This window comes from Dipteris shenzhenensis, chromosome 21, assembly GCF_047967505.1.
Source record: "Dipteris shenzhenensis isolate YYH24624 ecotype China chromosome 21, Dip_SZ_1.0, whole genome shotgun sequence".
NCBI classification, from domain to species: Eukaryota; Viridiplantae; Streptophyta; class Polypodiopsida; order Gleicheniales; family Dipteridaceae; genus Dipteris; species Dipteris shenzhenensis.
Window position 1 is genome coordinate 37,328,117 of NC_141616.1, and position 72,089 is coordinate 37,400,205.

The 72,089-nt window shown below is 40.1% G+C and overlaps 1 protein-coding gene across 1 annotated transcript; it reads left to right on the forward strand.

Annotated features, from left to right (window-relative positions):
* Positions 1–3,180: 3,180 nt before the first annotated feature.
* LOC147888816 (short-chain dehydrogenase TIC 32 B, chloroplastic-like) lies at positions 3,181–56,658 on the forward strand. The gene is made up of 8 exons (XM_087392372.1): positions 3,181–3,310; positions 3,618–3,849; positions 4,044–4,123; positions 4,359–4,512; positions 4,640–4,721; positions 4,922–5,006; positions 5,101–5,147; positions 56,473–56,658. Exons 1-8 carry the CDS (start codon positions 3,181–3,183, stop codon positions 56,656–56,658), a joined length of 996 nt encoding a protein of 331 aa, XP_087248498.1.
* The last annotated feature ends 15,431 nt before the right edge of the window (positions 56,659–72,089 follow it).

Here is a 72,089-nt window from a genome sequence, read left to right on the forward strand (position 1 = left end):
AAAGAACAAGATGGAGAAAGAGGGAGCTTGCTTACCGCCAAACTCCTATTCTCTTGTATTTTAGAGCTCCTCTCCTCTCCTCTTTTCATAAAGTAATGAAAGAATGAGATTGCAATCATTAAGACAAGAATGGAAGAGAGAAGGAGATTGTTTAGTCTTTCATGTTTAATAAACAATTAGATAAATATTCTTGCGAATGTCCTTTTGTATCATTTGTTATCTTGATTCACACATGCCAATTTTATTTTCTCTCCCATTGGTTATTTGCTCTAGGAAACTTATGACAACCTACTATGGCCTACTAATGTGCAAGTTTCACCTTCCTTTTCTAATGTCATGTTCCTAGCTCAATTTAGCACTTTCTATCCTCCACTAAATTTTTGCAATATGATGAATATTTACTTGATTCTCCATCAACATGCAAGTATATACCTCTAAACAATGCATAATTGGAATCATATGCCTTGTCATTGTCCTGTGTTTTGCTTGATGTTTGTAAACTTACACATTTCTCTCTACTAGTTCTAAATCCCTTATCCAAATAGCTTCCATCTTAATTATTTGAAATTTTGTATGGAATTCATTGCATAGAACTTTTGCACCCACACTTATTCACATGCATGCATAGATGCATGTCTAAAAATCCTTCATTTCATTCACACTTTCGTCAAAATTTCCATTGAGATATTTTCCCTTACATTCAACTTATAACTATCATTTACTTTAGAATTGTAATTATGAGCTATAAAAACTTTATGACTTTAATAATGCATAGATCAAATAATTTATACAAAAGCATCCATCGATGTACTTATAAGCTCTTTGATTTCATTTATAGTAGCCATTTAAATTTTTATCACTTTAGTGTAATGAATGTAAGACGTTAGAATGGCTTGATTGCAGAACCAATGGTTGTAATGAGTTTTCCTTGGGAGTGGGATAAATTATCCAAAAACATTGTGAGTGACTATACTCAATCCAAAAAATTTATTAGTTCTAGGCATGTTGACAGTACAAATCCTATTAAATCAAATACTGATGGCATCATTGAATGGGATCAATGATGAACTTCATAGATAAGAATCTCAATGATTAGGAAGGAAAGAAATATTTCTTGACCTCAATGAAAAAGAGATAATCATGTAATGTTTATTGTGTGTACTCACACATGAATGCATGCTTATGTGTGCATGTGTGTGTGTGCGTACATGCCTACCTAACGTGTATGTACATGTCCAAATGTGCCCAAGCACACCGATATGAGTGTTTGAGAGAGTGCACATGTGCGCACGCACACACACACACACACACATACACGAGCACATAGATTGGCACACATGTGCATGCATACATATGCATGAGAGAGAGAGAGAGAGAGAGAGAGACAGAAAGAGAGAGACCAAATAGGAAGTTTTAAAATAGGGCCAGAGGGAGGGAGGGAGAGAGGGAGGGAGGAAGAGAGAGGGAGAGAGGGAGGGAGAGAGAGAGAGAGGGAGGGAGAGGGAGAGAGAGAGAGAGAGAGAGAGAGAGAGAGAGAGAGGCACCAAAGAGGAAGTCTTAAAATAGGGCCAGAGGTAGCCAGTTGATGAGTCTCGTCATGCTTTTCTAAAGCTCCAATAACAGTGGGAAAAGGATTTTCATTGAAAAAACTATTTCCCTATGTTAAACATCTTGTGAAAATGTGTCTTTATGTCATCTTCAACTCTTAAATGATTCATAAATTCTTTTAATTCTCACAAGCCATTGACATCAAGAGTTCACTAATTTTGTGGGAATAAAAAGGGGGGAAAAGATGAGGGCACATGCCACCTTGACATTATCAACTATTAAATGCTTCATAAAGTCTTTTAATTCCCACAAGCCATTGACTTCAAGAGCTCATGGACTCTGTTGAAACAAAATAAGAAAAAAATATGGGTGCACATGCCACCTTGACATTAAATTTCCAATGTCACATAATCTACCATAATGTCATAAGGCCTTAAGATTATTGTAAAACTAATGAGAAGCTTGTGGCAAGCCACGGAGTAAAGCTATCCCATCACTAACTTGAAAAGGCAATTCTTTGGAAGCCATCGTAGTTGTTCGGATATTCTTGAATGCTTTCCTAAAGCCCTAATGACATGGTGAGAAAAGGGTTTTCATGGGAAAAACTAATGCCCATGCTAAGTACTAGTTTAATATCAAAATGGTTGGTAAAAATGTGAATTTTATGTCATTTTCAACCCTCAAATGCCTCACACTAGCTCAAGAAAGGTGATGCCCACATGCCCTCCTTGGCATTAAATTTCGAATTAGAAGAATGTGATAAGCGCTTAAGATCTTTTTTCCTTAAAGTAAAATAAAAGAGTCCTCTTCGGGATTGGGTTTAGTAACCCTAAATAAACAAACGATCTACTTTACGAAATACTGCCTAAAAAACCATTGAGTTGTAGAGGCTCTTCTATTTAATATCTCGAATGAACGCCTTTTCTGCCACCGGCCGCAACTTTGTTTATCCGCCACAACGACCTGCATATGACCATCACTCTCTATTTAGCTTTTGCAAGCGTCGAATTATGGGCTCTCGCGTGTAGCGGCAAATTTTATCCTTGATACATACGTTGAATGAGTGTTGTGCGGCTTTGAAATTTCTGCCACAGCACGTGAATCATGCAGAGCAACCGCCGGTTTGTGTATAAACTTGTATAATTTTGCTGTTGCTTGCTGGAGTCACTGGAGTGCTGCGTATCTTGTTGCTTGCGAAGAGTGCGTCCATGTTCAAGGGTCGGAAACGGTGCATCTCAGCTGAGAATCATTGATAGTTGCAGCAGGTAAGAGCCGTAAACAAATGAGAAGAATGTTGATCAATAGAAAAGGTTGATGAAGCAAAGATGGACAGCGACGCAGTTTGAATATAAGCTGTGGCTTTTGGGGTGGAATGAGGAACACGTTATCTGGTACAGATTCTTAGCGAGAGCCGGGCATGAAAGGGCGCCGGACTTGTACACGATAAAGTCACGTTGTGAAATGAAAGTTTGTAAGATGCTGCCGGCGCCCAGTCTCGTCATGGACCTGCTCCCTCCTCGCTTGCCATCCTCCTTCCTGCACCCACTCGGTACTCATTAATCCACACCTCTCCACTGCACCTACTCACAGAGCTCTGTTGTGCCTGCTCCTTCGACATCATACCCTTCCTGCATGGCCAGTCCATTGCTAACTCGCAATCTACACGCTTCCGCTCCAAAAAAGGGTCCCTTCCGACGCAATGCCACGGCGGAGGACGTAACTGCAGGAATTGATGCAAGTGGTATTACGGCGATCGTCACAGGTCTCGTCCATTCAAGCATGCTACTGCTACCGTTTGGTACCATTTGCACGAAAACTCTGTTAAAAGCAGTTCAACTAGTGTCTTGCAGCCTCAAAGGCCCTATAGCAGGCCGTCCAGCTTGATTTTGGAATACCCGGTCATTTGTATAAGTTTGACTAATTAGGGAGCCGTGCAAGCAATATATAACTGTACACGGTAGATAAATGATCTTCTCAACTGTGGAGGGAGATGAAGTTTGTCTATTCAGTTAAACTGTGACAGTCGATATGAGGGGTGATACTGAGGCGAACGAGTACTATGGACCCAGGAGGGACCAGTGGACTCGGAGCAGAAACTGCGCGCGTGCTTTCTTTACGGGGTGCCCATGTCGTGATCGCAGCGAGGGATGTGCATGCAGGCCAAGCCACAAAGGAGTCAATCCTGCAAGGCTTCCCGAATGCCCGTTTGGATGTTTTGCATCTCGACTTAAGCTCCGTGGCGTCCGTGACCACGTTCGTTGCGGATTTCAGAGCGTTAAACCTACCACTGAATGTATTGATGTAAGTCTACAACCTTAGCCTCTTTAGAGTTATTAGCTTGTGTGAAACTAAGCCTGTCGTAATGCACAACTGTTCCGAGCCGCAAGAAACAAATGCACAATTGCTTTGGGGGAGGGAAGCAAGGGGAATGCAAGGACAATTTGAGCATTTGGCAAACTCGCCCAGATATAGCTCCTTTTGGTTCTGTGATGCAGCAACAATGCAGGCATTCTTCGGGGGTCCTGGCACTTATCTGAGGACGGTATAGAGCTGCATTTCGCAACGAATCATCTAGGTAAGTCATTGTGAACGTTCAAATAGGCAAGCATCTTCCAACAATATTGCTTCACTTTCGCCTCTGGCGGTGGCTTGAGTTTTGAATGGTAATGCCATGCAAAGGTTTATCGAGAAGCGTGCAGAAACTGGGCTCTGAAGAATTTAGAATGGGTAGAGTCTTGCTTAGATGCTCTATCAACGCCTTCCAAGGCTTTACTCTCCTGGAAATGATCTTCTGTATGTTTACTGTTCAGGCCATTTTCTTCTTACCAATCTCCTTTTAGACATATTAAAGTCAACAGCTGCTGAGTGCGGCAGAGAAGGAAGGATTGTAAACGTCGCATCGGTGGCTCACAAGTGTTCATACAAGGGTGGCATCCTGTTTGACGACATAAACCACAAGCCAAGGTAATCGAAATTATAGTGTATGAACGACGCTAAATACCAAGCGGCCGTTGGAGTTTGTACGTCAACAACATGAGAACTACAGCGATCCTTTCTCAGTAGAGTGCTTCTTGCGTTTTGTTCAAACTAGGTGGTGGTCTCGTTACAAGCCCTATGGCCAATCCAAACTAGCGAACATATTACATGCGATTGAGCTCGGACGGCGGCTTCAGGTATACTTAACCCCAAACTCAGCAAACTAATTGCATGCAACCAAAGCCTAGGGTACCTGCGGGCATTTTTCTAAGCGATTAAATATATTACTCGATCAGCTGGCTTACCGCCCTCATTTTTCTTAGCCATTAAATATATTACTTATCAGCTGGCTTACCCGGCCATAAACCTGCGATTGCCTCTGATTATTGAGTTACAGGAAGAAGGCTCGATGGTAACGGCAAATGCTGTTCATCCAGGCTTTGTGAAGACCAAGCTTTTCCGACACAGCGATATCTGTTTTGGTGAGCGACTTCTGTCAATCAATAAGCTTTTCTTGACCAACCCATGGTTGACGAGTATCAATCAAGCTGATTGCCACTTTATATCCTTATACAGCCGTGTTCCAACATTCAGCGGCCTTCCTATGGAAAAGCGTCCAACAGGTTGGTAACTCTTTTAGGCCCCCTTCCATTTCTGAAATCAAAATTCTAGGTTGACAGCAACATGCATGATTTTTCATGTGAGTCTCATTAAAAGTGGAACTTTTATATTGGTGAATAATTAATGTTTGTAACATTCGCCACGATTTAAATTTTATGAAAAAAAAAGTTTGATTTACCAAAATTCAAAATAATTATATATTATGTTCTCTATCTATATGCACACACACACACTCACCGATGCATACATATACATATTCATTCACGCACGCATATATAAGTAACAAATGTAGAACAAGTTCCATGTGTAGTATTACAAGGAAAAGAAACTTCTTTATAGTGCAATATAATGCAAAATTTCTCTAAGTGTGATCATGACACAAGAATGCTATGTTTTAAGTATACAACCTAATGAAAGTCTTCAATTTAGAGTCCTTTCTTGGACCTCAACCATTCCACACCTTAGTCAGTGAGACTTAGAAAACACTCTAGGTGGTGGAAAAGAAAAGTATATAAAAACATAACCTCCTTAGTTAAGGTCCTCATAAGAAGAATCTTCCCTTTAGGGCCCTTCCTTGAACCTCAACCTTTGCACCCCTTAATCAAAACATCCTAGGCCCTAGCTCCTGATATTGAATAGTACCAATATCTAGTTCTCCTTTCCTTTATTTTCCATGCCTTTAGCCCTAATGTCACTAACGGAAAATAGTTTTTATGGGAAAAACCAATTCGCCATTTTAAGTATCATAAAATTTCCTGAAAATGTGGTTTTTATGTCATTTTCAACCCTTAAATGCTTCACAAAGTCTTTTTTCCTACAAATCCTAAATGGTTCTCTCGTTTTGAGGGGGGGAAAATGGAGAAACAAGATGGGGCACCACATGCCACCTTGCCATTAAGTTTCCAATTTCTCACAAAAGTACAACAATGTCATAACACCATGGTGATCTCCCTGGCACCATGGTTGAATTAATTGCCCTTTTTCCTTATACATGTTCACATCCTTCAAATTAAATTTCTTTTGAAGATCATTTACCGTTCCCCATGTTGAACTTTTTTTCGATTGTAAAATCACATGTCTTGACGTAAGAAGGCATTGGGCGCAGAGAAGTTGCGCAAGTTCAAAGACCTACTTGCTATGTAGGAATTGAGAGTGCTCTCAACGGAAGCAAGAACGGAAGAAGGAGAGAGAGAGACAGAGAGCCACACAAGTTTTGGTGGGTGCAGAACCACCCTAATCTTCTTTTTCATTAATTTATATATCTGTTTGAGTATTGTACATAACTGGGGTTAAGGCACAGTGACCTTTAACCCCCACAACCTCCCACTTAAAGGACAATGTGCCTTTAAGAGAGAACAACTAGTGAGCATACTATCCAATGCCCATCAATACATGACAATACTCAAACCGCTGACTAGGTAGACTCTTCATCAGCATATCTGCAGGGTTATCATCTGTATGAACCTTGACAAGCTCTATGCGCTTGTCCTCAAGTACCTCCCTGATGAAATGGTACCTGACCTCAATGTGTTTGGTCTTTGCATGAAAGACCGGATTCCGTGCTAGCTGAATAGCACTCATGGAATCACTATGCAATATCGGTACACCTGTATGAATCCCCAAATCTCCCACTAGCCGATCAAGCCATATAGCCTCCTTGCAACCCTCTGTGGCTGCAACATACTTAGCCTCTGTGGTAGACAAAGCAACGCACTTTTGTGCACGAGACATCCACGACACTGCACCACCTGCAAAGGTGAACACATAACCAGAAGTGGATCTCCTACTATCCACATGCCCTGCATAGTCTGAATTTGTGTACCCAAGTACACGCATGTCTCCTTTACCAAAGCAGATGCACATCTCCTTGGTACCCTTCATGTGCCTCATGATGCACTTAACTGCCTCCCAATGCCTCTTTCCTGGATTAGCCATATACCGGCTAACAACTTATAAAAAATTATATCGGGTCCATGTAGAAAAGATCATGGTTCAACAAGCTTAACTAGGATTTCTTTACTACTACGTTATCATCATCGCCCAAGTTTCTTTGAAGTCTACTTACATGATAAACTCAATGTATTGTACACTTGCGGCATTCACTATGTAAAATCTCCATATAGCATGTGTATACTCAAAGGATATTTATATAACCCTTATCTATCTTTGTAACTCCACAAGAAAATAAAAGCCCTTCTATGGAATGCACGTACTATTTTAGTAAATTCCTCTAAATTGTGCATTCTTATGGTAGATCTAATTTAAAAGAAAATTCTTTAATTCTCTAAAGTAGTAGGATTAGTCCTTTTGTTGTAGTACTTTTGCAAACTATGGCACAGTTTATGATAGACCTTTCCACTTTCTATAATTTCAACCTTCTTATTATATGGATATGCACATCTTCTTCGTTTGCTTTAATGTTTTAAAAATGGGTATTCCTCACCCGTTAAATTTTGTGGTGTGCATGCATGGATAATTTCACTCGTTCTCTTTTCCCATGGAGAAACCAAATTATTCTAGTCTAGAGATTGGTTTGGGTATGAATCCGATTTTAACCATCATATAGCCCTTTCGGTTTCACTATGCTAACATTATATATTTGGACATTCACTACCAGGCATAAGCCCTTTTTCGATGAAAATACCGACTTTTTTTACACTAAAAGTTTTTTTTTGACGGGTGCAAAGCTCGGTATTTATGTTGCTATTAGCGTAAAAAAAGAACGGCCGCTATATAAACATCGATATATAGCGACACTAATAAACATCGCTATATAGCAACACTAGTAAATGTCGCTATGTAGTGACACTGGTAAATGTAGCTATATAGCGATGATTAACAGAAGCTTTAAAAAAACATTAGCGGGGTTAAACAGGGCCACAACAAGCCTTGTTTTGCCCCACTAATGTTTTTTAAAAGTAATTACAAAAGAATGTTGTTTATTATAAAATTTCCTTTGTGAAAAGGATGATACAAAATCACTCAAACGAGCCGAGTAACAGAAGCATATACATGTTGAAGATATACAACATTGTTTGTTACAAAATTACCCTTTTGAAAAGGGTGATACAAATTTGCTCAAACGAGCTGACATATAGAAGCATATACATGCGGATGTATATACAAACTACTACTAATACTACTACTATTGCTGCTCATCTGAATCATCATCCTCGTCCTTGTCCTCACCATGGTCATGCTGGCCTATTCCTTGGCCCTCATGAGCTATGCCTGATCCGTGGCCCTCATCGAAGCTGTGTAAGCCAAATCCCTCATCATCACCACTCACCTTTGCTGATGGCACATTCAAGCTTGCACTCTAAGAGTGAAACCATATTAATTGGAAATTAGATTGGAACTTAAAGAATAAAATAATGTTAAAAGTGAGATTACAAGTAGGAGTAGACTTATACGATGCAAGCAGCCACCTCAGCCCAATCAACCGTCGCTCCCATGGCCTCCATCTCAATAAACCAGGGCTTTGTTCCTATGCAGAATGCGCATCTCGCCTTTTTGTTTGTGGGAAGGCGACCCATTGCAACTGAGCATAAGCATAGGCAAATGCATATGCTTATGAAAAAGAGGAAATAAGAGAGGGGAGAAGAAGAGAAGGAAGAGGAAGGAAGAGGGGAAAAGAGAAGGAAAAAAGAGGGGAAAAGTATATGAGCATATGAGCATATGCTCATGCATAAGCATAAGCATAGGCAAATGCATATGCTTATGAAAAGAGAATGAAAGAGAGGAAATAAGGGAGGGGAAAAGAAGAGAAGGAAGAGAAAATAAGAAAAGAGAGGAGAACAGAAGAAAAGAGGGGAAAGAAGAGAAAAAGAGAGAAAGCATATGCTTATGCTTATGCTCTCTTCTTTTCCCCTCTTATTTCCTCTCTTTCATCCTCTTTTCTCTTCTTTTCATAAGCATAACCATATGAGCATAAGCATAGGCAAATGCATATGCTTATGAAAAGAAGAGAAAAGAGGATGAAAGAGAGGAAATAAGAGAGGGAAAAAGAAGAGAAAGAAGAGAAAGGAAGAGGGGAAAAGAGAAGGAAAAAAGAGAGGGGAAAAGCATATGAGCATATGAGCATATGCTCATGCATAAGGATAAGCATAAGCATATGAGCATAAGCATAGGCAAATGCATATGCTTATGAAAAGAACAGAAGAGAGGATGAAAGAGAGGAAATAAGAGAGGGAAAAAGAAGAGAAAGAAGAGAAAGGAAGAGAGGAAAAGAGAAGGAAAAAAGAGAGGGGAAAAGCATATGAGCATATGAACATATGCTCATGTATAAGCATAAGCATATGAGCATAAGCATAGGCAAATGCATATGCTTATGAAAAGAAGAGAAAAGAGGATGAAAGAGAGGAAATAAGAGAGGGGAAAAGAAGAGAAGGAAGAGGAAGGAAGAGGGGGGAAAAGAATGAAAAAAGAGGGGAAAAGAGCATAAGCATAAGAGAAGGAAAAAGAAGAGGGGAAAATAAGAAAAGGGAGGAGAAAAGAAGAAAAGAGGGGAAAAAAGAGAAAAAGAGAGAAAGCATATGCTTATGCTTATGCATGAGCATATGAGCATATGCTCATGCATAAGCATAAGCTTATGAGAGAGATACATAGACGAATGAATGCTTATGAAAAGAAAAGAAAAGAGGACGAAAGAGAGGAAATAAGAGAGGGGAAAAGAAGAGAAATAAGAGAAAAAAAGAAGGGAAAAGAGAAGAAAGAAAGAGAGGGGAAAAGAAGAAAAGAGAGGAAAAAAGAGAAAAAGAGAGAAAGCATATGCTTATGCTTATGCATGAGCATATGAACATATGCTCATGCATAAGCATAGGCAAATGCATATGCTTTATGAAAAGAGGAGAAAATATAATAAAAGATAGGAAATAAGAGAGGGGAAAAGAGAAGGAAAAAAGAGAGGGGAAAAGCATATGAGCATATCAGCATATGCTCATACATAAGCATAAGCATATGAGCATAAGCATAGGCAAATGCATATGCTTATGAAAAGAAAAGAAAAGATCAAGGATGAAAGAGAGGAAATAAGAGAGGGGAAAAGAAGAGAAGGAAGAGGAAGGCTAGGAAGAGGGGAAAAGAGAATGAAAAAAGAGAGGGGAAAGAAAGAAAAGAGAGGAAGAAGAGGAAATAAGAGAGGAAGGGAAAGAGGGAGGAAAAGAGGAAACGAGGGGAAGAAGAGAGAATAAGAGAAGAGAGGAAAAGAAAGGGTTCCTATGGCCATCACTGTAGCTAGTGCTTAAAGTGCTAGCTGTGGGCCAATGCAAATAACAAAAACAAAAGAATGAAAAAAGAGAAAGCACTTTCTTACGTGGAAAAGTCCCGCAGCTCGGTGTTTAATGGACTGGCCCTACAAAAGAGAGGAAACATACCATTTTTTAGATAACTAGTTAGAGGAAGGAGGATTTTGGAGAAGCAACTTTCCAAAGGGATTGGATTGAGGGGACAAGCATAAGCCTACAAACAAGGAGAAAGCACGAAAGAAAGGGAAAGAGGAGGAAGAGAAATGCCAAAAAGAGAAGAGGTGAGTCTTCTTTCTTTTACCAAATCTCATTTTTTGTTCTTAATCTCTGAAAATCAAGCATGAAAATTAGCACATCGGCTTAGCAATGCAACGAAAAACATGCTTCAACACTAACAAAATGAAATCTCACAAAAAATGAACCTATATTGCTTAAAGAGACACACCTTCTTGAAAAACTTCCTTTCACACAAGCATAGAGGGAGAAGGGTGGAGAGAGAGCACAAGTGTTGAGAGAGGGGCTTGGTAGGGGTGAGGAGTGTGGGGAATAGAGGAGGAAAGCGAGGTCACCGAATATAGTATGGGAGGAGAGATTTTTTCTTTTCTCACAATAGAGTTGTGAAAGACGGCATCGCACGGGGTTTTGGGTTTTAGTCCCCTAGCATCGCTATATAGCGACACTGGTCAGTCGCTATATAGCGACACTTATACCCTAAAAGTATCACTATATAGTGACACTTATACCCTAAAAGTGTCACTATATAGCGACACTTATACCCTAAGTGTCGCTATATAGTGACACTTATATCCTAAGTGTCGCTATATAGTGACACTTATATCCTAACAGTGTCGCTATATACTTATACCCTAAAAGCGTTGCTATATAGCAACAAAACAGAGCAAAGCGTCGATATATAGCGACGGTTCAGAGCAGTTCATCTAAGAAGAGAGGGAAGGAGCTCATGGGTGGCTATTTTTTGGATCTTAATGGATTTCTTTGCATTTTGTGTTGTGATTTTGAAGGTGTGCAGATGGAAGGGACGAGCGGAAGCCTGTCAGATGATGCACCAATGCTTGGGTGCACAGAGTGGCTTACGAAGAGGTTATATTATCATTGCACTCATTGCAAGTGAGAAGTATGACATTAATGCCGTATTGTCATGCACCACTTGGAGATGTATGGGGAGGAGCCCAAACCATTACCCACCATTAGTGGTGCACGTGGTGATGGATCATCAAAAAGTTAATGCTATTTGAGTTCATGATTAATATTGCATGCATACACGACACAAAATCTTGAGACAAGATCTTATATTTACATGAAACCTTGAGATAGGATGAGGAGGGTGGCGAGGGTGTGCGTATACCTTCACACTTTGAGAAGGAGTATAGTCTCTCGGATGTGCTGGATGATGACAAGGGTATGGTGGACATGATGGATTCTATTTTTAGGGGCAATGCACACGTGATGTTCGAGTTTGAGGCCATGTACATGGTATCTTTGATAGAGAAGTTACAGATCTTATGGACAAGAATGTAGGTCTTTGATATTTCCAAAGCTCCTAGACATAGCAATGACATTTTTGTGTGGAACACATTGATTGAAAGAGAGTCACGTATGATTGTGGAGTCATGGCTAGCTTCACACAAGATAGCCGAGCAAGTGCTTTGAATACCAATCTTCTCTCCTTGCAGTTGGATTATTGTGGGACCATTTACAAAATCTATGAAATTGATTTCGGATGATTTAGTATTTTCATTCTTGATGTAAAATGGTTTAGAACTATTTACGATGGTCTTTGTTCTTCCCAAGCATTGTGAGTAGGTGCATACTAATGATTTAATTAATTGAATCTTTTGTTTTTAAATATCCATTGGTACATGTACTTAAGCATAGTTTCAATAAATGATGGAATTTGGCACCCATCTTCAATATAAGTGGTTTTTCATCCGGATCGTTCTAATCCAAGATGGTAGTACGTGATCCAAGTTGCACCATGAAGTAAGCAAATTTTTGAAGATAGAGATGTGGATATGGAGATGCCACCACCAATGCCAGATCCAATTGATCCAGATGGATCTAGTGAAGAAGATGAAGATCACAATATGAGCCAAGAGGAAAATGTGCATAATGACATTATACGGATGGAAGATGAAGATCACGATATTGAGGAAGAAGATGACAATAATCAAGAATCACCCGACTTTATTGAAGAAGATGATCAAGTCTATGGTGAACGTATGATGCCAGAGTACGATGACGATATAGGAGATCAACTCGGTATAGAGTTGGAGATAGACTTGTTTGGTGCACTTGACTTGGCTCACCGTTGATGTAAATGCTCTTCATTGATTTTTTTCATCTCAAACTTGGACATGAATATATGACCTTCAAACTTAATGTACATTCTTTCAAAGGATCAAACATGTATGAAAAGAACTTTTTTTTGTCATTGGGTAAAACTATCTTTAAAGGTCGGTATGGAAAAAACACTCTCTATAAAACATCGCTATATAATGACCTTATACAAGTCTGGCAAGTGTCGCTATATAGTGACACTTTTAAAACCCACTTTACATACTAATGATTAGCACCCTGCACGCACTAAACATCGGTGCTTAACCGTCAGAATAAGGCTTGTGTGTAGTAGTAATTCATTATATGATCATTTAGAGCCTTAGGACAATTTCTTCTCACTTCGAAATTGTAATCATCTTTGAGGCCTCTTGCAAAACCCTAGTATTCTACAATTCATTTAACCCGTAAGTTTGAGAGCAACATCCCTACAATTAGCATTATAATAAAAAAGGAAATTTTATCCAATGGTTCCAAACTATTTTTCATCTCTTTGTGGATAGAGATTCGTAACTAGGAGAGACACCACAAATTGCCTAGATAGGCAATATTCTCTCCTCATGGATCCTCTCAACAAACATTAAGCACAATTGCTATATGCACAACTTACTCAGGAGTATTATAAAGTCTATGTTTTTATAATGCCTTCATAAATAATTCAATGCAACTGACTTGCAAAGAGTGTCCACACTACAACCATTGGATTTGATAATCATCTATGATGTGCCCATGGAAAATTTTGCAATGATGATCTTACAGTTGCATCTCAACTTTCAAGAGGATAAATTATGATTTTAATATATGCTACTGTGAGAACCACTGTCTTAATTTGTTCATTGGTAAGGTATTTTTTGAGTGTAATTTCCTCCCCCAACACAAGGTTATGAGATATTATCATTTAATTGCCCCAGGTGATGCTCATTATGAAAATTATCTCTATCCAATTCGTGCAACTATTTCAAAAGCTCCTTTAAAATCTTTAGTAGCCTCAATGTAGGCATCCTACAACACTCACTCAATAGTACTCTAGTTCACACAATTTGAAGGACTACCTCTCAACATTATCAAGAGACTTAGCAAGATCTTACATAAGAGAATTGTATTTCATGAATAGCTTCAAATCATGCAATATATCCCACAATAGTGCACATTATTTCATGAGATGCTACAATATGGATCCTTTCTGTTTGATAAGGAATCCTTGCTTGGCTATCAATGTTTTTTGTAGCTCTAGCATTATTGTCCTAGTTTTCTCATTCTCATTTTGCAATGGACATTAAACACATTTTGCATGTTAAAAATCCATTAGTAAAGGGCCTCATTTTCCACTCTTCGAGACTCAAGATTCTCTACCATGGATTTTAGCTCATTCTTGGCATTCTTTGTATTTATTTTAGTGTGATTTAGCTATTGGTTCAAGGATGATGATGCATATTTTCTTCTTTTGTTATTTGCCTCTACTCCTTGACCAACTTTTCATATTTATTTTGCACAGATGCTTGCATCGCCTTAGTGTATGGATAGCTATACTTTGAATTTTGCATCCTCCTTGAGTTCTTGGTCAAAATTTATAATCAATATTGCATCATAGGCTTTGTTATTTATCCTTCTCATATCTATCTCCAAGTATGCATTGGTGCTTTGAGCCTAGACGTTCCCAATAGGTGTATCTCAATGTTCATAGATGTGATAATTTGGATCTATTCTCATGTATTGCATTTTTATAATGGTACTGGAGATCACATTTGACTAAGGTATCTACCTCCATGAAATTATTCCAAGGCTCATGGTTTAGCTCTAGGGATGCCAAGCACTTACTCAATCATGCTTCAACTAGTATAGATTTCCTCATCATAATGGAAAAAAAATCTCTCTTTGACATTCACTTCTTTTAGAGTTAGGCAAGGATGGTAAGGGAGATACTAGTGTGATAAAGTGGGGAGAGAGAGAGAGAGAGAGAGAGAGAGAGAGAGAGGAGTGCACACAAGTTAGAATAACTATACACTATGTTCTATTGAACATAAACATGAATATATACATGAGTATCCCTTAGGGTCAAGGTTAGGGTCAGGGTTTTCCCTAATGCCCCTATCTACATGGTACAATTTACACCATCCTTAACACTCCCTCTTAAATTGCACTAGGTAGGTAGAGGGTACATGTACAAGAACTTGTTCATTTGGTGCATACAATAGCATCCAAAACTGAAAAGAAAATTGAAAACAATCAGAGTAGTATGTGCATGTGTGAGCACAGTGACTACGTATCAGAAGCATGTACAATGAGTACAACTTATGTGGTCATGTACAAGATGTGCATTTCCCCCTCTTAAGTTAAGGGTCATCCTTCACCTTTGGGAATAAAACCTAGAAGATAGGCCGAAGGGAAGAGGAAGGAAATATGTAGAAAGTAAAGTCCACCTGGATCAAACATTGATTGATCAAAAGGTAATTACATACATGACTGCTACATGTATGGCTACATGCTGAACATGTTATAAGTCATCATGAACTATGCAACTACTCTGAAGAAAAGACATATGGATATGAAGCTAGTCGATGTAGCCATGAAGATGTGATCCGATAGGTTGTGAGATACGATGGTTTTACCAACCTAGAAGAATTGATAGCAATAACAGAGGTATGCTATAGTAGAGTAATCTCTATCATATGATGTAGGGTTATAGAAGATTGCATAGTCATTGTAGACAAAGTGATCCAAGTATTGAAAATATGGGACTGAAAAGGTGCAGGTATGATACTTGCTCTGCTAGAGAATAGGCCTATTAAACTAACAAGGTTTGGAAACTTGTCCAACCTATATGCTCAACTATCATGAGCTGAAGGTGATCTAATGTGTGCATGTCCAAACACCCATCAGCATGGGATGTAGCATATTTCATAGGCTCAAGATGAAGCTGACAATATAAAGGCCTTGAATCCTGGAATAAAACTTAGAATGCATAAGATGTCCTTGAGGCATATGTAGTCTAGTGCCGAATGCTAATGCAGGGACTGATCTAAAGTCTTAGATCCAACCATGAATCTACATTAAGTAAGGACTATATGCTACAGCCATATGTGCATGATGCTGAAACACTAAGGTTCCCTAAGTTGCACTATGTCTGAACCTAATGATGTCTACCGCACTGGGCTAGGACATGGATGCATAAATATCCTAGTGTTGATTGGAGGTGGTTATACCCAGATTCAAGTATGATGCAATGTGGCATGATTGAGCATATGGTAAAATGTCCTGAAGACACATGCACCAATCTGAACTGTTGCTAGAAACTATGTTCAAAGTAGGCTCTATTCAGAGGTGAAAGCATCACTGAGTGATGCTGAAATGAAGTCATTTGAGAAGATGAATTCACTATGGTGTGTATCTCCACATGTAGTTGGAGATGTGAGTGCCTCATATTGAGGACTTACATGCTGAATCACTGCATGATCATAACTAAACTTCTATTAGGTATTTGCATCTAGTAGGATAGTAGAAGTGGGATCCATGCATGAAAGTGATGGGTGTGCATCACTGGAATTAGGTTGTGGTGATGTAAATGGGATTGCCTCATACTGATGGCTTGCAATTAAATGTGCCTCAATGTGAGGGCTTACTGTCAAATGTGCATGATCAAAAGTGTGAGCTGATCCATGCTAGGCTCTAGCATGTGGAACATCTGAATCCGATATCTCAAGAGCAATGAGGCTCGAGTCTACATCATAAACCGATACATACGCTATGGCAATGAATGGTCAAAGTAGGTTCTCTTTCCACTCATAGATCTCATCCAGAGTCACTCCATGTTGGAGTTAGTCTGGTGATCTATCCAAGAGACTTACCTATGTACCAGTGAGAGTGTCTACCCATGAGAATATTGTGTGAGAGTTGCCACTGTGGGGCTTATGCATGAGCTACCATTCGGGGGATTATGCTAAACTTGTAAATATGAACCATGTCTTGTGATGGAAGAACAACTCTGTGCCAAGCATCAAGCATGTAATGAAGTGATAACAACTACATGTCTAGAGTAGCCAAGAGGCTATATAAGGCTGATGTATGTGTGCAGGGACCAGTGCCAAAAATAGTCAATAAATATGACTGTATATGGGTGGCATTTGGGTATGCAAATGTGCAACAATCTTAAATCCGAGAGGGATTACATTGCCAAGTGTTAGTCTGAAGTGTTGAATTGCCAAATGCTAAGAGTACTGAACTGGTATCAAATGTGTGAATGTGTACAATGATGATGGATTTGATGGGAGTGATGCCACTATGAACTAATCATGTAATATGGCAATGGCTGACTTGCCTTGGTGGATTTTAATCTCCTCTATGGATGTGCAAGCATACAGTTAGAGTACACATCAGAGCATCAAATGTAGGAAAATAAGTTTTAGTTATTCATTTTATGTGCTAGCTGCACTACAATGGAGCAGAAGGTGGTTCTGATGAACAAGATTGAATGATGCTAACATGTGCGTAAGTCCTGTAAAAAAACAATACAATGTCTATGCTCAACAAATAACAAGATCTCGTATGCAAGAGAGAAAAGTAGATAGTATGGAGAATCAAAAATTTGATTACTATAAAACTGATACAATAGATGGCGCTGCTGCCTCCCAGCCGTGTGCTCCTATGTGAGAAGCTTCAATGGCATGCTGGAATCAGTAGAGGATGGAGGTTGGATGCTAAGGAATCAAGGTTGCTATAGCCAGTGATACATATTACCTTCACGAGCTTGCTCTTATATAGCCATCAGTCATATTTGGTTAGACCCAATTGGGAGACTGACCCAGTCAACCCAAAATGGCCGACTAGAGATTGGTCCTGGGCCACCGACCACACGTTAGAACCATGGCGCAGAATAGAGCAACTAACCCATTCGGCCCAAAGCCATCCGAGATCATCTGGGGCTCAAAATGGGCCCCGCAACCCGAGAGTGGGCTGCCCCGAGAAATACTCTATCTACCCTTAGTGTGGTCAATCATGGGATGCCTTCTCGCACTTGCATGTAGCCTAGTTGGCAGTGTGCCAACTCTATCTGAAGATGTTCAGCCATCAGGCCACACATGGATCCCATCTGGTGTCCAAACTAGGACCTACCAGATAACCAATCTACTCAAATGCCTTCTCCTCATATGGGGGGCTTACAAGTAGAGTTAGCTGGTTCCCGCGTAGTTAGATGAGATTGGAGCATTGATCTAATCTCGGTCATTAGAGCACTCCTAATACCGTGAAACTCATATTATGCACAATGTGTGATACTTTTATTTTCATTCCCTCTTTAGTATATGTTAAAGTCTTGCATGAGTTCTGCCCACTTAGCTGAGTCAGATTGGTTATAGAAATGTTTCATAGTATCATGATCTACATCAACATAGAACTCTGAACCATACAAATAATTTCTCCATGTTTTGAAAGCATGGACAGTGCATACAGCTCTAATTCATAAGTTGGCCAATTTCGTTGAGAGGGAGAAAGCTTTCAAAGGCCAATGGCCTTCCCTCTTGGAGGAGTTCTATGAAAAATGGTTTCCAAGGATCAATAGCTTTTAACACCAGTCCTGAGACCACTACTTGTTTTATGGCGTTAAGATTTTCTTGTTGATTCTATCCCCATATAAAAGATTCTTTATTTGAGGTCATATCAGTCAATGGCGATACTATCTCAAAATATCCTTTGATATGCCTTAGATAATATTGGACAAATCCCAAGAATGATTGCAAGCAGTCAAACTCTGAGAGATAGGCCAAGTCAGTATCACAGCCACTAAGGTTTTTGAAGCTCGAATGGTTATCTCATAGATTGGATGAATTGTATCAACACTCTTACTTGCCTTGGGGCTTTGCTCACATTCCTCTTAGCACTTTCATACAAATTTATGTGCCTCGGTGCAACATTGTTTCCCCCCTCAATGCCCACCCGCAAGTGAACTTACTTTTTCAATCCAATGCCAAGTCAATGAAGATGTAGGCTCTAGCAAGTCTCTTCCAAGATCCTTCGTGAAGATGTCCTCAGCATTCTCTGTAGTCGGACAGTACACCAAGTTGACCTCTCCATCCATGATGAGCTCGTGTACAAAGTGATATTGAATCTCAATGTGTTTTGTGCGAGCGTGAACATAGGGTTCTTTGCAATTGCCATGCAACTCTGATTGTCACATGATAACTGCATAGGCTTGTTCTACATTGCACCCATGTTCCCTAAAATCCTCCTCAACCACACTACCTCACAAGAAGCAAAACATGCTGATTTGTACTCAGCCTCGGTAGAAGAAAGAGCAGCTGTAGGTTGCTTCTTGCTGACCCATGACACAACTCCAGATCCAAGGGAGAAACAGTAACCTCTCACTAATCTCCTGCTGTCCACGTCTCCTTCCCAATCCGAGTCACAAAATCCAGTCAAGATGTTGCCCTTGGTATAGGTGATGCCATAATCAAGTGTGCCTTTGATGTATTTCAGCACCGGCATCCTTGCCCTCTAATGGTTCTCCCAGAGCTTATTGGAAAACCTTTTTAGTACACCAGTCGCAAAGCTGATGTCTGGCCGCGTATTGTACAAGTAAATCAAACTGCCCACAAGACTTCTGTACTCCACTTCATCCACCAGTGGTGATCATGAATCCTCATTTGAGAGCTTCACATCAAGCTCCATAGGGGTGCCAACTGTCTTGCACTTAGCCATGCCAAATGCCTTCAATATCTCTCCAGCATACTTCAGCTGTGAGATGAAGATATGTTTTGGCTCTTGCCAAACTTCAATCCCCAAACAGAAATGCATCAGCCCGAGGTCTGTCATTTCAAACTCTTTTCCTAGCAACTGCTTTGTTTGCGAGATCTTCTTTTCATGGTTTCCTGTTATGACAAGGTCGTCCACATAAAGGACCACAATCATACACAATACTCCTTCTCTATAGATATACAAATTTGCATCAGATGGGCTCCTCCTAAACCCATTTTGCAAAAAGTAGGCATCAATCCACTAGTACCATGCTCGTGGGGCCTGTTTTAGCTCGTAAAGTGCCTTCTTTAGTTTACAGACTTTACCTTTTGAACCAGGGATCACAAAACCTAGTGGTTGTTCCACGTATACCTCCTCCTTGAGATCTCCATTCAGAAAGGTGGATTTTACATCCATCTGAAACATGGGCCAACTTCCTTGTACTGCTAAAGCCAAAACACTGCGAATTGTGGTTAGTCGAGCTATGGGAGCAAAAGTATCCTGATAATCAAAACCATGTACCTATGCGAATCCTTTTGCCACGAGCCAGAGCCTTGTACTTATCCAACATGTCATCGGACTTATACTTGGTCTTGTACACCCACTTGGTGCCAATTACCTTGCGTTTTGGTGGTCGATCCACAAGGTCCCAAGTGTTCTTCTTCATTATGGAGCCATACTCTGAATGCATAGCCTCCATCCACTTATCATCACCCTGTGCCTCTTGAAGACACTTGGGTTCTTCAGCATGGATCACCTCTGTCATCAAAGCATAGTTGACCAAGTGTTCCTATGCCCTTCTTTGCTCCTCTAATCTCTTGGACCGACGGCGGATGGTTCCTCCTCAATGGCTAGAGGTTCTCTGCCATCCAAAAGCTGCTTTACCCACTTCAGAAATGGCCGTTGCTGTTGTGGTTCTACAGGCTCTTCTTCCTCTTCTTTAACTTGAATCCTCCCAAGCACTATTGGGGGAGTTCGGTCTACTGTTGGTGGTTGTACTGGATAGATATCCTAGTCCTGGTTGTCTAGGAAGGAAGCATCCTCCTCCAATTGATGTGGCTGTTCTAAGAAGACCACATTGCAACTTACTATTACCTTCTTGGTAATAGGATTATAGAGACGGTAACCTTTCGCCTCCTCACTGTAGCCCAAGAAAATACACTTTCGGCTCTTCGGTTCCGATTTGGTCCTGTTAGCATTAGGGACATGCACAAAACAGTCACATCCAAAAACTCTGAAATTTGCAGTTGAAACCTCCAAAAAAGGCCTGCAGTGGAGTCATCCCATTCACAGCCTTCGTGTAGCTACGATTCAGAATGTAAACTACCGTGTTACATGCTTCAGCCCAAAAAGACTTTGGAAAATCTTTCGCTTTCATCATACTCCTGCCCATTTCACAGATAATGCTCATCTTGTGCTCTTCTACTCCATTTTGCTGTGATGTATGTGGCGGGGTTTCTACCTCTTGATCCCGTGACTTTTGCAGTAACTTTTAAATTCACTTGATGTGAACTCTCCATCTCTATCTGATCTCAACTTCTTCACCTTCCTCCCATTTCTTTCTCAACCATTACATGCAATTCTTTGAACTTACTAAAAGCCTCATCTTTAGTCTTCAGGAAGTATATCCATATCCTTCTACTGTAGTCGTCGACCAACGTCATGAAGTAGTAGGAACCACCCAAAGCTTCCACCTCCATCTTTTCGCAGAGGTCCGTGTGAATGAGCTCTAGAGGAGCCTACCCTGTTGGCCTCTTTAGGAAAGGGTTGTCGATGCTGCTTGCCCATCATGCAAGCTTCACATACATCGAGAAGATCTGTAATTTCTGTTAGGTCTACAATCATTCCACTTTTATGCATCTCCTTTAAAGAACTAAGGTTTAGATGATCAAACCTCTCATGTCACAGCTTAGTGTTGCTCACATTGACTCGAGCACTGAAAGCTGAGAGTTTGTAGATGTTGCACCGTGTACCTTTACCAATGACCTTCCCTTGAAGATCCAAAATCTATGTGCCATTCTTATCAAATTGAACTTTGAGGTCCTGATCTGTGATCGCAGAAACAGACAAGTTCCTCTTGATATCTGGCACATAAAGAACATCGGACAATTGTTTTACAACTCTATCTGACTTGAGAGCAATCATACCTTTTCCTTTTGCTGACATTTTGCATCATTGCCGACTACTACCAGGATCTCATTCCCTACCAGATGTAGAGAGGTATACCAATACTTACGACTAGTCATGTGACGCGATGCACCACTGTCAATAAGCCAAGGTTCATCCGTAGGTACATGAACTATCTACAAATAGCTCTACTAGTATTGCTTGTGTGCTATTGTTGGACTCTTTTTTTACTCCGTACTTCTCATCTGCAATCTTTTTTTGACACTCATTCTGCTTGTGCCCTGCCTTGTTACAATAGAAGCACTTGATCTTCTTCTTTCTCTTTTTATCATCAGAAGAAGATGGGTTACCAGAGTCCTTACCCTTACCTTTCTTTAATCCAGTTGAGAAAGTCGAATCTTCTCCAGTCCTCATCTTTTGATGCTCTTCTCCTCCAGAAGCATCGCACTAAAATCCTCAAAGTTAAGGGGATAGATTTCTGTTCTGCGTATTCAGTGCCATAACAAGATCGTTGTACTTTGGTGGGAGAATCCATATGCACCTTAGTACTAGATTCTCGCTGGTGATGGTGATGCCAATCGCAGTCATCTGATCGCATAGATTCTTCACCCTGGTGATGAACTTCTCTATCGTTTCAGACTCAGATAGTTTCTCGTTCACGAGTTGAGTCTCCAAATTCTGAATCCATGTCTAATTCGTGGTCTCGTACTGATTTTTCAAGACCATCCATGCCTCCTCCGCTGTGATGACATGTTTAATTAATGCCATGATAGAATCACATACACTGTAGACAATAGAACACAACGCATTTGCATTTCTTCTTGTCCACACGAGAATCTCATCCACAATTGGTACTATCTATTATCTTGCATTGGCTGGATTTGGTCTCACAACCGACTTCACATCCACCCAGTAGCAGTATCCCAAAGCTCATATGCGCTTAGGATGTTCTTCATCTTGAACCTCCAAAGTGGATAGTTAGTGCCGTCCAACTTTCCGCTTTCGCTGAACGGTGGGATTCGCAGTCTTGCAGGCTGGGCCATCTCTCACAATCTTCTCACAAATAGAAACACACTACCAAATCTTCTTGCTAGAGCCCAAGCTCTAATACCATGTAAGAAAATAATATAATGTCTATGCTCAATAAATAACAGGATCTCGTATGCAAGAGAGAAAAGTAGATAATATGGAGAATAAAAAATTTGATTACTGTAAAACTGATACAATAGATAGCGCTGCCTCCCAGCCGTGTGCGCCTGTGTGAGAAGCTTTGATGGCATGCTGGAAACAGTAGAGGATGGTAAGGAATCAGGGTTGCTGTAGCCAGTGATAAATATGGGCTTCACAGGCTTGCTCTTATATAGCCACCAGTTGTAGTCGGTTAGACCCAATTGGAAGACCGACCCAGTCGACCCAAAACGGCCGACTGGAGGCCACCGACCACACGTTAGAATCGTGGCGCAGAATAGAGCAACTGACCTATGGCTTTGGTTCGGCCCAAAGCAATCCGGGATCATCTGGGGCTCCAAACGGGCCCCACAACCCGAGAGTGGGCTGCCTCGGGAAATGCTCCATCTACCCTCAATGCGGTCAGTCATGGGATGCCTTCCCACACTTGCATGTAGCCTAGTTGGTAGTTGGCCAACTCTATCTGAAGCCGTCCAGCCATCAGGCTACACATGGCCCCCATCTCGTGTCCAAACCAGGACCTACCAGATAAGCGAGCTACTCAAATGCCTTCTCCTCATATGGGGGGCTTACAAGTAGAGTTAGCTGGTTCCTACATAGTTACACGAGAGTGGAGCATTGATATCTAACAAGTCCGACTGCAGATCCGAGTTTCCCATCATGCCCAGGGGGTCACTCATAGATATATAAGCATACTAGCACGTGAGTTCAACAAAAGGAGTTTTTTAAATCCACTTTTACCACATTTTTCACGTATAGAATGGTATCATATAAAGGGGCTATTCACAGATTTAATAGAAAAAGGGTGTGTCTTATCCATATAAATTTATATCTAAGGTTTTTACAAATAGGACTTGAACATATGTGATATATAGGGTCTTGAATGCATGTGATATATAGGGTTTATTCATAGTGGCCCCCCGAGCGATCACGTAGAGCACGATCTAGCAATAATTTTTGCTTTTTAGATCACTATAAAATTCCACTTGGATCAAAAGTTATGGCTCCCAGAAGGATGGGCAAACTTTGGTGATTAACATGATGAGGTGGAATGGCGGGTGATGTGGTAAACTGAGGTCATATGCCAATTACAAAGTGTGCCTATGAGGCAATGTGTGCTTAGAAGGCATTGATGATGTTGCATTCCCTATGATGATATGGACAAGCTACGTGGTAGTGCTAATATGGCAGCTGACTCAGTGCTGATGTGGCATTGATCGCAGTAACTCTCGATGCTAATGTGGTAGTCCAAGTAGATTGCTAATGTGGCAATCAGTCGCCACGTGTCAATTAGATGACATGGTAGGTAAGACCTCTTGTGCCTCATGGTAGGATTAGGCACCACGTGTGAATGTTGATGTGGCAAGGTGCACGTGTCCATGATGTGGATAGTGTGGTACTTAGGTGATATGGAAAGGATGCCACATAGCTCAATGGTGACCGAGCCAAAAGCTTTGAGTCACGAAAGTGACACGTGTAGAAGATGTGGATGGAGACAAATTCGAATCGGAGAGATTCCGTCTACCTTCAAAATTCCAGCGTGCTTGGCGTGCCATGGTTGGAGAGGCGTTGTTTGATGCTCGTTATGGCTGCTGAGTTGGTGTCGCTTGGAGCTAGATGGTCGAGCTATGGTGTGCCTTGGCATTGCGTGCTAGAGCTATAGCTCGGTGGCTGGAGACTCGTCTGTGGGTCGAGTTCCTGTACGTTGGCGCTGAGTGTCGAAGGTGGAAGGCATTGTTTGCAGTGTTGCAAGAGCCATGTGGGTTCTGTGAATCCGATGATGGAGGAGCATGGTCACTCGGACTGTATGTCCTGCCCCTGAGTCCGCTGGGAGCCGTGTGCTTGCTTGTGCTTACCTTATGGCTGGAGGTGCTTGCATGCGCTAGAGTCCCTTGTAGAGTCGGCCTGAGTGCATGGAGCCGGGCTGGCTCATGTTGGAGGAGGTTTTCTTGAGTCTTTGCTTCTGTCGTGCCACCGTGAGGTCGTGAACAGCAGAATTTGGTTTTAGAGCGCGGTGCTTTAAAGATCAGATGCTTTTGTGAAGCGCTGATGAGGCGCTGTATTGACAAGCCGCCGGCCGTGGCTCCAGGCCGTGGCTCGTCGAGGCTTTAGCATTGAGGCTTATCTATTGTAGGTCGTGGAAGCTTTGGAAGTCGTTTGCATGGCCATAGCTGGTCTCTGAGTTATTGTTGGAGTTGCTTGGAGCTTTGTTTCTGTCGTCCGATTGAAGCCTTCGTTGGCTTGCGGGCTATGGGCACTATAGCGAGTGGAGGCGCTTTGTCGTTGATGGAGTCTGCCTCTGGTTGCTGAACGTTGTTGATGAGCAAGCTTTGACGTTGATGGCAATGTAGCTTGGTGTTGTGCAGAGAGGTGGCTTAGTGGACGTGAGCTTGGGGTTGGTTGTAAGCGGGTGGCCGTAGCTGTAGTCTGGGCTGTAGAATCCCGCTCCCCGTGGGTTGTTTGTCATCGCCTTGTAGTCGAGTTGTTGATGGCGATGTTGGCGTAGCTGTGGTCAAATGGAGCATGGGCAGCTTGTTGCTGTAGCCTTTCTTGGATGACACAGTAGAGGTCAGAGACGGTCAAGAAGACGCTTTAAAAGTTGGAAGTGGCTCTTCAGGCACCAAGGAGCCTAGACATATATTTCTCTCACAAATAAAGAGACATCACAGAACCTCTCAGAACTTGGAAATTAACCTCTCATTACCCTCTCTCTTTCACAAAACCTTACAAATCCATGACATCAACCTAAACACTCAAGTCTGTGAATCTCAAGCTCCAAGTAGCAGATTCTTGAGATTTTTAACCAAAATGAAGGTGAGAAAGAGCTCTACAATGAGAGCTCAAGAAGGAATAAAGATGCCTCTAAAGGAGGGCTTGTTGCCTCGACAGAGCAAGGGCTTGCATGCCTTAATAAGACAAAGGCTTTCACTCTCTCAAACGGAAAAAACTCTCTCACAAAGATTGGAGAACGCCTCACACAAGGAGGGTTTGGTGCCTTGACACAAAGCAAGGGCTTGGGAGGTGTGGGGCTCTAATACCATGATGAAGTGGAGAGAGAGAGAGAGAGAGAGAGAGAGAGGGAGAGAGAGGGGGAGAGGAGTGCACACAAGATAGATTAATTGTTCACTATGTTGTATTGAACATAAACATGATTACATACATGAGTACCCCTTAGGGATAGGGTTAGGGTTGCCCCTAATTTCCTATTTGGATTGTGCGATTTACACCATCCTTAACATAGTGGGTGCACTTGATGGCATGATTGAAGGCACTTAGAGGAGATAGATGGCTAGTTTTGGATCTTGGACTATGAAAAGAGATCATGATATGAGGAACAAAAGCTAGGCTCAAATGGGCTTCATGCAAGACTTACAAGTAAGAAGATAAAGATGCAAAGGCTTGTAGGGATATATAAGAGGGACTTGTAGGTCTTGTAGGGCCCATAAGTTGAAGAGGTGCTAGAATTCAAGGCCTATAAGGAAAATGCAAAGCTTGCAAAAAGAAGACCAAGGTGCATAGATTATAGGGATGATGGAAGTGTTAGGGCTTAGAGGGAGTGATATCAAGAGTAGCAAGTGCAAAAGAGTGAAGCTAAAGCACAAAGAGTGAGCTCAATAGCAACAAGTGTGGAAGAGTGAAGCTAAAGCATAGGGAGCTACCATTGGCATCAAAGACATCATAGATGCAAAACATCATAGAAAGAAAAGAACAAGACAAGGACTAGACAATAGATACTAATAGCACATACATGAAGTAAGATCAGACAAAAAGAGCATGTAGACCATTGATGAAATATGACAAGCATTGATCAAATTTCTAGTCAAGTTGATGGAACCTTCCTTTTGATGCAATCTTCAAGAGATTCCATGTGAGCTAGGGCTAAGAAAAAACTAGTGAGCAATCCACATTGCTCCATGGATCCAGCCTAGACTTTTTCAAAGCCAATGTGTAGCTATTAGCTGAAGCAGTAGCCTCAGAGGCTACTACAAAAATGGATACCCCACTTGATATATCTTCAAAGCCTACAAGTTGATGCTAACAAGACAGTTACAGAGTTTGCAACTAATGCTGCAGAGACAGTCATGGAGAAAGAACAGACTATTACAGAGAATGAGGCTGACTCACTATCGATAGAGGACCAACCACCTAATGCAGGGATAGCTACATGCAGGTAAGACAACACATTGCAAGGCACAAGAGAATGCATTGGCATAAAATGTAGCTAGACAATCAACTTCGAATATAATAAGGAATATTTTCAATAAGGGTTTGTGTCTCTGGATTTTTGGAAATCCTCTCCATCAGGAGTGCCAAGTGTCGAGGGGTGTTTTACCACTTGGTTACCACCCTGATAAGTCATCATCCCTAATACATTATCTATTGGGTGAAAAGGAATCTATAGTAGTTTTGGCAAGACCACTACCTTGGGATTTGTCTCTGTTAGAAATAGACCTTGGTTTGTTGTCCTAACTCCTCTCATGGTGGCACCTTGGTAAATATGTGAAGTATTGAAGGGGCTAAGAGGCCTTTGGATGTGCAAGTGACATGTGGATAATTGGGCTTGCGAAATCCCATAAGCATGGGATGATCATGGAGATCCTTGAATATAAGAAGGGCATTAGGAGACCCTCCCCATATCCCGCTCTTTTTGGGAGTGGGGAAGCATAGCATGACTAGGAGGCAAGGGTGTGGGACCCCTCATACTCGGCCCTCCCTTAACACTTGGCAGCCATGCGATGGCTGCCTATAGTGGTATCAGAGCAGGCGGTTGGTTTGCGAACTATGGAGATGACATGTGGTAATGGCAACGATGGTGGTGATTGTTTGTGGAAAGTTGCGCGTGGCCATTCTTGGCTGTTGCACATGCAAGAATTGATTACCTGTGTGTGTGTTGTACGTGATCTGAAAGACGGGTACAGGAATTGATGGCTAGTGTCAGTGGACTATGTAGTGTTGATTGGTGGTCTGGGCTCTTAGTGGGTGATTGCTTGTGATTGTTTCCAGGGCCCTGAGTGGGTGTGTAGCATCTGTGGACTAACAATTTGATATTTGTGGGGTTAGGCCCATGGGGAGTGTTAGAAATAGATCTTGGTATGTGGTCCTAACTCCTCTCATGGTGGCACCTTGGTATATATGTGAACTGTTGAAGGGGCTAAGAGGCCCTTGGATGCACAGGTGACACGTGGATAATTGGGCTTGAGAAATCCCATAAGCATGGTATGATCATGGAGATCCTAGAATATAAGAAGGGCATCAAGAGACCCTCCCCATATCCCAGTCGGCTCTTTTTGGGAGTGGGGAGGCATAATGTGGCTAGGAGGCAAGGGTGTGGGACCCCTCGTACTCAGTGCTCCCTTGACACGTGCCAGACATGCGATGACTACCTATAGTCTTTGCTCAGGGGGGTCACTATGTATAAACCCTCTATATCACGTGCGTTCAAGGCCTATATTTAAAATCCCTTATCTATAAATTTTTTCATTAATAAAATGTCCCCTTTTCTATACAAGTCTGTAAATTTTTTCCAAAACTATTTTAAATAGTCCCTTATGTATATTTATTTCTATAAATTTTAGAAATAAAAAATATCCTTCTATTGAACTCACGTGATAGGGTTACATATGATGAGTGACCCCCCCGAGAGTCTTTGTAATAATGTTATTAGTCTGACAGCTACTAGACTGTCGGTGGACCGTTGTAATGGTTGTTGCAAGACTTAAGATGGATCATGTTGTTGTTTCCAAGACAAAAAGTGATATAGGAATTTTTTCATGCAAAAGTGACTCCAGTATTTTCCTATGAAACTCTATGTACAGTGACTTTTTCATAGTCTCTTTCTATTTCGACTCAATTCTGCCTATATAGGTAGTTCTGAAGTTTTGACTATGTTCTATGCATGAAAGTATAGAAGTGTTCTAGGTTGTGTTCATGTAAAACAATATCGAGTCACATACACACTTTAAAACACTTAGAAGAATATGGAGTACGAATAGCATCAAAGTTGAATAAGAAACCAACATTCACTTGTATTGAATAAAACTAACTTGATTACAACCAAGTTACCTCAGCTTGCAAAAACACTCCCTATCCTAGCAAGCTCTACTGGTCAAAGGATGAGAACTTGGCACTGCTCTCTTGTTCTCTTATTTGCCAGTTATAACCATATCATTCTACCTAAGAGAACCACCATCCAGAAAGATATGTGCTCAATGCCAACCTCCATCTACTAGTGACACTGCAATCCTCTACACCTCTACTACAAAGCTGGTGCTCGTCTAAGACCACCACTTCCATCCACAGCACTCAATGACCACACTTAGACTCGGCTCCATGTTAGCCTAACCTAACACTAACATCTCACCTCGGTTACTATTGGACGTGTCCTCATGGACTAGTAGGGACCATCCACTACTTCTTGAATGCGGAGGCTCCAAGGTTGAAGCCGCATGGCCTCATTGATGTCAATTCCTTCAATAGAGTGGAGTTCAAGGATGGACTAGTAGTCAACATGGATCAGCCTTGGCTGTGGTAAAAGCCCAGGGAAAGGAGCATTGTGGCTTGACTTCAAAATGGCACTCCTTAGGTGGCTCGGGGGGGTCACTCATCATATGTAACCCTATCACGTGAGTTCAACAGAAGGATTTTTTTTTATTTCTAAAATTTACAGAAATAAATATACATAAGGGACTATTTAAAATAGTTTTGGAAAAAATTTACAGATTTGTATAGAAAAGGGGTACATTTTATTAATGAAATTTTTTACAGATAAGGGACTTTAAATATAGGCCTTGAACGCACGTGATATAGAGGGTTTATACATAGTGACCCCCCCGAGTTAGGTGGCCAAGGATAGATTTTGTTGATATCCACCACAAGAGGATGCTTGAGTTTTCGAAGCCACTCCATTATCCAAGCTTCAACTACTGGGTCTTCAAATGGCTCACTGATGTCCTATACTATTGCAAAATTTTATCATATAGCATTGGACCTAGCTGACCTGCTCCTACCACTACCTTGATCCTTACATAGATCTTGTATATTTATTGTGCATGGAGTTAGCTTCTGTCACATGGCTACTTATGACCTTCTTGAGATCTCACAAAAGATTACCAATATAATATGTAGGTAGCTCAGGCATGGACGACTTCAATAGTGGGTGTACTCTAGTGAGGGTCTTGAAGGTATTGTGTTGGCATTGAGTGCAATCCTTGACAAAATGGTTGAATTCCTTTAGTTTATTTCTTGGTCATACACAAAGACCATTGGCTGCATTAGTTCAAGGACACCTTGGTGCATTGAATGCGGGGGAGAAAAAAATTCCATCTCCTCAGTTTGTCGATACACCTGGTAATGAATGGGAATCTCCTCCCGACCCAAACTCGATGCAAAACTTTTGTAGTTGGGACTATAATGGGGAGACCATAATTTTGCATAAAATAGGCTCATTATCCAATGGTTGGTCTATTTGTAACCCCACTTCAATTACACCAAAATTGTGACCTGCACTATAGCATCTATGAAATTGTGATCCCCAAAATCACGGTCGGTCTGAATGGATTTCTGGGTGCCTTCTGCTTGGCCTGTTGAATAAAGCATTAGTAAGGCCTATGCCAAGCTTCCTTTGGTTGCCTTGGTCTATGAAGCACCTCCCCTTTAGTGGATTGTTGTCTTGAGGTGCATACTTGCCTGCTGATCAGATTGGATAAGTCTTCCACACTAGCTTAGTCATGTGTGTCATTATGGTCTCTTATGGCTGTTGCAAAGCAACTTGTTTGGATATTTGTCAGGAACTTGGAAAGGTGTACTCACTGATGGAGTTGGTTGTACCTATCCAAGTTGGCTTGAAATTGTGCGTTCTTCCCCTTCATAGCTTGATTTTTTGTAGAGAGCAAGAGGATGATCCTCTAGAAGCAAGGATTGTCATGGCCAAGATGGGAAAGAGCTGACCAACCAAGGGGGTGAAGCAGACCAACAAGAGCATGCTACCTTGGGTGTCGAGTAAGAGAGATAGAAGGAACATGAAAGGAATGGACAAGAGAAGCAAGAAGAGTAGGCCACATAGATCTAAGGCACATGAAAGGAATGGACAGTAGGAGCAAGAAGACCCAAGATTAAGTGCCAGAGGGGAATAATGTTAGGGAACCTCTAAGAAAAAACAAGATAACTTGGAGGGGAACAATGTTGAGGGCACCTCCAAGAAAAAACAAGATAACCTGGAGGGGGACAATGTTTACACCTCCAAGGAACCAAAATGGGACAAAACAGAAGAGAATAGCGAGAAGGGAACCTTCAAGGATGTGGAAATGGAAGTAGCCAAAGGAGAAGAGGGAACTATAATGCCCTATAGTGGGAAGGAGAAGTCCCCCCAAGAGAAGAGGGAAGTTTGGACAAAACATGGTGATGTCGAGCCTTCACAAAAGGCTGAGCAATAGAAAGGTGGTTTGACATTGGCCACTATTACTCTTCCTCCAAATCCTTTGCCTTTGCAGAGCCTAACCCATGCAAAAAGATTCCCCTTAGACCCCCTTATTATAGGGAATAATCATCATGATCGGGTCACCACCGAGGGTCAGTGGTAGATGTTAAGGAAGAATATGGTGCATGCGGCACATGCCTCAAACTTCTTGGCTAACCAGCCATTGGATCCATCCCAAGGTACTAGGAGACAACTTATTCCTTCAGTTCAAGTACCAAGAGGAGGTATCAGGGCTATTTGAGGATTGGAATGCACGTCACTATAGGATCCAATAGAGGATAGGAACACGATCTATCAAGAGATGCTTGAAAGCTACTCGCAAGCACAATAAGATCACACCGAGTTGAAGATGGACTATGGTAACCTATAGTACAAGGTAGGAAGATTGAAGACATGCTTGAGTAAGTCCAAAGGAGATGTAATGACCCTTGCTGTGAAGAACATGAAGCTATAGCATGCCTTGTAGTGCTTCCAACCCAGATGGCCTTGCTCAACCTAGAAGGGGTAATGCATTTAGTTAGGGTACCCGACACTAGGTGGTGTTGTAACATGCAAAGGTGCAAGCCAAGCTTACAATCTCCAGCTTATTGCCCATAGCTATGTCTCAAAGGCCTTTTTAGAGATGGTAAACCAATCTACCATCAACCATTCTTCCATGGTAAATACCACTCGAGCCACATACTACTACCTTGAGACATACATGACACTCTTCTTCAATCTAATGAGCTCAAATAGGAACCTGCAGATGGTTCTTAGGTTTTTTTTTGTGGCCTTACTGATCAAATAATCCTATGACAAGGAATATCTATTGTCATTGAAGTAGGCGTCACACCTCTTGGCACTTACCAACTTTGTAGGGTTAGTGCACTACTTCAACCAGAAAGCTTTATTAAGTAGGACTAAGTTGATCCTGACATGAGTCTTCTTGATGATGAGGCTATGCTCTTCCTCATCAAAGATGTCCAAAATCTTCTCTATATGATCTTCATCCCATACCTCCTTCCATGGGAAGTTGAAAAACTTTAGAGAAACTTCATCAAAGAGTTGGCTTGTAGACTTCCCATGAGAACATCACTGGATAAGTCTTCAATTGGGTGTCGAGGAAAAACACGAGAGCTTCTCTTCTGCTTCTATCAATTAGTGTGCTCGACTCTCTCCATAACCTGAAGACAATGTAAATACAGACTGAGGGGAAAGGTGGCTGGTGAAAAGGCTGGGTAATAAGAGAAATAGATTGGTGTAATAGAAATAGATGGATCAAAAAGGGCAATAGAAATTTGAGGGTTGTGGTAAGAAAGAGCAGAGAAAGGAGTATTGTAGACAATGAAAATGAAAAAGTAGAGTAAAAAAAAGACTGATTCTACAAATGAGGATGAACACTAGAGTCCCCAACCAAATGTAGTCAACCCAAATCTACAATATAGGTGTCTTGTTAGATCAATGGTTGCATGAGCCTCCCATTCTTTTGCATGAATGTGACAAGTAGCACAAGCATTACCTATCTACCCAAATCAAGCTATATTATTCTAACATATGGTTTATTTAGATGGTAGCAAGTAAGCGGACCCTGACCTCAGAGCCTGGACTACCTAATGGATTCGACACTTTTTACCAACTTTATACATATTTTATGTACACACATTCCAAGGATGATCATCTTGAAGAAACCGCAGCATCATTTTGCCTTTGTGAGCTAAAATGTGCACATGAATATTAAGAATATTCAGCCCTCCATGCAATTTGGGTGAGCATAATCTCTATACCGGAAGTATCTGCAAGCTTTTCTTGCCATGCGTTGACTGCCAGAAAATTTCCATAATGGTGGACATAAAGGAAGAGAGATACCCTTTCGTGAAAAAATCAATGGCACATAAAAGTCAATATAAGGCAGCAAGATAGACTAAACAATGCAAAGATAGACATGCAATAGCCAAGTAGCCAACTTCTAATATTCCAAATTTTTCTTCAATTTAGCAAGAACCCATCAATCTATTGATATCCAAGATGATGAATCAATTGAGTTGGTGGAACCATTTCCCCCAGCTAGAGCAAATTTTGCCAATCGTGAGAGTGCAATGGTAGTAAATAGGAGTTCTGAAAATTATGTGAAGTCTAGCAACCATTCCATATAAGACTAGAGCTTTCATAAGCAAAGAAATATCCCTTGGACTATTTTTTGGAATGAATGATGAATCACCTGCATAAGCTTGAGCAATCAATGAGCAATTTACAAGAATTTCCATCCCATGTAGTATATATGTCACCACCAAGTGATCAAGATATCAAAGCATTGGATGTGTGGCTATAGTATATAAGATAACACTGATAGGGCAACCTTGCCGAACTCAACATCAAAGCTTACAGGGCTTTGATAAGTCTCCAGACAAAATGCATGCAACTTTGCTATCCTAATAAAGCCAAAAGATGATATGCTACAATTTCTGACCAAATCCCAAAGCCTACATGGTCGAAGCTATAAAGTCCCATTGAATGGTGTCAAATTCCTTTGCAGTGTCCACCTGCAATGTCCACCTGCAAAATAAGCACATATTGCTTTGTGTACTTACCATACTTAATCCCAACATAAGCCTTGGCAATATTATCAGTAATAATATGGCGTCTTGGAATAAAACCATACTGAGCTGGATGCAGGCCTTTATGTAAATATTCCTTAATCCAATCAACCACCATTTTGGTGATGATCTTGTATATCACTTGCATCAAAGCAATAGGCCTCCAATCAGCCAATGATTCACAAATGGGCTTCTTGGGAAGAAGTTTGACCAACCCTTTCTTCCAAGAATCTGGCATATATTGATTTTGCCAAGTAGTATTGATCATTTATAGCAAGCATTTTCAGTAGATCCTAAAAAGCCAGGAAAAATTGTGCCATTAGAACATCCCAACCAACATATTTCCATCTACCACATAATTTTACATCATCATTTAACTCTCTTTACTTCAACGTTAATCCTACAATGTGGCAGTATGCGAGGAAACTCCTCCAACATGACCAAACAACTAACTAGCATACTGTCTTTTGTGAAATTCACCAAGACATTCTCAACCAAGTGGTTGGTTTCTGAGTTCTGTTTGTATGAATAATTGCCCTCAAATGTTTAAGTTGAATTGTCCCACTATCAGATACTTCCACTAGCCGATAAGGTCCATTCCAACGATTTGTTTCATAGGCCCCAGCTTAGCACTGTAGAGTAACACAAGCATATCCTTCATCAAATTCTTAAGCACAATGTGTCTATCATGTTAGGCCTTTCTTCTGCGATGTATCACCAATTGTGACTAGGATACTCTGAGATGTGACTCATCTAGGTGGCTTAGCAAATGCAATTGTCCCTTGATTTCTTTTGACTCACCTAAGTGATGTTCAGTAGAAATTTTAAGACTCATAACAATAAATTCTAAGGGGACACCTGCCTCTAAGCCATAGGACATATAAAAGGGGATAAGATTAGTAGTCACCTTGTAAGCGATTCTATAAGCCCACAAAGTAGAATGCAGCTGTGTATCCCATTAAGCCTTAGCTAATTCTACTATCTTAGTGAGGATGAGTTTAAGGGTCTTATTAGTTGAATCAGCTTCACCATTCCCATGGGGATAGTAAGTAGTGAAAACCATATGCATGATTATCAATTCGTTCTTGAGTGACTACATCACATCATTGAGAAAATGTGTCCCTTGGTCACTGACAAGGTGCAAAGGGCATCCAAACTTGCATATGATATTTTCAAAAATGAACTTAGTAGTAGTCGAGTTGTCTCAGAGTGCCCTAGCTTCTGCCCTCTTAGTAGCATAGTCAATGGCAACAATAATGTATTTATTTTGAGTGAACCCAGTGTAAAGAATAAGGGAGAGAGATAGGAGACTCAAGTTCAGCTTTCTTCACAACACACAAAAGAGAGAGGACACAAGGTTGGAGGGTGAAGCCTTTCTTCACTTTTGCACACACAACAACAATACAATAGAAGAGGGAAATACCCTATATGTCAAACCCTGGAATACGTGGTTCATATGTGAACCCAAACCAAAAACTTACGTGGTAGTCTAACTACACCACGAGTACAACTAACATAGGCGGTGACATAAATGATAGTCATCCAGGAGATATATCAGGGGTAGAGCCGGGGGTAGAGCTTGATATCTCAACACTCCCCCTCAAGCTCAAATCCATCTCACATACACCAAGCAAGCTCCTAAATCTGCGAAGCTTCTCGGTACCCAATGCCTTCGTAAAAATATCAGCCACCTGCTCCTCAGTGCTGACATAGACAAGATCAATCTCACCAGCTAGAACCTTCTCTCTCACAAAGTGATAATGCACCTCAATGTGCTTCGTTCTAGCATGATAAACTGGGTTATTAGCAAGCATGATGCTGCTAATGTTGTCACAATGAATGACAACTGCTGCATGAATTGACTGTCCCATATCTGCAAGTAGCTTCTGTAACCAAGCTACCTCACATGCAACCATTGCTGCACCCCTGTACTCAGCCTCTGTGCTCGACAAGGCAACTGTTGGCTGCTTCTTGCTGCTCCAACTGATGGCACCACTCCCAAGGGAAAACATAAAGCCACTAGTAGATCTCCTGTCTGAGACACTACCAGCCCAGTCAGCATCTGTGTATCCATGTACCTATAATGCACACCCAGCTTCATAAAACAGTCCATAATGCAATGTGGACTTCACATACCACAGTATACGCCTAGCCGCATCCAAATGTGGCTTCCTCGGTGCCTGCATAAACTGACTCACCAGCCCCATAGCATAGCTCAAATCTGGTCTGGTTATAGTCATGTAGATCAAGCTACCTACTATGCGCCTGTACATAGTAATATCTTCAAGAAGCTCACCTGTCTCTGCATTGAGCTTCACATTCTGCTCCAATGGAACAGAGATAGGCTTACAGCCTGTCATCCCATATTTGGACAGCATGTCCAAACCGTATTGCCTTTGCAACAGCCATATCCCACTCGGGGATCTAATAACCTCAATGCCCAAGAAGTAACGCAGCTCTCCCAAATCCTTCATCTCAAATTTCTGCTTCAACAGCAGCTTCACTTCATTAATGTCTGCATCACTATCATTTGTAATAATCAAGTCATCAACATAGATGACTATAAGCACAATCCCTCTGTTTGTCCTTTTCACATAAAGTGAAAAATATGAATTGGAAATCTGAAATCCAATAGTGACAAGATATTGCCCTATCTTGTCTGACCATGCCCTCGGCGCCTGTTTTAAGCCATACAAGGCTTTGCGCAACCTGCATACAAAATCGGGGTGTGAATTATCCTCATAACCTTCTAGCTGCATCATATAAACCTCTTCCTGCAAATCACCATGCAAGAAGGCATGTTTCACATCCATCTGATGCAAAGACCATCCCTTTGCAGCAGCCATAGCAATTACTGCTCTCACGGTTGCCATCCTTGCAACTGGGCTGAAAGTTTCCTCATAGTCAATTCCATATGTCTGCGCAAAACCTTTGGCAACCAATCTTGCCTTGTACCTGCTAACAGACCCATCAGCATTGTGCTTTACTTTGTAAACCCACTTGCAGCCAATAGCCTTCTTATCATGAGGCAAAGGCATCAAATCCCAAGTGTGGTTTGCATCCAAGGTAGCCATCTCTTCATCCATAGCTGCTTCCCAATTTTTATGCCCTGCTACATCCTCAAAACATGTGGGCTCTGGCTCCTCTAGAACCTTGACCATATAAGCATAGTGATGTGCTGTATACCCATCATATCTTAGCCTGTCAACTGGATACTTAATACGAGTGGACCTCCGTACAGCTGGATCAGTTGAAGGCGTCTTTAAATCATGCCTGCTTTTCCTTGCACCAGGTGTAACAACAGAAGGAATGCCAAGTTCCTCATCAAGGCTCATTTCAGAGCCACTTGACTCTCCATCAACATGAGAGCTACCAGCAGACACATCAAACACTGGAGCATTGTCTACTTTTTCTTTTCCCTTATGTGATACCTGCACAACACTATCAGGACTGCCATGTGATGATTCACTAGATCTCAATCTCCCTGTCCATGCATTAGATCCACTAGTAGAGGACTCTTTGGGTCCACTCAAGGCTTGAGATTGCTGCTCTGCATTTATTGCAGCATTCCCATTTCCTGCATCTGCATCTCCTACCATAACAGTTGGTGCATACCAGCTGCTCATTTCATCAAAAACAACATCTCTGCTCACTTGCATTTTGCGGGTGGAAGGGTTATAACAGCGATACCCTTTCTGATGCAGAGCATATCCAATGAAGATGCATTTTTCTGCCTTTAGATCCAGCTTTGTTCTCTTCTCATCAAGAACATGAACATAAGCTATGCAACCAAATACCTTCAAGTGAGAAATATCTGGTTTTTGGCCTGTATACATTTCTTCAGGTGTCATGCCATGGACAACTGCAGTGGGGGTTCTGTTCATAATATAAACAGCAGTTGCTACTGCTTCAGCCCAAAAATAATCAGGCATGTTTTTCTCATTTAGGATCGCCCGTCCTACTTCTGCAATATGCCTGTTCTTCCTTTCTGCAACCCCATTCTGCTGAGGGGTAGACCTGCATGAGTACTTTCTTTGAATTCCCTGTTCTTTCAGATATTCACAAAATTCTTCTGAAAAGTACTCTCCCCCTCCATCAAATCTTAGCACTTTAATATGCACACCTTTCTCTTTTTCAACCATGGCCTTAAAAGCCTTGAAATGGCTGAACACTTCACTTTTGTGCTTCATAAAATAAATCCACACCTTCCTAGTGTAGTCATCAATAAACGTCACATAATAATGGCATCCACCAATAGAAGCAGTTTTGGTTGTCCAAACATCTGAATGGATCACTTCCAAAGGTCTTCTGCTCACCTTAGCATTTTTGGGAAATGCATGTCTGGCCTACTTACCCATTTGGCATGCTTCACATACCTTTTGCATTCCCTCAACTCTGAATTTAGGCAAACCTGCAACAATGTTTTTCGTTTGCATAGATTTCAGCCTTTGTATATTCATGTGCCCAATGCGCTTGTGCCATATCTCAATATCTGCAATGACACCTCTCCCATGCGCAAACATAGCAGCTTTCACCTCAGGCATATCAACATCCAAGGTGAACATTCTGCCATTTTTGTTGCCTTTCGCAACCAAGCGGCACTTATTTTTCAAGTCCTCAACAAAGCATCCATCAGGATTAAATCTAACCTGCAGACCTTGCTCAACCATCTGGCCAACTGAAACTAGGTTCTTAGTGATTTTTGGAACATGAAGTACATCTGCCAAGTACTTCGTTTTGCCATCCTGCATAGCCAATGGCACTTTACCAACCTGCGTAATTGGGTGCGCAGTATCATCACCTGTTTCAACATAACCTGGCTTATCCAAATTTCTAACATCATGAAACCACTCACCATGACTGGTCATGTGGTTAGAGGCACCTGAATCAACATACCAAACATCATTGCAAGCTGCAGCATCTCCTGACATGGAGTTAACCATATGCTGCATCACAAAAAGGTACTCATTTCTGTCGTCACCATGCCCACTTGATGATGCATAGTTGCTTTGCTGCAACTTCCCACTTCTGATGTCATTCTGCTTTTTATAGCATGTATTCTCCTTGTGTCCAGGCTTTCCACAATAATAGCATTCTGTGCTGCTATTTACTTGCTGGTTCCTTTGCCATGAACCACGGCCTCTTTGGCTCCCCCTGCCTCTAGAACTACCACGTCCTCCTCCATAGGACTGGTTTTCCTGTTGTTGCTGTTGGTTCTGATTTCCTGCACAGCCACCAAAACGGCCTCTTCCTTTACCCCTGCCTCTACCTGTATTCGAGTAGAAAGCAGTCTCTTGAGAAGTTGAGGTGGCTGAACCACCATTCCTTTGCTCTTCACTCAGCAAGAGAGCAATAAGTTCCTGAAAATCAGGAAATGTTTCACGGACTCCAATGGATGTCCGAAACTATGCATAATCTTTCCCAAGACCATTCAAGGTCACGGACATTAAGTGCTCATCATCAACAGGTGCTCCAATGGAGGCAAGAGAATCTGCAAGGCCTTTCACCTTCAAGGAATACTCATTTATATTCAGATTTTTCCTTTGCACATTGTGCAACTCCTGCTTTAGCTGCATCTTTCGTGCTTTGGTATTTGTGCTATACAGCTTCACCAATGTATCCCATGCCTCCTTAGGCGTCTCTACATCCTGTATATGCACAATCATAGAATCTGAAATGCTAACAGACAGCCAATACAAGCATTTTCTGGCTTTTTCATGCCATTCTTTAAAGGCCTTCAATTCAGCAGGAGTGGGAGCAGCACCCAAAACTGGTTCTGCAGTTTCACCACTGATGTACTCTCAAACTCCCTTTCCCATAAGGAAGTTTGTCATCCTGAACTTCCATGCTTGGAAGTTGTTCTTGTCAAGCTTCTCACTGACAATGGTAGACAGATTCTCAGACATTTTACAAATCACGAATTGCAACAGCAACCTATAAACACAGCAAATGCCTCACAAGGGCAAATAGCAAAACTTCTGCAAAAAGCCTCACAGGGGCAGATCTGCAACACTGACGAAAGTGGTATTTCACCACACAGTCACTTCCTAGTGACGATTTTGCATCAACAGGCAACAGGCATGAATCTGCAACTCCCAATATCTCTGCACACAGGCATACGATGCAATTTCTGTGGCACCTTTCCACCGACTAGCCGCGCAGTGGTCGCACAGCGAAAAACAGGGCCTTTTTCTGAGTGCCTGCGAAGAACTTCCGCCTTCAAAACGGGCCCCGAAACGGCCTCAAATCAAAACGGGCCCCAAACTGCGCTCTCGCCACACCGCGAAGGGCCTCTTAATCTGAAACAGTGCACTCCAGGACACCACAAACTTGGCTTGCTTTCTTGAGCTCCTTACCACGAACAAGGCTCTGATACCATGTAAAGAATAAGGGAGAGAGATAGGAGACTCAAGTTCAGCTTTCTTCACAACACACAAAAGAGAGAGGACACAAGGTTGGAGGGTGAAGCCTTTCTTCACTTTTGCACACAACAACAATACAATAGAAGAGGGAAATACCCTATATGTCAAACCCTAGAATACGTGGTTCATATGTGAACCCAAACCAAAAACATACGTGGTAGTCTAACTACACCACGAGTACAACTAACATAGGCGGTGACATAAATGATAGTCATCCAGGAGATATATCGGGGGTAGAGCTTGATATCTCAACACCCAGTTGCTTTGAAAGGACCAACAAAGTCCAAACCCCTTCACTAGAGAGCCTCCCATGGTCTAGTAGGATGTAAGGGCATAGGATGATTATCTAACAATTGTCCAATGCATTGCATGCATTTATAGCATTGAGCATCCTTAAACAAGGTTTCCCACCACAAACTTACTTGCAAGAACTTTCTAGCAGTTAAGTACCCTACCTGGATTGGTTCTTTTGCCATTCTTGGAAATAACATGGCTAAGTAGGATCTTGATTCAAACATTAAATATACTCTTAGTTAGATTCAATTAAATACCTGCTTGTCTACATCTCAACAAAATCTTCTCCAAGTATCCAAGAAGATCTGTATCTAAGTAATAGACACAAAATCATCTAGATAAATGGCAATGAACTCAATGAGGTAATCTTGGAAAGTTTCAATCATAAAATTTTTGAAGGTTCATGGGGCATTTCTTAATCCAAATTCCATGACTTTGGTTGCATAAGCGCCCCATTCTATAATGAAGGAAGTTTTGGACTAATCTTCTAAAGCCACAGTGATTTGGTTATAACCACTCTAACATCTATAATTGAGTACATTGGCATGTCTTGCAACTTGACCCAAAATTTAACTAGTAAAGGATATAGGAAATGGATTAGGATAGTGTCTGGGAATTCAAATTCCTATAGTCCATAGAAATGTGAAGTTTGCAATTTTTCTTAGGCACAACCACAATAGGAAAGAGCCAATCACTATGATCAATGGCATAGATGAACCTAGCATCATGTAGGATTTGATCCAACTCAACTTTGACCTAATTGGCATAGTTAGGATTCATTTTATACATTTGTTTTCAAATTGATTTAGTATCTGGCACTAAAGGTATCCATGTTGACACAAATCAAGAGGAACTCCCCTTAAGTCTATATGACTCCATGTAAACACATCCTTGTATCTAACAAATAGATCTCTTATCATTACGAGTTGATAAAAAGAAAGATTGGTAGTTATCAGTACCATAGTAGGGTGATCTTTTGTTCCAAGGTTCAATTCTTGTGTTGGCTCTAGAATCAACTGTTCATATACTGAGTCGAGTGATAGGCACTAGTATCTCAGCAATATCCCTTTCTCCTTCAATGTCCTCAATAAAATTAATTAAAAAAATATATTTTTGCTTGGCGATTGACTCATCCTTCAACTTTTGCTTGATGTCTACAACCACTTGGAAAATGTCTAACTCTCCTACAAGTAGGATCTGCAACTCCATTAATCGTGACTTGACATCTTGAGGAAATGGATCTTGGACTTCCAAATTCTTTGGTTGACAATAACTCGTGACTTTTCAATGGTTAGCTGGTATACAGACATCTTGACTATCTGTCTTAATGATCATCTCTTATGTACCCCAATCATGGAGTACTTTTGCATTCTTCTGCCAAGGGCTTTCCAATAGGATTGGCATGCTGTTCCATAGCAATCACAATATAATAGATGCCACCTATGGAAATGACAACGTCCTACAATATACCTTTGGGTCAACTGGTCATTGGAATGCCATGTGTACTGGAAAGGTTGATGGATTATATTACTTGAACTTCAACCTCTATGTAATTTCTTAAAAGATCATATTCACTCTAGAACCCCCATCCACTATTACACCTGGTATAGTTTGTTTCTTAACCTTGATGGTGATCACTAGAACTTCTTTATTAACTATTAGAGTATCGATCATATGTATAGTGGTTAAAGATTGCACTTCCTTTGCTTGCTTGAATGACTCCTTGATCGTCTCGCTGAGCAAAGAAATCAAGACAGTTTGGATCTATTTGCACTAACTCGACAAATGTTAGACTAACTTGCATATTCTTGAATGTTTCCCATGCTCCGGCTAGCTCTGCAATAGTTTCTCGTAAAATGTTTGATTTTGCTTCTTTGGCCTTATATTTTGATGATTCCCCTCTCTTAGTGATAGAATGCCAAGTCTTCTTAGGCATTTCTACTGCTTTAGTTTTTTCCTGCAAATCCCTTGCAATTTTGGTTGCCAATGCCTTTTGTGCTTTCCAATTGATGTTTTTACTTGAAGCGTATGTGTCTTCAATGGTTGTCATCACTGCTCCTATCAACCGAGTGATCACTTAAGCATTAATTGTATCCAGTAGCTGGGCTACAATTGTTCAACATTCTAGAGCCACTTCTTTCCTTTCCTTATTATACTTAAGGAACTTCAAATGTTTCACCCAAATTGGACAATTAGAATGCAGCTGATCTTCTCCACAACAAAAGCACTTGATTTTAGATGGGTGAGTCTTCTCTTTACCATTCTACTCAAGACATGGTGGTTTGCCACTTGGTGGTCAGGCATCAGTCACCACTTGGTTTGCTGACACTTGGTGATTTTTACCATTGAACCAACAATCTGACTCATCATGCCCAAATTTGATGCAAGTACTACAAGAGTTAGTCTTGCATTCCTCTTCCACATATCCACCTCCAAAACACTTGTTACACCATTTCTCATTCTACCTCGCTTACCTTGAATGCCCAATTCTTTTAAGGCCTAGAATGGGACATATCATATAAACAAGAGATATCATATAAACAAGGACATATCATATAAACAAGAGAGTCACACCAACTACTCAATCATATGAACATATCATATAAACAAGAGATAGTCACAGCAACTACTCAATCAAATACACAGAATGTTGGTGAAGAAGAGTGACAGTTTCTAGCAGATATCCTAGAAGAGAAACAACTTAGAGGATCTACAAGATAAAAAAGACCACTTCAATGTGTCGAGACATATTTGAAGCTCTTTTAGTGTAGAACACAATCATGTTAATTTGAATGATTTTTACTCATGGCATATATTGTTAATTTCATCTCATACACAAGATTTTGATAGGTTTTCTTGCTAAAGGGAGTTGGTTCCCCAGGGGATACACATTGGAACACAAAGAGATAGAAGTTACTATAGGAGACCAATTGTAAGAGCTCAGGCTAGAGAACACATGAGCAATGAGCTAAAGCTTGGATGGTGACCTTGTTGAAGGCATCTGCAACATTAAACCATCTCCTACATACACAAAGGATAGACAGAGAATGTATTTGATATGTATGATGAAAAGTTTGTGGAAAGAATACTCCAGATTTTACCCCCATCCTTTGAGAGCCTTACAGTGGCAATGTTACTAGAGGCATGGCTATCTAGTTAGATGAACTGATAAGGCTATTGATTCAAGAGGAGGATCTGAGAAAAGGATTTAGGGATGGCCATATTGAGGGTATATTGTTGGTGGCAAAGATGCACAATACATAGTTTAAAGGAAAGAAGACTCAGAGGAATGCACAACATGTTGGAAGTTCTAAGTCCAAACCTCGATAGCACAAGCACAATCAAAGACAGCAGTGCCAATTATTTTTTGGTAAGAAGAAGTAATCTGCAAAGATCAAAATAAAATGCTATAAATATGGCAAGTTGGGTCATATTGTCAAAAATTACTATAGCAAGGCTAGTGCTAAATAGACCAACAATGGCAAGAAACCAATGGGCACATGTAGCGGAAATTGAGTGTGCTTCTGACAGGTCAAAAAGGGGTGATGCTTCTAGGAAGGATGCCAATTGTTGCAAATAGGTTATGTAAGACCTTAGGTATCTTAGGGACATCAAAATATGCATAGCATTAAATGCATCAAACATAACTAACTAAGTGTGTGGATAGCAATATAGGTGTTTTAGATGTGACTAGTCCAAGAGACTTGATCCAAACTAGGGATCTCTAAATGTTCATCTAGGAGATGATCATTGCTTATGACTAGTTCAATATGCAAATGAGAAGATAAAGCACATTTATGATGTTCTGTCAGCCATACAATGTGCTAGCCAAAAGATTTGGCCCTTGTTTGAAGATAATAAAGTTCTCTTCTTCACACAAAAAAGAATGATGGGACATGGATTGAGAGATGAAAATTTTTACAAATTGGTGGGTCACAAATCCTAGTTAGAGTGTATGCATGCTTGCACAATGTAAAAATTTGTAGTTATGGCACCAAATGTATGGGCACCTTAATTTCAAATGAATGCAATTTCTTGCATGCAAGAACATGGTGGAAGGATTCCCCTCAGTCAAACAGTGTGAGTTGTGTGAAGGATTTCTTTATGGGAAACAACACAGAGAAACTTTTCCCAAGGGTTAGGTTACAAGAGCCAAGAGGCCATTAGAGTTGGTGCATACTAATATTCTAGGTTATATGACCAATACACCATCACTTAGTGGTAGAAAATATTTTATAACATTTATTATTGAGTATACCAGAAATGCAATATGTCTACACATGAAGAAAATATCTAAACCACTTGTAAATCTCAAAGAGGTCAAGACTATGAAAAAATTTTAGATTGGTTGTTGAATCAAATGCCTTAGATCCAACAATGGGGGAGAATATACCTCCAAAGAGTTTACTGAGTACTATAAAAAAGGAGGAATATGCATAGAATTTTCTTTTCCTAAAACATAGTAGCAAACTAGAAGAACCACACCATTATTGAGTGTGTGAGGAGAATGATGCAAACAAAGGACAGCCTGAGAAGTTTTGGGTGGATGCAACTTCTTGCACAATGATTTATTTGATAAATCAATCACCTAGTAATGCTTTAGTTGATATGACACCAAAGGAAGCATAGAGCGGACATAAGCCAAATGTACATCATCTTAGAGTATTTGGATCAGATCCCTAGGCCCATGTGTCAAAGGATATGAGTGGTAAGTTTGATGCCAAGAGTGAGAAATGCATTTCCTTTGGGTACACAGAGAAATACAATGCTTATAAGTTGTATAAACTTGTAGCGCACAAGACTTTTGCTTCCATAATATGGTGCTTGATGAGAAGGCAAAGCAACTTGCTACTTGCATCATGGTTACACATAATCAAATGGAAGACTAGAGAAATAAGTGGTTGAAAATGATAGCAATGCAGATTTGTAAACATCCATACAATGTGGAATATTTGATATCATGCTACCTAGTGTGAGTAGGAACAATCCATAGAATCGAGGAGTATCTCCTAGACTTTTACAAATTCTCAATTGGATAATGCATCTCATGGTCCATTTCAAGACCAAAAAGTCACATAATCCAAGCCAATGCCAAGGTGTGGGCAAAGAAGCTAGTGGATTAGGCAGAGGAAATTGCCAAGGATGTGAAGACAAGAAGGGTGCAAATAGCCTATAGGGTTAAAGAACCTATGAACTTTTGAAAGGAAGTACAATCCAAGCAATTGGTTGATGCCATAGAAGAAGAGTATAATTGGCATGCTGAAAAAGGATGTTCAAAATTTGGTGAACCACCCAAAATAATTAAGAATGTCATTAGCAACAAATGGGCCTACAAAGTCAAGCAACAAGGTAATGGGAGGGATATGGGAGCGTAGATGAGTATAAGAAAGATTGGTGGGAAAAGGATATGCTCAGTAGGAGGGCATTGACTATGAGGAGACATTTGCGATAGTCACAAAGATGAAGACAATCTACGTTATTCTTTCTCTTGCTTGTAGTATGGGGTGACACTTACATTAGGTGGATGTTAATGCTATGTTCTATAATGGAGAGATACAAGAAGTGTATTATACAAAAGGATTTGTGGAGAAAGGATCCAAGAACTTAGTGTGGGGGTTAAAGGTCACTGTGCCTTTACCCCGGTTATGTACAATACTCAAACACATATATAAATGAATGAAAAAGAAGATTAGGGTAATTCTGCACCCACCAAAACTTGTATGGCTCTCTATTTCTCTCTCTCCCTCTTCCATTCTTGCTTCTGTTGAGAGCACTCTCAACTGGTATCAGAGCCCGGGTGATCTAGCTGAGCATGCGTGAATGCTTGGAAGCTCAGCAGCTCTGTGGGAGGAAGGAGAAGCTCTGTGGGAAGCTTTGTGGGGGACTTTACTTGTATCCGAGTGTGCAGAGACCTTGGAGGAACCTTTAGAAAAGTCACTTTGGCTTTGCGAAGTGGTTTTGAGAGCCTATTAAATGGTTTCAAAGAAAAAGTCGTTTTTTGAGTTTTTTCCTGTTCCGTTCGATGACAGAGACTCTGTATTGACTTGTAGAGGCAACTATTGCTTGTTTTTGGTATCCACTTCACTTTAGGAGCTAAGAAACACCTTCATTCTTAAATCTGGGATCATTTCATTGGATTTCTCACTCACTGTGTCAGTTTCTGCATTTTTATGCCCGGGTGTTGGAACTCAAGTTTGGAGCATCCATTTGTAGATTTATCAGTTCCGGTGGACTCAGGAGGTCCTAAAACTTCTATGTTGCTCATCATCGCACTCCAGTGGAGTTTATAAATAGCTCTGTTTCCAAAAATGTTTTTCAATCTGTGTGTTGGACACAGTGATTGAGACCATGGTTTCCAAAACCATCTATCCCATTGCGTTTCAAACGCCCAAAAACCCCTACCTATCAGTTCTTGCGCGATTCGGTGGAGTATTTTCAGAGTTATAGATCTGTGTATTCGATTTCGTCTCTGTTATGCATTTTTTATTCTAAGGTTATGAAACCTTAGATTTATACCACATGGCAGTGGATAAGTGTTGACTCCCATTTCTCACTCATTGGTTGGGATTTTGGAGTTCCGGCAGAAGAGAGATACTTGTAGATTTTCTTGCTGAGTCCGATTATGCAATGGCATCCATGTTTTGAGGCATCTCAGGTTCTATTTTTAGTAGCGATCTTTTCCATGGGTTTCTTGAGCATACCTTATGCAGATCACTCTGGTTGTAGTTTGAGCCATGTGCACTCATTCGTGGTGTGCATTAGGTTGTAGTGGACGATTTATAGGCCATTTGGATGCATTGCGGTCCTTATTGGATGTGTTGATAGGCCCAAATTGCCTTGTGGGATGCTATTTTTATGGATGCTTTGCACATGGATGCTATTTTATGCTGAGGGATAGCTTTGACACATTGCAGGTGATGCACCGATAGTGCTATGCTCTCTTGGATGAGATATTATTAATACATATGCCAGTGGATGGTGTTTATGCTTGAGTCATTTGGCACTTATTGGCATTTTGGATTGCCATTGCAGTTGGCATTTTCTTTTGGGCCGGATTTGCTCATATGGATGCATAGTATATGCACATGAGTTTTGGTGATATTTCACTCTATTGTGGCATACACATTGGGGTGCACTTGGTATTTGGTGTGATTCTCTCTTGTAGGCACTAGCATTTGGGATTTTTTGCTTCATTTGCATGATGGCATCCTCTTCCATGTCTGAAAAGGAGGTCTTTAGCATTAAAAAGTTTGATAGGACAAACTTTTCTTTGTGGAAAGAACAAATAAGGGATGTGCTTATTCAAAAGAAGCAGATTAAACCCTTGACAGGGATTGAAGCTAAGCCTGCAAATATGTCTAAGGATGATTGGAATGAGTTGGATGCATTAGCAAAATCTACTATTAGACTTCATCTTGTAGAGTCAATTTATTTCACAGTAGTAAATGAGCAAACTATGGAAGATTTGTGGAAGAAACTGTGTGCCACTTATGAAAAGGAAAGTGCCTCTAATAAAGTTTACCTCATGAAGAGGTTGTTTGAGCTGCAGATGAAGGAATGGGTCTCCATTGCTTCTCACTTGAATGAATTCAATATTATTTTCAGCCAGCTTCAGGATTAGAAGATGAATTTTGATGCGGAGACTAAGGCAATATTTCTCTTATGCTCATTGCCATCCTCATGGGATACCTTCCATACAGCTGTCAGTAACTCTGCACCTAGTGGAGTACTGAAATTTGATGATGTTGTGGGTAGCTTGTTGGCTGAGGAGATTAGAGGGAAGTCTATGGATGGCAACAAGTAGGATGCAGCCTTAAATGTGCAAAGGGGTAGATCACACTTTAGGGGGAAGTCCCAAGAAAGAGAGAAGTCTCGTAGCAAATCCAGGGCACAGAACATTGAGTGTTACCACTGTGGCAAGAAGGGCCATATGAAAAAGGATTGCTACAAGCTAAAAAGAGAGCAAAAGGATAAGAAAAAGAATGCAAATTGGGGTGCAAATCAAAAGGATGAGAGTCTAAGGGATGACAAAGGAAAAGTGAAGATCGAGGAGATCAATGCAGTCACACATGATAGTGACAATGACATTCTCTTCATGTCTAGTTTATCTACAAAGTTGCTTACCACTTCAGATGATGCATATTCCCAGGATTGGATTTTGGATTCTGGTGCTTCATTCCATGTTACTCCCCATAGGGAATGGTTCTCCACTTATGATAGTGGAAAGACAGCTTGTGTGCATCTTGGAAATGACTATGCATGTGACATAGTGGGAGTAGGTGACATAAAGTTTTCTTTTGCAAATGGGTCTATATTTATTTTGAAACATGTGAGACATGTGCCTAAGTTGACCAAGAGTCTTATTTCAGTGGGTCAGCTAGATGATGCTGGTTTTCACACCACTTTTGTCTTTCAGAGTTGGAAAATTCAAAAGAGCTCTATGCTTTTGGCCAGGGGTGCCAAGTGTGGGACTTTGTATCCCTTACATGTATTAGGGGTATTTGATCATGTTGTTGCAATAACCGAGCAGCCAAGCACTTCTTTGTGGCATTGTAGGTTGGGGCACATGAGCCAGAATGGAATGAAACTCTTATGCCATTTGGGTTATGTACCGCATTTGAGTTTCTCTGATTTTGAATTTTGTGGGCACTCTCTATGGGAAGCAAACTAAATTAGCCCATAAAAGAAGGGGAAAGAAAGAGTGTGAAAATCTTGATTTGGTGCATTTAGACGTATGTGGTCCCATGCCTACACGGTCATTAGGTAGGGCTGAATACTATGTGACATTCATTGATGATGCAACTAGGAAAGTGTGGGCTTATGCTATAGCTCGGAAGAGTGATGTGTTTCAGGTATTTCAGAAATGGCTGGCCTTGGTTGAGAATCAGTCAGGTAGAATGCTTAAATGCCTACGGACTGACAATGGTGGAGAGTATCTCTTCATGACTTTCAGCATTTTTGTGATACATGTGGGATTAAGAGGGAGCTCACATCCCCTCGTACTCCAGAGCAAAATCCAGTTACAGAAAAGATGAACCGTACCATTCAAGAAAGGTTGCAATGCATGCTTTCCAATGCAAGTTTTTTTGGTGGTTTTTGGGCTGAGGCAATGAAGACTGCAGTGCATGTGATCAATAGATCACCTAGTAAGAGTTTGGATGGTGGTATTCTTGAAGAGGCATGGAGTGGCAAGAAGCCCTCTTACTCTCATTTGCATACATTTGGATGTGAGGCATATGCACATGTGCCAAAAGAGCCTCGAAAGAAGCTAGATCCTAAGTCTATGAAATGCATCTTTCTGGGTTTTGGTGAAAGTGGGGAGATGGGCTATCATCTCTGGGATCCAGAAGCAAAGAAGATCATATGCAGCCATAATGTAGTCTTCAATGAGAAGAAGATGCATAAGGCACCCATGAGGGATGTGGAAATGAGGAGAATCACTTTCCATGATGTGAATCCACCTGCATATGTTGATAGACAGCAAGCTGTCCATGCACCAAATGTGCAAGAAATGGTACCACCAAGTACTCCCACAGGTATACAATAAAGGGTAGATGATGGATCATCTATTGGTGGAAATGATGAGCCAAATGTGGCTGATATGCAGGTGGGACAACAAGTTAAAATGCCCTTGAGAAGATCATCTAGAGTGTCTAGACTGCCTGATAGGTTTGTTCCAGGGGTAGATTATGTGATGCTTATTGATTGTGGGGAGCCTTCTTGCTACAGAGAGGCTATGCATTAGGAAAAAAGGGAGCTCATTTTGGGGCCCTGTAAGAAATTCACTATTTTCTCTTTTCTCTCTCTACAAAAGCAAGAAAATATGGATACTTGCATGAGAAATGTCAGTGTGAAAAGGAATAAATATATTCTTTCACATGCTTTACATTCAATTTCATATAAGAGCAACACTTTTCTGTGCAGAATTTGGTGATTCTGACACCGCAGACACGTCCGAAACAGCCAAAACCCCAAGAACGGCACCGGAAATGTTGGAATCAGACATCCAGAGGCCCGAAAGCGGCCAAAAAAGGCCGAAAAGTGAGATTTTGCGAAAGGTACCAAATCGCGTTTTTTTGCAAATCTCACTTTTCGGCCTTTTTTGGCCGTTTCCAGGCCTCTCGATGTCCGATTCCAGTGTTTCCAGTGCTGTTCTAGGGGTTTTGGGCCATTCCGGACGCGTTTGCGGTGTCAGAATCACCAAATTTTGCACAAAAAAAATATATTTTTTTAAGATTCAAATTAGATCACCTCATTAATGTGACATGCTTCTACGAACATATAGTACTATTTCTTTTTCTTATTTTCATCTTCTTTTATTGAATTATCAATGTTACGTTGGCGCACTCCTGATTGGTTGAGAGCCTACTTTCTCTCTCTTCTAAAAGGCCCAAAAATGAGCTTCCTTTTCTTCTAATGATGCGCGAGGATCAATGTAAGTGGGAGTATGCTATACAATTAGAGATGATTTTACTTATGAAGAATAAGACTTGGGACTTGGTTTCTTTGCCACATGGAAAGAAAGCATTGCCATGTAAATGGGTCTACAAAATGAAGGTCACAGGTGATGATGTGCCTAGGTACAAGGCCTGTTTCATCGCTAAAGGGTTCAAGCAAGAGAAGGGTGTGGACTTTGATGAGATATTCTCTCCGGTTGTAAAGATGACCACACTTAGATGCATGCTTGGACTAGTGGCAGTAGAGGATATGGAGCTTATGCAGATGGATGTCAAGACAGCTTTCTTGCATGGGGATTTGCATGAGGAAATTTACATGGTGCAGCCGGAAGGCTTTGAAGAAAAGAGCAAAGAACATTTAGTCTGCAAGCTAAAGAAGAGTCTCTATGGTATTAAGCAAGCACCTAGAGAATGGTATCAGAAGTTTGATGCTTTCATTTGGTCCCAGGGTTTTAGAAGGAGTGAAATTGATCACTACCTCTACACTAAAAGGGCTAAGGATAATAGCCTAATAATCTTGGCACTATATGTGGATGATATGCTATTGGCTAGCAAGAATACTTATGAGCTAGATGCATTAAAGGCCAAGTTGCATGAGGCCTTTGATATGAAGGATTTGGGACTTGCAGGTCATATTCTTGGTATGCGCATCACGTGTGATCAGAGTAGGAAACTCCTTTGGCTTTCACAAAAAGAGTATGTTACAAAAGTATTGTAGCATTTCAATATGGAGGGGGGGAAGGCAGTGAGTACTCCATTGCCTCCATATGTGAAACTGAGTCATACAAATAGTACTCCATTGCCTCCATCTGTGAAACTGAGTCATACAAATAGTCCCAAATCAGATGAGGAAAGGGCCATGATGGCCAAGGTTCCTTATGCATCAGTAGTTGGGAGTCTTATGTATGCTATGATAGCTACTAGACCAAACATTGCATTTACAGTGGGAGTTGTTAGCCGGTATACGGCTAATCCAGAAAAGAGGCATTGGGAGGCAGTTAAGTGCATCATGAGGTACATGAAGGGTACCAAGGAGATGTGCATCTGCTTTGGTAGAGGAGACATACGTGTACTTGGGTACACAAATTCAAAATATACAGGACATGTGGATAGTAGGAGATCCACTTTTGGTTATGTGTTCACCTTTGTAGGTGGTGCACTGTCGTGGATGTCTCATGCACAGAAGTGCGTTGCTTTGTCTACCACAGAGGCTGAGTATGTTGCAGCCATAGAGGGTTGCAAGGAGGCTATATAGCTTGATCGTCTAGTAGCAGATTTGGGGATTCATACAGGTGTACCGACATTACATAGTGATTCCATGAGTGCTATTCAGCTAGCATGGAATCCGGTCTTTCATGCAAAGACCAAACACATTGAGGTCAGGTACCATTTCATCAGGGAGGTACTTGAGGACAAGCGCATATAGCTTGTCAAGGTTCATACAGATGATAACCCTGCAGATATGCTAACGAAGAGTCTACCTAGTCAGTGGTTTGAGTATTGTTGTGTATTAATGGGCATTGGATAGTATGCTCACTGGTTGTTCTCCCTTAAAGGCACATTGTCCTTTAAGTGGGAGGTTGTGGGGGTTAAAGGTCACTGTGCCTTTACCCCAGTTATGTACAACATTCAAACACATATATAAATGAATGAAAAAGAAGATTAGGATGGTTCTGCACCCACCAAAACTTATGTGGCTCTCTGTTTCTCTCTCTCCCTCTTTTGTTCTTGCTTCTGTTGAGAGCACTCTCACTTAGTGTGCAAGCTAGAAAAGGCATTCTATGGTGGCCTCAAGCAAGACCCACGATCTTGGTAATTGACACTTATTTTAAACAAGAAGGCTTCAAAAGATGTGAAATCGATCATGGGGTGTATGTGAAGAGAAATGAGATGCTTTCACAATCATAGCACTATATGTGGATGACCTTATTATAGCAGGTAGCAAACAACAAGCCGATTAAGGAGGTCAAGGTCATTCTTTGTAGATATTGTGAAATGCATGATTTGGGATTCTTGCATTACATTTTTGGTGTTGATATGGAACAAATAAAGGAAGGCATGTCTCTAAGTCCAACAAGGTATATTGACTCTATGAGGGAGTCATCTGGAATGTTTGAGGCCATACCTTGGAGTATACCTATTGAAAATGGGCACAATATGCTAAAGTTACAGAGTGCAAAATTTTTAGATCCTACATTTTACCAATGAGCAATCGGTAAGCTCATCTACTTAATAAGCTCATCTACTTAATGGCATTAACACAACCTGATATTTTCTATGGTGTAGGGTTGTTTGAGCCAGTTGATGGAAAAGCTGAGTGTGCACCATTGGAAATGGGTAAAGCATAGTTTTAGATACCATAGTGGGACAACCAATCATAAGGCTAGCATATCTAAAAGAGAGCCCAAATGCAAAACCACATTTTTAGGGGTTCCATGATGCAAATTGGGGAGGAGGCCCCAAACACATGTCTATTTTAAGATGCACATTCATGCTAAATACTCATTGTGTGTATTATTCTAGCAAGAAGCAAGACACCATGGAATTATCTACCATATATATCTCTTGCATGGTGTGCATGTGAAGCAATATGGCTTTGAAGGCTCTTGGTGAGTCTTCGTCTAGTCCAAGGTGGTGCTACCATGACCTATTGTGATAATTGAGTGCTCATTGGCAAAGAATCCAAAAGATCATGGGAGGTCCAAGCACATTGATATCTACTACCATTTCATATGACATTAGGTGAAAGAAGGAACTATTCAACTAGTTCATTATTTCTTCAAGGACTAGGCTATAAATTTGTTTACAAAAACCTTACCTCATGAGAGGTTTGAGAAGTTCAAATCCTGCCTATCTCTTTGCAATATAGATATCATACAGTGATGGGGGAGTGTTTAAGTATGGGTCATTAGGCTGGTCATTTCTCATGTATATATGATGATACATATGTTGAAATATTGTAAGTATGGAGCCATAGAGAGTTATCTCAAGGGATCCTAATTCCATGTGTAGATAGTCCTTATGGACTTTGGGAAGCTTCCGTAGGGCTCCATATGTATTGTATCATTTTCATCCTTTTGGCATGTGAGAGTGTAAATTTGTGTATAGCCTATTGTGCATGTGATCTCTCTCATCTCTCTTTGTTGTGTGCTTAGAATGTTGGATTGTGTGTCCTCATTTAGAGCTATGTGCTATTTCACAAACCTATTCCCCATGTGTGAGCCCCCATATGAGGAGGACAAGGTGGCAAGTCACATGGAATAGTCTCAATTTGGGATTGAAAGTGAAAGAAAATATCAAATGCTAACTTTGATAGGGATTTAAATGAATAATTTTTGGCTTGTATCCAAATGTTACTTGGATAGGAAACATAGATTGGGATTTGGTTAAGAACTTTGAACTAGGTTTTGCTACATAATCCTAGACTCCATCAATCTCAATCATACAAAATTAATGACCTGATACCTAGAAGTGAACAACATCAGTATTTGCATTATAAAAAATGGCCTCGCGAGTTCCATGAAGCATAGCATTTGTCAAGCATCCCTTGCCTCTAGTTATTATTAGCTTGCCTATTAGGCCAAGTAATCTCATTGGATACATTTATATCTTACACATCATATTTATCTTTCTAACTATCACACAAGTCCCTTTCCAAACCACTAAGAACAAACCAATTCCCTTCAATCCATCAAGGCTACTTTGAATCATGTTGAAATCCAAACCACTAAGGAAAACCCCAAGAGACTTCAACCTATCATTCCTACTTTGAACCATGTTGAAATCTCCAACCAATTCATGAAAATAGGTGCATGTAGGCAAATAACAAACACCTATCCACCAATAAGAAAAAATTGAATAGTTTTTCATGTCCATTCAAAAGGAGTTACAAATGTAGTCTCACTTGTGAAGTAGAAAACTAGTTTTTCTCCCTATTTAAGAGAGCAAGTCTTTTCATGATCTCTCTAGTGCCTAATTTCAACCAAATCATGAAAATACGTGCACGTAGAGAAATAACAAACACTTACCAATGAAAAAAATTTTACTAGTTTTTCATGTCCATTCAAAAGGAATTACAAATGTAGTCTCACTTGTGAAGTAGAAAACTAGCTTTTCTCCCTATTTAAGACAGCAAGTCTCTTCATGATCTCTCTAGCGCCTACTTTCACTTTATGTAGAGCAATGAAATGAGGATGAAATCAAAACAATTATAACAACTTGAAAATCACATATGAACACTTGTAGCTTGAAGTGAATCCTTATCCATTAATAAAAATCTTGCATTAAGAGAGCAAGCCTTTTCATGATATCTCTAGTGCCTACTTTCACTTTATGTAGAGCAATGAAATGAGGATGAAATCAAACCAATTATAACAACTTGAAAATCACATATGAACACTTGTAGCTTGAAGTGAATCTTTATCCATTAACAAAAACCTTGCATAAGTTTCCTTTTCCTTTCTTTTTTTTGGATTGAGGCTCTTTGGCTAACCACCTTTTTGACTACTTAGTGAATTGTTTTGTAATATAATCCTTGTTCTCTTAACTTGTTTATATTCATATAACCCAATAAAGGATGGAGGACGTTTAAAATCTTTAGTTTGCTACTGCTATTTTAAACATACCATGCAAGATGTTATTTGTTTGGGTGAAAGCATTACAAATAGATAATGTGCAAATGTGCAATACTAATTTTTTTCAATATGAAAATGCTATAAGGATTGTTGTAATATTGTCTCATGTTTTGATTCTCTATAGAATCTCCATAAATGGTGTTGGGTAGTAGTGTTGTGAGAGAGCCTTCTAAGGAAAATATGGACATTGAGATTTAAAATCAATTAGAGCACTGTGTGCCTGTGAGCAAGGTTGCAAGTTAGTGCTAGCTTCTTATCTTATGGATAGTAATGTTTAACCATCAAGCATTGGAGTGTATGTCCAATACCATACCTACAAAGAAGCAAAATACCTATTTTCCTCTCCCTCTCCCTCCCTCTCCCCTCCCCTCCCCTCAAGGTCTCTCTCTCTCTCTCTCTCTCTCTCTCTCTCTCTCTCTCTCTCTCTCTCTCTCTCTCTCTCTCTCTTGCTTGTGTATGTGCTTGCCATGCCATATCAAATTCTTGTGTCAAATGAAATTGAAAGGCTATGGAGGATTCATAAAAAGTCATCTAACTAATTTTTTATGACCGTTGTAACTATTCATATAATGATCAAATTACGACACTACCAACATGTAATTCTTACCTATTTAAAACCCTTTACCTTTCTTTTGTTTGAATGTGTTGTCTATAAATATTATCAATAAATTGTAGAGTGAGGGTAAGACATTTAAATTTAAAACAATGATAAAATGTTCTATTAGTTCAATTCTCTCAAGGGATGTTGAGATATTCACTAAATATAGGCTTTTAAACATTATTTTTTTCATTTCCTTCTAACCTTTAATTTATGATTGCTAATGTCTAGGGGGCTGCAACAATTTGCTATGTTGCATTACATCCATATGTAAATGGAATAAATGGTGGGTATTTTGTGAATGGTAGAGAATCAAGTGTTATTTGGCTATCCAGAAATCCTCAAATTGCCCAAAAACTTTGGGAATGTAGTGATCGACTAGTCTCATCTTGTTCCAAACTTGCATGTGAAGTGTAGCTTGTTTTATCAATAATTAGTATGGTACGAATATTTATCACAAATAATATTCTCCTTATCATGTAATATTGTTATGAAATTTCACAAATGTTAAATCACTAGGTTAGAGAATGAGATAAACTAGCCAATAAGATAAATTATTTGTTAAAGTTTATTATGTTGTTTCAAGTACTTAGTTTTTCATGAGAGTAGTTCCAAATACCTTTTAAAACATTATTTGAATGTTTAAATTTTTTTTGTCTATCACATAGAATTTGTACCATGTTGTTTTACAATGGAAGATGACACGTATCTATACATGTACTATAATTGAAAAATGTATACATATTTTTCACTTGTCATACAAAATCAAAATGCCCTATTAACTTTGTTGGGGAGGTTAAGTGAAGGGCAATAATATTTCCTATTAAGTGAGATCTATTGCATGTTGCCCACTTTAAGTTCTAGATTTCAACTAGATGAGGTGAAATTTAAACCTATTCATTAAAAAACATAATAATTTTATATAGATTTTTGTGTTGGGAAGTTTTTGGAAATCCTAAAGTAAAACAAGTTATTTCTTTTCTGTATGGTATCTTTAAATGAAAATATATAATTCTAAAATCCTTGATAATTTATAGACCAAAAACATTGATAAGATGCATTTTGTGATGCATATTTGTTTATTGATTATAGTTTATGGATTTGGGTAGATGGTAAGACTGCTTTCTTGAGCATTCTTATTTTCATAGAATTCATGACGTATTATGCAAGCTATGATGAACACTTTAATGAATATAGAACTACATAATCAGATAATATGCAAGTACTCTTAAGTGGAAACTCTATTTGAGATGAGAAGCACTATATGTTTCACCCATTTCTAGCCCTCCGAGTGAGGCTTTTGAGTGAAATAGAATTTGAGTTAAGCCCACCAAAACAAGCATTCACATACATCATCACCATCACTAACTTTGAAGACCCTTAACTAGATCAATAAGGTGAGAATAATTTTTCAATTACATTTACTTCCTCAAAATGTTTGGTCTCTTGTAGAGTACAATGTAAAAGAAAGAAGAGTTTGTGCAAGGAGTGATTTTTTTGAGCGAGTTTTTTTTGGAAACCAATGTGTTTTGTTCCACTTATAACATCTCTCTCTCTCTCTCTCTCTCTCTCTCTCTCTCTCTCTCTCAACTCTCTCCTTTTTTGTCATGATAACTTGTCTTTTCTTTCCACCAGTGTGGGCAAATTATTTAGTGTAAAAAGGCTTCCAATGGAGAGATAGCATGCACAGAATTACACTAGATATGGAATTTCATAAAAATAACAAGAGAAATGAGCTCATTTGATGTATTGAAATTCTTTTTAAGCCCAAATTAGCATTCAAAGGAGGGTGTCGGTGCCCTCATCTAGATGCCAATTTGGGCTTTAAAAAATTTATTTGATTTCTTTTTTGTGTATGTCTCTCTCTCTCTCTCTCTCTCTCCCCGTTAGTTTGGGCTAACAAAATTCTCACAACTTTTGCTAGAAATGTTCAAACTTACTCATGTTTTGTATCAAAACATGAGCTCATTCCATGCAATTCCATCTCTTCTCTAGAAGCCCAATAGGGCTAAAATGTTTTCCCAAAATAGTGGGAAAAAAGAAAAATCATCAAGATGAGAGAGAGAGAGAGAGAGACAAACAGATAGACAGATAGACACATAGAGAGAGAGAGAGAGAGACAGAGAGAGAGACAGAGAGAAGGATTTAAAGTAAAAATTTTAAGCCGAAATTGGCATCCAGAGGAGGGCACCGGCGCTCTCCTCTTGATGCCAATTTTGGGTTTTTTAAAATCATATATTATGCTAGAAATATCCAAATAAATGGAATACATAAAATGAGTCATTCCTCTTGTTAATTTTATGCAATTTCACTTGTAGGGTGATTCTATGCATGCCAACTCTCCTCTGAAAGCCCTTTTGGGCTAAACAATTTTGCCCGCATTGGTGGGACAAAAAGACATAGACATAGATAGAGGGTCTGCACATATAATGAAGATAGAAATGAGAGAGAGAGAGAGAGAGAGAGAGAGAGAGAGAGAGATGAACTCCAGTTGCCACTAATATCACTCTTCGTCCTATGGCATTTAAGAGACTTCAAGAAGATGATCCTACATTGCCTGATGTCACATTTTGAAAGCACGTGGACTTTCTTGATGCTTTTGAAAACTTTAGAAGGAGTGACTTTGTTCATGGAGAGGCTTTGTACCAAAGCCGATATGAGACTGACATCGAGAAGAGATACATGCTGGCAAAGAATAGATTCTTGGAAAGATGCAGGTTTAAGCCCATTGATGGGCAACACTTTTGTGAAGCTTGTAGGATCTCCCTTGATGAGGGAAGAAAAGGAAACTTGCCACAGATTGAGTGGATGGAAAAGATTCAATGGGTCATTTGTCATATATGCATATTTAACAATGACTCGAAGTACATTCTAGAATCTGAAAGGCTGGAATTCTGCTCCATTTAGGTTGAAAAAAGCTCTTCTCTTTCTGAGATCTTGATAAAGGCAAGGGAGTTATGGATGGGCTATGGAAAGCCACAAACAGTGAAAGGTAGGAGACCTACATCTGAGTACATGGCAAAGAGGACTCGGTTCTATAGATGCTTGAAAGGTGTTGTAAGCAATACGCAAGGCATACCAAGTAATAAGGTTGAGGCAAAGGATTTGAACACTGTCGTTGCAAGATACAGGGATGTTACTTGCATTGTCTTCCGCGAGGACTCAGTGTTTCAGAGCATCATGGATGTTTGCCAAGCATATGAAATAGGGAAGATATCCTTTGAGGCACCAGAGCACATTGCAACTCAAAGGAAAGAAATAAAGAAACCGATGTCTATTGTTTGGTGTAGAGCATTAAGGTTTGTTCTAGATGCAATAACAGAAGAAGTATGCAAGAAAATCCTAAGTGGTGACTGCTTCTTTGGAAAGAAGAGCAAGCATAGCAACTTGGATGAAGTGGTCACCCAAATGATTTAAAGTGAGGCTTCTCTCTCGGCACTATTATATTTATTGAAATCCGATGATGAGTTAGCTGGCAAGTCAATTGATGTGGATAAGAAGAAAGCACTTAGCCTAGGTCAACTCCTTGATAAGACATGGGATAGAAAGTGGTTGGTTTCAATGGATGCAGATGCCACACCAACAAAGGATCTAAGAGCTAAAATGCCAGAGGTTGTTGAGACATAATATATGGACATCAAGAAAAAGGCCTTCAGTCCACTACCCAAGGTAGAGCAATTGGTGGTTTAGATGATGGTTCTCCATTCAGCTTCTCCTATGATATCCTGCTATCAGAGAATGATACAAAATTTGCACACATCAATGGCATTGATACAGAGCATTTCATAACAATGAGTGGTCATGCTTGGGAGAAGCCATGCGTATTTTTCATAGATGAATTGCAAGACCTTGCGGTGTCACGGATAGTTGAACTTGTGTGGTTTATCGTAGAAGGTCCTATGGCAGATAATAAAAGATCAACGTTGGTCCTATTCATGAGAGAATCACAAAGGGATGCCTTGTATGCAAGTTTGACATCTGCATTTGGGTATTTACTTTCAAAAGTATACCATGGTATAGTCTACATAATCATAAGACTATCTTGGAAGGCACTACCATTCTTGAAAGTCTTACAGCCTTTCTTGATGTGCTTCTTATCCAGGGGTGGTGGCAATCTAATCCAAATTCCTTTAAGGACTCTAGAGCTTCATTACTTTGAGGACAATAAGGTTAAGCTTGATGTAGCAATGGTGGATTACAGAAAGCTGATGGATCCTGATGTGATACTAGAGATGACAAAGAATTTACTAAATGGTGGGTGGGAAGTAGCATTGTATCAAATGGGTTTTGCTGCTAAGAAATTGCTACCCCAAGGTAGAAATGTAAATGTCATTGATACCCCCCATCAAATTGACTTCTTTGACACATATTACAGTTGCACTACCTTCTTTGAAGAGGAAAATGTCAAAGAAGAGTGTAGTGAGTCTGAGGGTGATTGATTCTAGCTCAGGTGATGATGACGATGAAAGCTCTGCATCCAATGACTTACGGCAAAAAGAAATCTGCACAAAGAATAAGGGTGATCAATTGTCAACTAGAGTCAAGGAGATTCCACTCATCATATGGGAAGGATCGTGGCAGCAGCAAGTAGTAGTACAGCACGTCACAGGAAAAGGTAAGGCTAAAGAGGTGGAAGCACTTCCCTTGAAATTAAAAGTGAGGAAGGCACGTCAAGTGGATCAAGCAAGGCAGCCTTACTCAAAGAAGGTATGGACGAGGAAAAGCATGACTAGGAGGAGTTACCAAGAGGCATAGATGGTTCTTCAACCATGACCTTATAGACTCCAAAGCAGCCTACTAGTCAGGAACCTAGTAGCCAGGTCCCTACTCACCAAGAACTTGGTCATGAGACTCTAGAGCAGCCTGCTAGTCAGTTGGTTGGAACTAAAGAGCAAACTACTGAGGACCTTGCTACTGAGACTCCAGTCTTAGAGCAGTCTATTAGTGAGGACCCTGGTAGTCAAGGGCCTAGCATTGAGGACATTGGTACTGAGTAACATGATGGCTGATGGCTTTGTAATCACAAGTTTTGAACTTCTATGTAAAGCGAATATCTAATAAAAAGTTTACTACTTTTTTTATTTCTTTACTCTCATTATTGTGTATAAAGATTGTTTATGAGGTCCATTTTATACTTAATGGTGTATTTTAAACTTTATGTCAAATGTATTTTTATAGTTAAGGGTGTTTTTTAATACCAAGTGTGGTGTATATGTACACCACTTACACATAAAAGGATTTATCTACACTACCTTTCTAAGGGCTTTATGTACACCACCTTTCTAAAAGAAATGGTCATAAAGCTGTGTGCACACCACTTATACATAAAGGTGTTTATATACATCGCCTTTCTAAGAGAATTGGTCATCTATTATTGGTCATCTATTGATGTTCTTGGGTGATAGTAGCTCAATTCACAAGAAGTTATGAAGATGTTTATGTAGACCACTTTGTAAGAGATTTTTGTGAAGTTATGAAGATGTTTATGTAGACCACCTTTGTAAGAGATTTGGTTATGCATTGATGTTCTTAGTACTTAATCATCAAATCTTTTGTTTTGAGTTGGCAAATCTAGTTCAAAAAACAACATTACTAGTATATTCAAAATTTTTGGACTGTTTTTTAGTCCATTTCTCAAATTGGACTTTACACAAGTCCAAAAATTTTGAATAGTGTGTTCAAGGGGTGGCTGCAATGAAGCAGAGATTTGGGGCAGTGGAGCTGCCAAATGCTTTGGTGTTGTAGTTGGACCGGTTCTATCAAGGAAAAGGTGAGATGGTCTCTTGGCAATCCAATATGAAACTTTATGGACAAAGTATGAAAGAGCAGCTTTGCAAGCTATGGCATCTACATCATCGGCCCCTCAAAGTCTCGTAGGGATGGAGCACTTCAAGATGAGCAAATGTGTTATGGCTTTGGAGCCTTGCTCGAAAGTAATGAGTAAAGATCCAACAACATACACGGAGGCACTTCGCATTGCGACCAAGAAAGAAGCTTCTTTAAAGACCGAATCATCTTTTGTGTCTTCAATAACTTCAACTTCTAAGGTGGAGGTAATGGGCACTCCTTAGGTACCAAAGTCCTCTGAGTTAGATCATAATATCTCCCAATTAATGGCAGATTTTGCTGATTTGAAATTGCATTTGGTTAATGCACGACAACCTAGAGCACCAAAGAGTGAAGATAGGCCTCAAGATAAGAGTGGGGTCACTTGCTATGAATGTAATGAGAAAGGTCACTATCGCCCCGAGTGTCCTAGATTGACAATGAAGGAAGAAAAACAAGTATCCTTGTTAGAAGCTTCTTCAAGGGACGAGGAAAGAGAGGTAATCATGGCTAAACGAGGGCGTGGTAAGGGAAAAGAAGAAGAAGAAAGCAAGGAAGAAGTAGATGAGGAACGTCAGGAAGAGGAACACCGTATTAAGAAAAAGAGGGCATCTAGAAGGAGAATTAGTCAATCAGACTTTCCTTTAGGACAAGGCATTGGAAGCTATGACATGAAGCTATGACTTGTTTGTTGAGATATCAAGCTCCACTCGTGATATGCAAGGGTGACCGTTGTGCATTTATGTCACCAACTTGTTAGCTACAGATGCGGTTGGTACACCGCCCATGAATAATAACTAGATGACAGCTATCCTTATCTACTCTAGTTTGTGGCTTAGTTAGTATGCCACCTTAGTTAGTTGAGTTTGTTTTGAGACCCACATATAGGGTTCTTCTATGTCTTTGTACTAGAGTTCTTTTGGCTTTCACAACTAAGAAGAGGAAAACTATTTTCAACCTCCACCTATGTGTGTATTCCCCCATTGTGTATGTGAGAAAGCCACAAGTGAGACTCCTTCCCTCTCTCCCACTATCTTCACATGGTATCAGAGCCTTGTTCATGGTAAGGAGCTCAAGAAAGCAAACCAAGTTTGCGGTGTCCTAGTAAGAGGACCAGTATTGCTTTCCTATTTCGAGTTTGGGAGCAAATCTCTGCAGGTAGCATAGCCAGAAGTGCAAGAGTGCACTATCTCAGATTGAGATGCCCTTCATGGTGTGGCAAGAGCGTAGTATATTTTTCTAATTCGAGGCCATTTTGGGACCCGTTTTGAAGGCAGAAGTTCTTCACAGGCACTCAGAAAAAGGCCCTGTTTTTTGTTGTGCGACCACTACTCTGCTAGTCGGTGAAAAGTTGCTGCAGAAATTGCATCGTATGCCTGTGTGCAGAGATATTGGGAGTTGCAAAATCATGCTTGTTGACTGTTGATGCAAAATCGTCACTAGGAAGTGACTATGTGGTCAAATACCACTTTCGTCAGTTTTGCAGATCTGCCCGTGAGGCAAAAGCTGCGTTTTTCAATGTGACAGAATATTTTGCAGTGTTCTATAATGGCGTCTGATTCTCTTTCACAGATTGTCACAGAAAAACTTGACAAGAACAACTTCCAGGCATGAAAGTTTAGAATGAAGAATTTCCTTATGGGAAAAGGCTATTGGGATTCATTATAGGAAATGAAGAAGAACCAGTTCTTCCTAATGTTCCCAATCAACAACAAATGCAAGCATTTAAAGGATGGCATGAGAGAGCCAGAAAAGTTATGTACTAGCTGTCTATCAGTATTTCGGATTCTATGATTGTGCATATTCAGGATGCAAGTACGCCAAAGGAGGCATAGGATACTTTGGCAAAAATGTACAACACAAATACGCAAGCCAGGAAAATGCAGCTCAAACAAGAGTTACACAATGTGCAGAGAGAAAATTTGAGCATCAATGACTACCACAAGAAGGTGAAGAAAATTACAGATGCACTTGCTTCCATTGGGTTGCCAGTGGAAGATGATGATCTAGTTTCTGTGACCTTGAATGGTCTAGGAAAGGATTATGCATAGTTCCGGACATCCATTGTCGTCCGTGAAAAATTTCCTGATTTTGAAGAGTTGTTTGCTCTTCTAATTTCTGAAGAGCAGAGAAATGGGGGTGCATCTTCTTCAGGAGGAACTTCAAAAGAAACTGTCTTCTACTCAAATGCTGGAAGAGGTAGAGGAAGAGGTAGAGGAGGCCGATGTGCAGGCTGTGGTAGAAATCAGAATATGCAGCAAACTCAAGAAAACCAGTCCTATGGAGGAGGACCTGGTAACTCTCTCAGGGGGGTCACTATGTATAAACCCTCTATATCACGTGCGTTCAAGGCCTATATTTAAAGTCCCTTATCTGTAAAAAATTTCATTAATAAAATGTACCCCTTTCCTATACAAATCTGTAAATTTTTTCCAAAACTATTTTAAATATTCCCTTATGTATATTTATTTCTGTAAATTTTAGAAATAAAAAAAATCCTTCTGTTGAACTCACGTGATAAGGTTACATATGATGAGTGACCCCCCCGAGGTAACTCTAGAGGCAGGGGGAGCCAAAGAGGCCGTGGTGGATGGCAGAGAGGCCAAAATGCAAACAAGAATGTTGAATGCTACTACTATGGTAAAATGGGTCATATGGCTAAGGACAGCTACAAAAAGCAGAATGACATTATGAATGGAAAATTGCAGCAAGGCAATTATGCATCTTCCAGTAGATAGGGCGATGACAGAAATGAGCATCTATTTATGGTGCAGCACATGACCAATTCTATGACAAGTGCAGAAGAACGAAATGATGTGTGATATGTTGACTCAGGTGCATCAAACCACATGACAGGTCATGCAGAGTGGATGCAAGATGCAAGGAAAATGGAAAAACTAGGATTTGTGGAGATTGGTGATGATACTGCACATCCTATTGTGCAGATTGGTAAAATTCCTTTGTCTATGCAGGTTGGGAAAAAGAAATACCTGTCTGATGTATTTCATGTCCCGAACATCACCAAGAACCTGGTTTCTGTTGGTCAAATGGTTGAGCAAGGCTTGTAGGTCAGATTTAATCCTCATGGATGCTTTGTTGAGGATATGAAAAATAACGGTCGCTTGATAGCAAAAGGAAAGAAGAAGGGCAGGATGTTTACGTTGGATGCGGACATGCCTGAATTGAGTATAGCAATGTTTGCACATGGGACCGATGTAGTTGCAGATATTGATATCTGGCATAAACGCATTGGTCATGTTAATATACAGTGACTTAAATCAATGCAAGCCCAAAATATTGTTGCAAGATTGCCTAAATTCAAGGTTGCAGAAACGCATAAGGCTTGTGAAGCCTGTCAATTTGGAAAACAGGCAAGGAAACCATTTTCTAGGCATGTTCAAGAGAGTAAAAAGCCATTGGAATTAATCCACTCTAATGTGTGGACTACTAAAGCTACATCTATTGGAGGCTGTCACTATTTTGTCACTTTTATTGATGACTTCAGCAAAAACGTTTGGGTGTATTTTATGAAAAAGAAAAGTGAAGTGTTTGGGCACTTCAAATCTTTTAAAGCTATGGTTGAAAAAGAAACAGGCCAGCAAATAAAATTCCTAAGGTCAGATGGAGGGGGAGAGTACCTCTCAAATGAGTTTGCAAGGTTCCTGCAGGAGCATGGCATAAAGCAGCAATATTCATGCAGTCATACCCCACAGCAAAATGGACTTGCAGAAAGGAAAAACAGGCATATTGGAGAGGTATCTTGGGCCATGCTAAATGAAAAAGATCTACCAGATTATTATTGGGCTGAAGCAGTTACTATAGTAGTTTGCATAATGAACAAGACTCCCACTGCAGCGATACATGGCATGACGCCAGAGGAGATGTATACTGGTAGGAAACCAAACATTTCTCATTTGAAAATTTTTGGTTGCATTGCCTATGTTCATGTGCTAGATGAGTTGAGGTCCAAGTTGGATCCAAAAGCTGAGAAGTGCATCTTTATTGGTTATTCTCTGAAGCAAAAAGGGTATAGATGCTATAACCCTTCTACTCGTAAGTTTAGAGTGAGCAGAGATGTTGTTTTTGATGAGATGAGCAGTTGGTATAAACCAGTAAATGTGATGATTGATGTAGATGCACAAAATGGTAATGCTACACAGAATTCACAGCAGCAATCACAAAATATTAGTGGACCTGTAGTGTCCTCTAGCAGTGGATCACATACTTTGCCATGGACAGGTAGATTGAGATCAGGAGAATCTTCTCAAAGCAATGCAAATAGTGGTATGCAGGTATCACGAAAAGGAAAAGAGAAGGTAGATCAGCCCATGTTTGATGTGAATGCAGGTCACTCTTATGTGGATGGTGAATCCAGTGGCTCAGAACAGAGCATTGATGATGAGTTGGGTATTCCTTCTGTTGTTACACCTGTTCTGTGAATAGATACAAGGCAAGATTAGTTGTCAAGGGGTATGCACAGACATATGGCATTGATTATGAAGAAACATTCAGTCCGGTTGCAAGGATGGAAACTGTAAGAGTAGCCATTGCTATGGCTGCATCAAAGGGATGGTCTTTACATCAGATGGATGTAAAGAATGCCTTCTTGCATGGTGATTTGCAAGAAGAGGTCTTTATGGAGCAGCCAGCAGGTTATGTTCATGCTATTCATCCTGAGTTTGTTTGCACGTTGAAGAAAGCCTTGTATGGCTTGAAGCAAGCACCTAGAGCATGGTTTGACAAGATAGGACAATATCTTGTCACTATTGGCTTTCAGATTTCCAAGGCAGATTTCTCACTCTATGTGAGAAAAACAGAGAAAGGGATTATGCTGCTTGTCATTTATGTTGATGATTTGATCATCACAGGTGATAGTGATGAAGATATCCTTCATGTGAAAATGCTATTGAAGCAGAAGTTTGAGATGAAGGATTTGGGAGAGTTGCGTTATTTCTTGGGCATTGAGGTGATTAGATCACCAAGTGGGATACAGCTCTTGGAGAGGCAGTATGGATTGGACATGCTGTCCAAATATGGGATGACAGGCTGTAAGCCTATTTCAGTTCCTTTGGAGCAGAATGTGAAGCTGAGCACATATGTAGGTGAGCTTCTGGAAGACCCTACTATGTACAAATGCATAGTAGGAAGTTTGATTTATATGACTATTACCAGGCCAGATTTAAGCTATGATGTTGGATTGGTAAGTCAATTTATGCGGGCTCCAAGGAAACCGCATTTGGATGCAGCTAGATGCATACTCAAGTATGTGAAGTCCACATTGCAGTATGAACTATTTTATGAGGGTGGGGTTCAGATACAGTTGCATGGATACACTGATGCTGATTGGGCTGGTAGTATTTCTGATAGACGATCTACCAATGGATATGTGTTCTCTTTTGGGAGTGCTGCAGTCACCTGGAGCAGCAAGAAACAGCCTACAGTTGCCTTTGTCGAGCACAGAGGCTGACTACAGGGGTGCAACAATGGCTGCATGTGAGGTAACTTGGTTGCATAAGCTACTTTATGATATGCATCAGTCTACAGATGGGCTAGTTGTCATTTATTGTGACAACATGAGCAGTATACACTTGGCAAATAGCCCAGTCTATCATGCTAGAACAAAGCACATTGAGGTGCATTATCACTATGTGCGGGAGAAGGTTTTACTAGGTCTTATTGATCTAGTTTATGTCAGCACAGAGGATCAGGTAGCTGACATATTCATGAAGGCATTGGGCACAGAGAAGCTACGCAAGTTCAGAGACTTGCTTGGTGTGTAAGAATTGGGATTGACCTCGAGGGGGAGTGTTGAGATATCGAGCTCCACTCATGATATGCCAGGGTGACATTTGTGCATTTATGTCACCAACTTGTTAGCTGCAGATGCGGTTGGTACACCGCCCATGAATTATTAATAGCTAGATGATAGCTATCCTTATCTACTCTAGTTTGTGGCTCAGTTAGTATGCCACCTTAGTTAGTTGAGTTTGGTTTGAGACCCACATATAGGGTTCTTCTATGTCTTTGTACTAGAGTTCTTTTGGCTTTCATAACTAAGAAGAGGAAAATTGTTTTCAACCTCCACCTGTGTGTGTATTCCCCCATTGTGTATGTGAGAAAGCCGCAAGTGAGACTCCTTCCCTCTCTCCCACTATCTTCACATTGTTGTCCAACCTTAAAGAAAAGGAAGCTCATATCACCTTTGGTCAATTACTTGCTTTGTCTCCAAAACTACGGAAGGGCCCTCTTTGAGTCCAAATTTTTTGTAATGCCCACTCCTTGATTTGTTTCTACTCATTCGAAAGACCATGTGACTTGTAGGCCAAAGCATACTTGTAGCCAAAATGTGAAATGGTCAAAGAAAGCTTTTGTGAGTATGAAAGAAAGTATTGATATATGGAGGATTGAGTAGATAGGTATGTTGTCAACACATATTGTCATTGCAATTGCCCTTTACCAACATGCATGGAAATTTCCATCAATTTGTTTCACCTATTCTAATTTATGCATCTAACAATGGATTCCACTCTTTTTTACAATGGATTATGTCGATTCTGAACAAGGATTTCATGCACATAAGGGGGCTTTTTGAGCTTCAAGCAGTCAAAACCTCCCCTTGACGTAGAGTCCCTCTCTTGTAAGGTCTTGGACTTGTATACTTATGTTTACATTCCATCTATATACTTGTGCAAGTGCACATATATTCATGCTTGTTTAGTTCAATTTTTTTATGGCATTCTATGCCTTGCTTAGTCTTGAGTCGTGACCCCTTCCCATGTTGAAAATACACCCTGAGTTGCCAATAAGGGAAATGTGTTAACACATTGTCGTTTTTTATAGCTCATGGTGTCTTTTCAAGAGGGTAAAGGGAAAACCTTAATAGGCATATAAGTGCACACTATATCACATATACTAGAGAAAATGCTTATATATAAGTGTGTTCAAGTCCACTATAGTGCATTTATACAAAAGTAGAGAATTGCACATGTATTAGGGTGCATACCAGGGATGTTTTTATCGAAGCTATGCTTATATATTAATATAAAATCTTGGTGAATGTTTTCAAGATCATTTTTTTAGTTTCACAATATTGGTAGAATGTCATGATTTTTTATATTTTTTCTTTTGAATTTGAAGGAAAAAATGTAAATCTTGGTGAAACTTTAATTTTTTTTGCATAAAAGTTTTAAATACTAAGCAAATGTTTCATTTATTTTTATTAAAGCATACAACATTTCGATGGCAATATAAAAATTTAACTTCTTCATGAAACTATCTTGAAAAAATCATCCGTGTATGAATATACAAATGCATACAAGCGCTTACAAATTGGTGCATCTAAGATCAAGTGCATGTACAGATATGTTTAATTCTTAGATTGTGTGAATTGCTTTGTTTGTCTCTAGAGTCTAAACCCCTCATGAAAAGACACCTTGAGAGGCCTCTTAGGTTGCCTTTCCAAGAGGGTAAGGGATTGGCATACAACTACATAGAAGTGCATATATACCACTGCAATTCCATATATACAAGTGTATAGAGTCGATTGCAAGTTGATATATACAAGTGGATTGCTTTGTCTTGTGTCTTGAGTCTGAACCCCTTGTGTCTTTAGTCTTGACAGCGCATGTAATCATGTACTTGCATATAATATAATTTCAAGTATATCCTGAAATTCATTTATATAACATGTATTTCTATCATTGTACTTGTCTATAAGGACATTTAATATCTTCAAGAAATTTATATTGCAATATTAATGTCTTGGCATCAACAATTGAATTCCTTATTGTGTTAAATCTATTTAAATCAATTCAATGTGTGTTCATGAGAGATGAACCTTTTTATTTTCTCACATAAGTGGGTATATATTCCCTAAACTGGAAATCGACTACATTGGTAGATATATGAATCTGTTTTTTGTCTACTTATGTGTTTGTGTCTAGATATGTTAAATGATATTTATTCATATGTGTGGGTTTACACACATAAGCATTCATATATGTCAACAAATTGAGATACTTGTTTGAAGCTTTTCCCTCATGATATGTACACACTTCTGCATTCACCATACATGTCAATAAATAAGGATTTTTGAAGATATGGGCATTTTTAAACATTGCATATGTTTTCATAAACAAAACCTTTACCATATATATATATGAATAAACTCTCATGTTTTTTTGAGCTTATGGATAGATTTGAGAAGACCTTTGAATCTGCCATACATTATATTCTATTTGTTGTTAAATTTTGTTTATTGTTTTTAGTTTTGGTTTTTATTGAAAGGTTTTGAGAACTATGTTCAATGAAAATGCTTTTTTTTGTCTTTACGAGATGACAGGAAAAAAAGGCAGAAAAGTTCAAGTGGCACATGCTACAAAGGCAACAAGAGGAACAAAAGAAGATCACAATGTTAAATTTTCACTAGATGGAATGGAAGAGCCAGAAAGTGTGGTGGGTCTAGAGGTTGAAACATCATCAACTGAAAGAGATGAAGGTCCAAGAGGGGAGGAGGATGAGTTGGATGAAATTAAGTTCAAGTGGAAGGAGAAGGTGATGTGATTGGGGTGTGATTGGCAAATGTAGGATGCTTGATTCAGATCATTGTCCTCACATTCCATTGTGTCAGTTGATACCCTATGCAAGAGTGAGAGGACTTCGTGATGATGTATCTTCACTCAAAAGTACATTCCATGTGGAGGGATATCTCCCAAAGAAAGGATATTTCATTGTATCTATCTGCAAAAGTGATGGAGAGGAGATAGTTGTGATAGATGATATGAGGGAGAGTTGGTGTCCCACCTAGATAGAGGTGGATGAAGAATTTGAGAAAGATGTGATGTCTAACACTGACTTTCATTTTATGTCATGAAATATATTAATTGTTTAAGAGGGCAATCAGAGGACCACTACATGGATGAGTGTTATCAGGGACATCTTTCCTACAAATAAGAAAAGACATGTACGAGAGGTATGCACAATAATTGACCCAAGGAAAATTAGTGAGATTGCTCTCTTGGTAGGGATGCAATGAATGAATTATAGGGAAATCATAGGACCACTACATGGATGAGTGTTATCAAGGACATCTTTCCTACAAATAAGAAAAGACATGTACGAGTGGTATGCACAATAATTGACCCAAGGAAAATTAGTGAGATTGCTCTCTTGGCAGGGGTGCAACATATGAATTTGTAAGTACATGGAATCTTTGAAGCTTCTCCACATTTGTGTTTTATGCTACTTTGCATCTATTGATTGGGTTGTGTACTTTGCTCTTTTTTTGTAGCATGAATGCACATGCCATTATCAAACCTAGTCTAAGGGACATACTCATAAATGCACACAACATTTGTGAATGTGACCCTATAGTGTTTATGAGAACATTGACTTTGAGTGAGGTCAAATCAATAGAGAATTGTAGGGATCAAGAGAGTAAAGGGAAGAAGGCATGGTTCCCATTGATAGGAGGTTATCAAGCAAGGCTTGTCTTCCAAGTATAATGTTTCACTTGTATTGACACTTATTTATTTATCTCTCCTTTGCTTTCTCTAATTGGAACTTATGGATGTAGGTTGAGTACAATACAGAGCTTTAAAAGGTTGAGTCCAATTTCTTTTTGTTTCTTCATTCATGGATATCCCTCCCACTTAGCAATAGAGAAAAGGATCTCTATCATTCCAAATTTATGCAAGAGTTGGGTGGATATTGGTCATGTTACATGCATGTATCATCCTGGCATGCACCATCTCTCTCAATTGCTGTTAGTACATTATCCTTGGTGGATAGACTTCCCTAAAGGACAAGTAATGGTATAGGAAAGATACTTGTACAACACTTATGCTTCAGAGAAAGCCAGTGAAGCAAGTAAGGACAGAGTGGAGGGAAGCTCAAGGAGAGATAAGAAAGAGAAAGAGAAACAAGAACATGCTACAAAAAAAGGTAAGGAAGATAAACTATGATTGTTTGTTGTTGTTGTCTTCAATTCGTTTTGACATTGCATTATTAAGTTTATGATTGTT

Bases quoted from the DNA above. Each gene is read 5' to 3' on its own strand.
- LOC147888816 (XM_087392372.1), top strand. From the start codon at position 3,181: ATGGCCAGTCCATTGCTAACTCGCAATCTACACGCTTCCGCTCCAAAA. The intron at 4,513-4,639 runs GTAATCGAAATT...TGTTCAAACTAG, and splicing joins GACATAAACCACAAGCCAAG to GTGGTGGTCTCGTTACAAGC. The intron at 5,007-5,100 runs GTGAGCGACTTC...ATCCTTATACAG, and splicing joins ACACAGCGATATCTGTTTTG to CCGTGTTCCAACATTCAGCG.